Raw genomic sequence first — 72,089 nt, 5'->3', positions numbered from 1 at the left:
ATTTCGGAGTTCATCATACTTTCTTTATATATTATTTATTAAAAATACAATGAGAAAAATTATGTAAAAGGGTTTCTACCCTGACTTGCCCTGGGTCACAGATAACAACTGAAAAGACCTTTTCTTTAGCCTCACCCCTAATCACTCTGCAGATACTCCAGCTCACATAATAACCCTTCAAAGCCTAAGGATGAGAGATCTGATGACTATGCCTCAGCATCGTCTTACAGCATTGTTGAAGTCTGGGGATTTCCCCTTTCCAATGACAGTAAGACCAATTGTGTCCCTAATCTCTTTTGAGAAAGAGCTATTCTGTCCAGCTCCTAGCCCAGGACCAAGACTTGAATTCATGGAGACAGATTAGGTCACTACCACATCATACTGAGGACCACCTTTTTCTGCTTACTCTTGTGTAGTTTTCTGAACCTAATTTTTGTGCCTCAACCGTCTTTCCTGTTATATTTGCTAAATTCTTTCACAAGAGGCTATTTGGTTTTCTCCCAATTCTCTAGACATACCTGATTTGTAACATTCAAAATCTGTATGTCACGCTCCATTCTACTTTACATAAGCTACACCTAAGTTTCTTTCTACTGTTTGATGCATACTGAAAATAATTTATATCCAACTACTATGACTCGTTTACTCTTATTTTCCCTACTGTTTGGACAGCATTTTCTTCTCATCCAATGCTATATATACTTTTTATTGGATATAAAAATTTCAAGAATTTCACAGACAAATGAAAACATGGCTAATTAATTTGAGTAGTAAAAGAAAAAAATCATCCTTAAGTATGCTATGAAGAATAGATTAACAATTTTTTATGTTTATCCATTATAGTACCTTAAAACTTTAGAAATCCTTGAAACATCTTGAAAAATATTTTTCTCCTTTGTAACCTTAAATAACAAAAATTTGATTGCTCCATTTTTAAATCAAGAAACATTCCATGGAAACAGATAAAAAGTATCACAGTTATCATTACTGTTCTTGTCTTAATTGGAAAATAAATGTGAGATTGTGGTCAGATATTTTACAACCTCTTCTCCTCTTTAGTTCTGAAATATTCTTGGATACAGTTAAAAAGAAAATGGCAACATATGGTCCATTAGTTTAAATGAGGTGGGGGAAGAACAGGATGGATTATTAATGATAATAATTTATACTTCCCTTTGTATCTATATGCTATTGTCTTGATGAAAACTTGGCAGGCCTTGCAGTCAAATGAAATAGAAGGTTAAAGGCTGAAATATGACAGAAGAATTTCAGGGGCAAAAGGGAAAGCAACAACAACAAAAATCTACATTGGCTTTTTATGAATGTCCTATCTGTACTTCTGCAATACAATTCATCTGCTTGCAAGTTAACATTTCTTCTATGACTGTGAAAATACTGAACTAAATTATTTTTTGGAATTTCTTCACTTTGCCTTATTTTAATTCAGTGGTTGCCCCAAGCTTTAGGAATTTAAGATGAAAATATGGTATTTTATTCTGGGTTTTGGAAGCAAATAGTCTTTCGGCTATAGGGAACACTTAAGTGCCGTCTAGGTATTTGTACCTTTTGAACAACAATTCTTTTTTTTTCTAATTTTTTAAAATGTTTTTATTTATTTTTGAGACAGAGAGAGGCAGATCATGAGCAGGGGAGGGGCAGAGAGAGAGAGGGAGACACAGAATCTGAAGCAGGCTCCAGGCTCTGCACTGTCAGCACAGAGCCCCACGCGGGGCTCGAACTCACGGACTGTGAGATCATGACCTGAGCGAAGCCGGACGCTTAACCGACTGAGCCACCCAGGCGCCCCTAAACAACAATTCTTAAAAATAATGACCAACTGGGTGTTCATAGACTGCCCTGCAGAATAGAAATTCCAATGTACTTACACCCTCAAATTACATAAAATATATAAAATCATCTGTTCCTTTTATGAATTCTCGGCCTTATCATTTTCCTCAAAATTGTATTCCCTGCTAAAAGTTCTTAAAGTCTATACTTAAGTCATTACACTTATTTTTAATATTGTTTCTGGACACGGTATACCCCAACAGCAATCCTTGAAAAACATTGTTGGACAAAATATCCCTGTAAAAACCTAGGGACCTTCAAATATGTTTTATTTTAGCAGAAGATTCCTTGTTTCCCTAATGATGAAATAAAATATTATAAATAACCTCTACTCAGGTTCGGGGGTGGGGGGAGCAGAAAATGAATAATACCAAAACTTGTTACCTGCCCCCTCCAATTCTATCCCTGCCCCCTGCAGTAGCCCGGAGGCATTTACCAACAACCCCAGAACCCTGGGAATTCATTTTAAATTTGCTGTTTTCATGAATGCAGCCATCCTTTAGAGAATCAATAACTATTTTCAACAATTGAGAAAAATAAGACATCACTAGATCTTATAGGGAGATTTTTTGTTGTTGTTTCTTTTAAAAAATTGCACTGTGAATGAAAATATGTGGAGGTGTTTTGTCAGTACAAAAACACAACAAAACAAAAACAAAACAAACAAAAACCTGGTCAATAACTTGGACTGTGTTCAGCAAGCCTTAACAATAGTTTAATTTGTCTGTTTACAAAGCTATGAAAAATTCCTAGTTGTGTACTGTAAAATAAAATGTATGTATTTCATACTGCCAGAAAATAGTGTTTATTATTCAGAAGGGCTGGTGACACAACCGAACATTTTCCTTGTTAGAACTATGAATTCCTCCAAATATACTAAAATGGATAAGAATGTTTAATCACTGAATTAATGCCATATTCAGAGGCAATTAATAATTTAAACAGTAGCAGAGAATACTGCTCTTAAACTATTTTTCTTAAATTTTTATTTATTTTGAGAGAGAGAGAGTGCAGAGGGCAAGCAGAGAGAGAGGGAGAGAGAGAATCCCAAGCAGGTTCTGCACTGTCAGCACAGAGCCCAATGTGTGGGGCTCAGTGCCTTGAACCATGAGATCATGACCTGAGACATGATCAAGAACTCAACCCATTGAACCATCCAGGTGTCCCCAGAGTATACTGCTCCTAAAACATATAAAGCAGCTTAAGTTGTAAAAATAGACTTATTAACAAGTTTATACAAATAAAATAAATGTTTCATAGCTCCTTCTGTAATTTAATAAATTCCTTATTCCATGTAATAATTACTTTCTTCATCAACCTCAAAATCTACCATAGCTGGATGCTAACTTGTAGAATGATGACAGTAGACACAGCAAAGCATTTGGTAACAAAAGTAGACATAAAATGTAGAATATTATAAACTGTTGATAATAAAATGGTACAAGAACATAAGCAATTACAACGCACTACAGCTATGCATTAATTCTAATGTCATACTTGTAGAATCTTCAGTGATTCTATGCAGCGTTATAAATTTAAAATGAAGTGAGAATTGAGATAATCATATAGTAACTCAGTTTCTTTCAAAATATTCACCCTGATATACCTTGGTATTATGAACATAAATGCTGGTTAGAATTGCATTTTCTGTATAATACCATAATTTTATGAATGTTGATATCTTAAAGGTGTATTACAATAAGAAAAACAAAAATATTATTAAAACATGGCTTTGCACAGAGCATGTTATATTCGCAGGTGAAAAGGAAAATAATTTTTAATTCTCATTTTTCTAAAAGAAAATGGGACACTGATTATACTACAACTTGAATTCATTAAAATCTGCTGAGATAGTACATGATAGGTTACAATAACTATACTTAGAATCAGAAGGCATAAACTCAAGTTCTAGCACAGTTTAGTTACTGGTGATAATTTCACAATACAATGAAGTCCCTGTAAAACGAGAAAGGCAAAGTTTCCCCAATCTATCTTGGAGGATTGTGAAGATCAGACTAAAAAGTAGTGTTGGACATCAGTATAATGGCCTTATAGACCATTCTTGTAGAATATTGTTTGGAGAATTTACAAAGTCAGGGTATTATTCACTGATTATTCAAAGTGAAGATTTGAAATAAGGTAACTGATGGACACATATAATAAGTTGTCTTCATTGTAGACTACTTATTTAATATTATACGTAACACCTATTGAGCACTTAACTATGTTCCAGCCACTAATCTAAGAGTTTGCTGTTATTCAATTTATTAATGTGATAAAATCCTACTTTTATCTCCATACCACAAATGTGAGGACTAAGGCAGAGACTGGATAGGTGAGTTGCTCAAAGGCTTAGCCTCTAGTAAGTAAGGGAGTTAGCTTTCAAACACAGGCAGCTTGACTACAGAGTTTATGCCCAAAGCATCTCATATTTTCCCTGCATCACTAAAGAGGTAACTTCTAAGAGGACACCTAAAAATAAGAAGGGAATGGTGAAGAGAATTAGGGGAAAAAAGAAACCAGAAACAAATATCCTGAGATGAGAAGACATCTCTATACTATTCGTGAACTATAGGCACTTTAAAAACTTTCCTTAAAATTTTTCTGATTGTTTTTTTTTTTAAAGGAGCAGGTTTTAGCTCTGATTTGTAAAGAGCTTGTGAGTCATCACTCCTGTTTATACAACAACAACAACAACAACAAAGCCGGACAAACTAAAAATTAATGAGGACTGGACTCATTAAGAATGGACTCGTCAAGAAATGAGGTTGTACAGCCAACTGTCACCCTGGAAAGTGGAGAGACAGGCTTACCCACAGAGACACAGCCAAGGATTAAGATTTTGAAATGTTCCAAACTTTCTTCATCATAATTGCCTATTCTTCAAAGAAAAAGACTTGGCTGCAGCCTTCTCCAAAGTGGAAAAAAAAAAAAAAAGTCATCGTCCCACCCTTGCCCCCTCCAGCCTTTTTGTCTTACATAAGGGAAGAAGAAAAACAAAACATAGAGAGATGGAAACTCAAATAATTTATAATTGCTGGAAATCAAAAACACTGTAAAAGAAATGAAGAATTATTTTTTAAATTTATTTACTTATTTATTTATTTAGAGAGAGAGAGAGAGCACCAGCAAGCGAGGGGCAAAAAGAGAAGGAAAAGAGAATCCCTCGCAGTCTCTGTGCTGTCAGTGAGGAGCCGGACATGGGGCTTGAACTCACGGATTATGAGATCATGACCTGAACCAAAACCAAGAGTTGGACGCTTAACTGACTGAGACACCCAGGTGCCCTGAACAATTCTTTTGATAGGCTCATCAGCAGACTCGACATGCCTGCAGAAGGAGTCAGTAGCTTGAAGATGGATCAGTAGAAATTTCCCAACTAAAATAAAAATAGAGGAAAATAATGGGGGAAAAAAATCAGAACAGAACATCTAAATTGGACAATTTCAAACGATGGAACATACACAAAGTTGAATACTAACAAAAGAAGGGAACAAAAAAAAAAAAAAATATATATATATATATATATATAAAGTCATATAATGAAGAGTCTCAAATATTTTTTCAACTTAAAACAATTTTTTATGTTTGATTTTTGACATCTTTTCAGCCTCACCCCTCTGTCTGTCCCTTCTTTCCTGTATCTGGACAAGCCTAGGTGCTCCTTCTTTTGGAGCTGGTAGAGTTCAAACCATGCTCAGAAACTGTCATCCTGGACCTATTCCCTAACCACCATAAAAACTCCAAGGCAATCTCTTTCTTTACTCTTTCAAGGACATTTTAGCATTTACTTGGGAGATTCCTGCTCTTGCCAAAAAAAAAAAAAAAAAAAAAAAAAAATTAAACATTTATTTACTATTGAGAAACAGAGAGAGACAGAGCATGAGCATGGGACGGGCAGAGATAAGGGGAGACACAGAATCTGAAGCAGACTCCAGGCTCTGAGCTGTCAGCACCAAGCCCAACGCGGGGCTCAAACTCACAAACTGTGAGATCATGACCTGAGCCGAAGTTGGATGCTTAACTGACTGGAGCCACCAGGTGCCCCATTCCTGCTCTTTCTGGAAAGCCTCACTATGTGACTAATAAATTTTTCTTATTCTTTTGGTTGTGTGTATGTGACCATCAGGATCACATCCCATGTTTAATTTTCAGTTGGCTCCAATGCTGTCATTGAAAATTGATCACAACAAGTAATGATGGCTGAGAATTTTCTGAAATTAAGACAGACACTAAATAAAATCCAGGAAGCCTTAAAGAATACCTAGTGGTATACATACCTAAAAAGCTACACCTAAGCATATCCTACTCAAACTTACAAAAGACAAAGACAAAAAGAAAATCTTGAAAAAAGCCGAAGAGAGAAAAAAATATTTTACTCTATGGAGGAACAAGGATGAGAATCAGAGTAGTATTCTCATACCATAAAGGCAAGAGAGTAAAACAAAGTATTTAAAGTGTTGAAAGAAAATAAGCCATTAATCTAAAATTCTACATCCAGCAAAATTATCCTTCAAAGTGGAAGAATAAATAAAACTTCTCCCTACAAAAAAAAAAAAAAAAAAAAAAAAGGAATTCATGACCAGCATAATTGCCTTGCAAGCTTGCAAGAAATGCTTTAAAAGATTCTTCAGGGAGAATGAAATGATACGGAAAGTTAGACCTGTATAAAAAAAATTAAAAGCATTAGAGAAGAATAAATGATGATGATCATATAAAATCGCTCATTTTTTATTCTTAATTGATCAAAAGTATAATTATTTATTTCAAGTAAAAATGGTAATGGTGTATTGGATGATTATACCATATGGATAAATGAGATGAGTAACAGTCTTATCACAAGGTATGGGTAGATGAAATGTGAAAACTCTTTCATAAGCAATCTGTAATACCTAGAAGTGGTAAAAGATTATCTGAAAATTGACTTAGATTAGTTTAAAATGTATATTTTAAAGTCTAGGGTCACCACCAAAAATTGTATAAAGAGAAATATAATTTATATGTTCTGAGAAATCAAAAAATGAAATGGAATTACATAAAATGCTCAATTTAAAAAGCAAGAAAATAGTGAGGAGGGTAAAAATAAAGTACAAAGGTAATTAATAGAGAATGGCTACAAACATGTTAGATATTAACCTAAATATTTCAAAAATCATTTTAAATGTGAAAGATCTTGCAAAAGCAACAAAATCAAAACTAGACATCTGGGACTCCATTGAACTAAAAAGCTTTCTCTGCACAGCAACAGAAGCCATCAACAAAAGACAACCTACAAAATGGGAAAAGAAATCTGCAAACCATATACCTGACAAGGGTTAATATTCAAAATATATGAAGAACTTATACAACCCAATAGAAAAGAAAAAAAAGGTAATTCAACTAAAAACTAGGCAATGGATCTGAAAGACATTTTTCCAAAGAAGATGCATAAATGGCCAAAGGTATATGAAAAGATGTTCAACATCACTAGGCATTAAAGAAATGTACATTAAGACTAAAATGAGATATCACCTCACACCTGTTAAAATGGCCGTCATCAAAATGGTAAGTGCTAACAAAAGCCAGTGTGGATGTGGAGAAAAGGGAATCCTTGGACTCTGTTGGTAGCATCATAAATTGGTCCAGCCACTTATGGAAAACAGTATGGATGATCTTCAAAAAGTTAAAAATGGAGCTACCATAGGGACACCTGGGTGGCTCAGTCGGTTGAGCTTCCGACTTCGGCTCAGGTCATGATCTCATGGTCTGTGAGTTTGAGCCCCGCGTGGGGCTCTGTGCTGACAGCTCAGAGCCTGGAGCCTGCTTCAGATTCTGTGTCTCCCTCTCTCTCGGATCCTCCCCCATTCATGCTCTGTCTCTCTCTGTCTCAAAAATAAATAAACATTAAAAAAATTAAAAAAAAATAGAGCTACGATATGATCCAGCAATTCCACTTTTGGAAATATATCCAAAGAAAACAAAAACACTCACAAGATACCTGCACCTTCATGTTCACAGCAGCGTAATTTTTAATAGCCAAGACACTGAAACAACCTGTGTCCACAGATGGATGAATGGATAAAGAAGATGTGGTACATAATGGAATATCATTTAGCCACAAAAAATAAGGAAACCCTACCATTTTCAACAACACAAATGGACCTTCAAGGCATTATGCCAAGTGAAATAAGTCAGAGAATGACAAATACCATATGATCTCATCTGTATGTGGAATGTAAAACAAAACAAAAAGAAAACACACAGAACTCATAGAAAAAAAGATCAGATTTGTGATAACTGGAGGGGAGGGTGGCAGAAGGGGCAATTGAAGGAAGGTCATCAAAAGATACAAACTTGCAGTTATAAAATAAGTAAGTACTAAGGATCTAATGTACTAGATAGATGATGACTAGAGTTTAATACTGCTGTATAATGCACAGGAAAGCTATTAAGAGAGTAAATCCTAAGAGTTCTCATTCACAAGGAGAATTTTCTTTTCTTTCCTTTTTATTGTATATGTATAAGATGATAGATGTTAGCTAAACCTGCTGGGGTAATCGTTCTACAATATGTAAATCTAACCATCATGCTGTACATCTTAAAATTATACAGTGATGTATGTCAATTATTTCTCAATAAAATTGGAAAAAGGTGAATAATCTTTATATACCAATTAAACAATACAGGTTGTCAGAGTGGATTAAAAGGCAAAACCCAATTATATGGGTTATTTTTGCATTTCTTTTTTTTTTAATTGGAGTATAATTGACATACTAACAATATATTAGTTTCAGGTATATAGCATAATGATTCAATATTTGTATATACTGAAAAATGGTCACCATAAGTCTAATTACTATGTCTCAACTATTTGTTACCTACAAGAAACTGACTTTATATAGGTTAAAAGTAGGGGCACCTGGATTTCTCAGTTAAGTGTCCAACTTTGGCTCAGGTCACGATCTTCCAGTTTATGGGTTCAAGCCCTGCGTCAGGCTCTGTGCTGACAGCTCAGAGCCTGGAGCCTGCTTCCCAGAGCCTCCCTCTCTCTCTCTCTGCCCCTCATCCTCTCTCTCTCTCTCTCTCTCTCTCTCTCTCAAAATAAATAAATATTTAAAATTTTTAAATAGGCTAAAAGTGAACAGATGGAGAAAAATATACCATTGATAACATTAATCAAAAGAAAGTTGGAGTAACTATTTTAATTTCAGACAAAGCTGACTTCAACACAAGGAAGGTAAAGTCAGGGATGACATAATGACAAAGAGGACAAAGACTTATCAACAAGCTGCAATAATTCTATACCTCCATACATCTAATAAGTGAGCATCAAAGTACATGACTCAAAACCTTAAAGCACTAAAATGAGAACTACACTAATTCATGATTACAGTTGGGAGATTTCAACATCCCTCTGTCAGTAGTTGATAGATAAAGCAGTCAGGAAATCAGTTAAGAATGTAAATGATTCTAAACATCACTATCAATCAACCTGGTCTAATTGCCCAGGTCTAGCCAGTAACAGCAGAATATAAATTCTTCTCAAACTCACATGGGACTGTCACCAAGACAAACCACATTCTGGGCCAGAAAACATACCTTAACAAATTAAAAAAAAAAAAAAAGAAAAGAAAAGAAAAGAAAAGAGAAAAGAAAAGAAAAACTTGCAAAGTATGTTCTCATACCACAAAGGGAAATACCTCACAATCTCACAAAGTGTTTCTTTGAATTTTTGGATCATCCTAATTTTACAGATATCATTTTTTAAATTAAAATCTATTTCCCTGTGTATTTCCTTTATTCTTGGGTCCCTCAGCCTTTCAGAGCTGTAAACAGTAAGTCTAATCTTCACTTTAAATGGCAGCCCTCCATATATTTCAAGACATGTTTACTTCACAAGCAGTTTTATCAACAAAAAATGTGCCCATGTCCTTTGATCATTACATATAATCTAGTCTCTAAACTCCTCAACCTCTTGGTTGTTCCTCATACATTTTCAAATTTGTTCATACTCTCTTAAAATATTATAAATGTTTAGCACACTTGATGGAGATTTCGTGTTAAGATGGCAACTGAAGCTATGAGTCTACAACTCTCCTAACCAATAACAGAAATAGTTCAAAATTATAGGCCTATCTTGTCCAAAGAGATTATTTTTGATAAATTTAAACTGAATACACCTGTATGGCATCTCAGAAGGTGTATGATGATTTAACGCTAAAGCCAAAGGAAAGCATGTTCAGTACTTTATTCACCTAAGTACTCATCAAAAGTTTTCTTAATTATCACATGTAGTCTTCATAAAATTTCAAGATCCCATTTATTTTATTTTTTTTTTAATTTTTTTTTCAGTGTTTATTTATTTTTGGGACAGAGAGAGACAGAGCATGAACGGGGGAGGGGCAGAGAGAGAGGGAGACACAGAATCGGAAACAGGCTCCAGGCTCCGAGCCATCAGCCCAGAGCCTGACGCGGGGCTCGAACTCACGGACCGCGAGATCGTGACCTGGCTGAAGTCGGACGCTTAACCGACTGCGCCACCCAGGCGCCCCTCAAGATCCCATTTAAACATGAGGCACACAGTACATTATCAGAACTTAATGCATAAAAAGGGAACCACAGTACTTGTTTATGGTATATCAATGTAGATTCATCAAGTGTAACAAGTGTATCTTTTGGTAAGGAATATTGATAATGGGGGAGGCCATGCATGTGCGGGCAGGAGGTAGATGGGAAATCTCTGTACATTTTGCTCAATTTTGTTGTGAATCTAAAACCAATCTAAAATATAATAATAAATCTTAAAACATAGAAAAAAATCTGAACCACTCTAAGAATTCAGGTTTCATTTATACACACATGGTTTGAACATTTTGATAAAATTAGTAGACAATAATAAATAGCACAAAAAAAATCTGGAAAAAAAACCCTATTTTTCCTGATGAATATTCTCCCTTTTCATCTTGGGTTAATCCAGTGAATATGGCCTCATCAGCTATGCATATAGATATGTGCACACCTGATTTTTCTGTTCCAAATAAGAAAGGTAAAGCACAGAAAAGAAAAGTAAGGTGTCTAACTGTACTTTGCAAATGCAGATTTGATGACAAAGAAGATTTTGGCTGCTTTTCCAAATCATTTTTAAATTCCAAGCATGTAAGACTTTTCCTGGTAATTTAATCATAATATCTTCAGAGAAATTCCCAGTTACTTTGTAGTTACTGAAAATTTCATGCAGATGAAATTCTTAAGATAACTTCAAAAAATTAACTTGTGGATGGAAATGGAATGTGTTTTGCAGAACTGCAGATGAAAAAACAAAACCTAAGAATGTATGGGTGTTAAATTTTATTTTAAGACACACATTTTCCCTTTCAAGGCCATATTTATCTGGAGCATAAAATAGAATTATAGAATTTAAGAAAGCCAAATTTAAATTAACAAAATAATCTGAATTTTTAGGCCCTCTAGTAATTGTCATTAATATCTGTTGTGCAAAACTAAACATTTCTCTGAAATATATCTAGGTGCTAGAAAGACCCAAACAGAAGTTTTAGCTGTATAATTGAGCATTATGTGTTCTAGGAAATTTAACCAGAGTTTATATAAAATATATGTGTGTGCATTTAGATTTCACACTGAGTGTAAAAATATTTTTACTATTGTTTTGTTTATCCTAAGCAAAAGTGTTTTTAACCCTTTAGCCTGAAAACAAGTTTTTTAAAGGAAATCATCTCTGTGAGAGTGCTATAATAAAAAAGAAGACTAACCCAAAAAACTCACTGGCATAATTACTTTGAGCCCATTCATCCCTCATCACACTACATCCATCCACTTCTCTTTAAGGTTGGAGGATGTATTCAAACATGGCAAACCTCCCCTCATTGTCTAAAGCTCACTCCCAAGGCACAGTGAGAATGTGTCTGAACCAGAATGTTATATCAGATTCCTGAAAAATTTAGTATTTCTACTCATTGTGAGGTAGTAATATGTTTCTCCACCTCACACAGAAGTTTCTCCCCTTTCCTTGCTTACCAGGGACAGTGCAGATTCCACATTTTGCAGACTTCACATGACAGATCTAACACCTTTGACTGAATATTCTATAAACAATGATCATGGTGACTTGGACACTGGGTTAGGCAACAAATATTTAATGAGTTAATATTAGGTATTTAGAAGCAAATGAATACCTCATTTCTGACACATTTGAAATCAGTCATTGGTAAGAACAATGTAAATGGAAATTAAACTGGAAATCATAAAAATAGTGATGTAGTCATAGCGTAAACATTTATTTTTAACTTACAACATAGAAATGCTTGCTCATTCTTTACTAAGGGTATAAGGCCATTTCCTAAAGAATAGGTCTACAATTTTTAGGTTTTCATAATTTTTCTTGCATCAATTATATGCAAAATGTACCATCTACTATTGCCAGTTTGAGTTTAAGGAGAAATTAGAATTTATAAAAAGAGATGCAAAGCAATTTAAATGCAAAAGCCTCTCAGCACTTCATAATCCCCTCCCTCAACAATCTTATAAATTTTCAGATCCACACTTAATTTTGCAACTAACATGTATTTAATCTTCAAACCATGCCATTTAGTTTTCATAGAAATAATCATTTTTCTGTTTGATTTCATCTTTCACTGACTTATGCAATATTCAATAACATTACATTAATACAACAGATGTAACTGATACAAACAGTTTTGAAAAGACACTAATGATGCACACTCTGTATACAATTAAGGTAACAAGAGTAGAAATACAGAGGTTTCATGTGCTATGGGATCTAATCAATATGTTTACAGAGTAAATGGAGAGCTTCAGTTAATCTGGCAGTTGATTAAGATAAAGCCATGTAAGCCAATTTCTATTGCACTTATCAAAATCACCAGTTTATGTAAAGATGTGAAAAGGGCTTAAGTTGTTTGCAATATGATCAGATCTCCTAGGGAAGAATCTGATCTATTTTTCAACCTCTGGATTGAAGTAACTATTATTTTTTGAGTTCTGAATTGAAGGAAAGGTAGTGAAGTGTAGCAGAAAGAAAACTAAAACAGAAAATAGGGGAAAAAAAGCCTATATCCACCCCTTACCAGCCTTGGGAATAATAAAATAAAAATAATGATCTAGCTCTCAATGTTGATGTGAAAATACAATATAATATATGCTAAAGTGCTTTTTAATCTACTAAATATTGTCCATACACATTTAAAAAATATTATTATCCTGCTAACTTGTGTGTTACTTAAGTTTGCTAGCAGAATATAGTAAATGGTCAATTTAAAAATACTTATTATAATATAGCTAACAAACAATTTGAAATATGGTATTCTCTACATATGAAAATTATTCCATAGTAGGGAAGAATTGGAAAACCAATTCTAAAAACATACTTAGTATAAACATTGTGAGAAATATTTTTAATGGATATTGTTATTACAGTCAAATATAAGAAATAAGCAAAACTTAGTAAGACATATGCCGGTCCAAGTGTCTGCCTTTTGGTTACTTGGAATTTACAATTGTATTAACGATTATGTATTTCAGTCATAACATTTGACTTACTTCTTTGCCAACACTGGATTTATACTCATTCACTATAAGGAGGAACATTCGCTTCCATTGCATTATACGTGTTGGTAAACTCTAAGGCACAAAAATCAAGTTAACAGCACTTCCACTCTAAGTCTTTTATCACATATCTGTACATCAGATTTCAAAACCCAAAGACCCATGTTGAAATTGGCTAATAACCAAAACACTCACTGTCAAATTAACTGTTCCCATCTGAGGTGATAAATGGAGAATTCAATACTGTAAACCATGGCATATGAAAAATAATTCATTGACATCTGTTCTTAACATCTGGCTTTTTAATCAATGCACCAAAGCAAACAGGATGTAATTCTATTTTGCTTCTCAAAAACTAGCCTTTGTGATCAGTAATGTCTGAATTAAATAGTCACGTAGGTTTAGAAAATGAAAAGATTTAGTTTAGTGTTCTATTAATAAAGTCCAAGCATTCTGGACCAAGCACAATTTACCACTATCCTTTAGCTGGCAATTATATGCATGTATGTATGTATGTATGTATACTACCAGCAACATCATAAGACAATGCTAATACAAGTCCTGTTTCCCAAGAAAAACAAAACAAACGTCATAGTCTTTCTAGTCCCTCTACCCAGCACCTCAGGAGAAACACTACCTCAGTAATGAAAGAAGGTAAGAAAGAAAGAAAGAGAGAAAGAAAGAGAGAAAGAAAGAAAATACATATGCGCATGCTTAGTTCCTCAAAGAGTTACTTATAAAGACAGCTTTAAACTAATTTGTATTTGTTTACAAAAACACTGAATCACTTTTCCATAAGGTTTTTCAAACTCACTTAATATAAAATAGGCATAAAATACAAATAAATGCATATTGGTTAGGTTTTTTTTTTAATTTTTTTTTTTCAACGTTTATTTATTTTTGGGACAGAGAGAGACAGAGCATGAACGGGGGAGGGGCAGAGAGAGAGGGAGACACAGAATCGGAAACAGGCTCCAGGCTCCGAGCCATCAGCCCAGAGCCTGACGCATGGCTCGAACTCACTGACCACGAGATCGTGACCTGGCTGAGGTCGGACGCTTAACCGACTGCACCACCCAGGCGCCCCGCATATTGGTTAGTTTTACCACAATACTTATTACAAATGCAAAAACAAAGTGACATACAGGCATATGAAAATAAAAGCAAATTAAAGAAAGTGCTGAAAATGATTATATTGGTGACTAACATGCATGAGCCAGGCAAACACTCAGAGTATGGGACAATGCTTAAAGAACCAAAAATAACACTTGGTTTATATGATTCACTAATAATGTAATTAATCCATCGAGAATAATTTATGTAAAATTTTGTAGAGTGGTTTAATGAATCAAATTGTCTGAAGTTTGCAAAATTATGTATGTATCCCTGGGAAGCAGACTACAGAGGATTCAAACCATAACTTTTAGGTTTATGAGTGAATGGTCAAAGTGGTTGATACCTTGGGGTCTTTACTAGGCCTATTTAGACTAGTCTTATTTTACTAGTCTATTTCACTAGTCCCATTTTAGAGAGACTGATATAAGTTAAATGAAGTTATTCATTTAAGAAGTTGCATACACACAACTTGCCACAGTACACACAACTTGCCAGACCACATGCACAAACATAGGTAAGAATTCAGTAAGTGAATTTGCAGGGCACTCTATCTGATAGAGTTAAACAAACTAACAATCACTTACACTGTAATAACTGATAGTAAGAGGAAGTACTGTGTCCTAAATGAAGGAGGACCTAACTCAAACTAGGAGGTCATGGTAGGCTTCCCAAAGGAACTGATTTCTAAGCTGAAAGTGGAAAATACATAAAAATTAGGCAAAAAATAGAGTGGTGTCTGTCCTGGGTGGAAGTGACAGTGTGCAGAAAGGCAAAGGGATCAGAAAGAGAACAGCTGGGAAGAAGGAAATGAAAGGACGTGTAGTATGGCGGAAGAATAGCATGTAGAAGAGGAAGAAGCAGGATAGAAAATAAAGCTGGGAAGTTAAGCTGGTTGTAGAAGATATGTGAGACCTTGTACACCATGTTAAGAATTGTAAACTGTATCCAAAGAGCAAATGAAAGATTTTAGCAGGAAATTGACAAGATAAAATTAGTGGTTTAGAATGATTACTATGGCTCATGTATGGCTAGGGAATTGGAGAAGGAAAAGAAAAACTAGAAGCAATGATGATCTTTGAGAATTACAATACTGTCAACACTTTTATTACTGCATATATGTGGTGCCAGTCATTTGCCTGGAGTGAAACTAAATTTGGCAAACTTGGTGTTATATTGATTTGTTTTACATACATCACTAATTTCTTTAGAGGAAAATAATGAGTTAGTATACAGAAAAGTACTGTATAAAGCTTATTTAACTGTAATCCTCATTTTGCCTTCTGAGAAGGTCCTATGAGGAGTTTTCAAGACTTTTGTACCAATTAGCTATTGTTGATTAACAAACCACTACAAAACTCAGGGACTGAATGCAATAATAATTTACTAATTGCTCACATTTTTCCATTGGGGTTATGGGCCTAACACGGGCATGTCTTCTCAATTCAACAGCAGGTATGCAAGCCCAATCAAAAAAGTATGTTTCAAGACTCTGCTTGTATCATATACATTAATATACCATTGGCCAAATAACCTGGCTGAATCCAGAGGGGAGGAATAGCAAAGAATGTTAGCCCAGAATGAAAAGGCTCTATAAAGTTACTAGATAAAGAGCATAGTTACAGGAACCATAAAGAATGAGGTGAAGAACTGGGGTTAAAGATGCAGTTCACTAATGATGCAATTTAACACCAGGAAACGTTTCTTGTATTGTGTGTATTATGAACATATTCACTATAATAACTATTTTATTTTCTTTGTTTTGGCCGCTACAAGAAGCTGGCATGTATTTTTGTAGCCATCATTAGTAATTGTGTAAAATTTTATCACATTGTAATCATTGATTCCTAGCATAATATCTGGTATATAGATGATACTCAGCATATTTTTAATGTTGTTAAAGGGATTTGGGGGGATTTTTTGTACTTAATCAAGGTAAATGTAAGCTTAAAAATATATAAAAGTCCAGATCACTGCTGAAGTGTAAAGAAATAATTTCAATAAATGCAAAAGAAAAGTATTAATTAAATTTACTGTCAAGCTTTAAAAAAAAAAAAATACCCCCCACTGCACTGGATCATGATGAGGATGAAATGAGAAAGTGTCTAAAACATTTAGCATGGAGCCTGGCATGTGATCAAAAATAGGGGAATGTTACTCAACTTTATGATTTGGGTCCTTACTACCCTTCTCTTCTTTTAGAACAATGTTAGAGTTAGAAAGAAACTCAGAGGTAACAGAATGCTACCCAATGCAAAACAAATTATTTCTCCCTATGATTTTTACTGCTTGCAGCATAGAGCAACAGGCAACAAATATACAGTAGAGGATAGAGAAATTAGCTTTTTAATTTACTTAACAATTAGCTTATTTTTACTCTTCACACCCATATATGCCATTACCTTGGTTATAAAAATAGAAAAGCAGAATCTTGGGGCGCCTGGGTGGCGCAGTCGGTTAAGCGTCCGACTTCAGCCAGGTCACGATCTCGCGGTCCGGGAGTTCGAGCCCCGCGTCAGGCTCTGGGCTGATGGCTCCGAGCCTGGAGCCTGTTTCTGATTCTGTGTCTCCCTCTCTCTGCCCCTCCCCTGTTCATGCTCTGTCTCTCTCTGTCCCAAAATAAATAAAAAAACGTTGAAAAAAAATTTTTTTAAATAAAAAAAAAAAAGAAAAGCAGAATCTTATGAACATACTCTTTTTATTTGAAAATACTATAATAATTAAAGACAATTTTAGCATTTATTCATTTTATTATTAACTTTATTATTACAAGAGGGAAATAAGGGAAGAGTATTGAAAACTATAAGTAAAGAAAGAAAGAATGGCTATAGATTTGCTGTGAAGATTAATTATTTTGTACCTTTGCTACCATTTAATTGAATATGCAATGATAGTTATTTTATATTATATTCCTTATCAATATCTGTTCAGATATGGATATAATGGAAAGAAAATTGGATTATGTTACAATTTTGAGAAACTATTTTTGAATTAGGTTTTCTAACATTAGTAACTGATATCCAAACCCATGAACAGACTTTGATAGGAGTCTTCCCAAAATGAACTTTTGCCAGGAATTTTGTGCCTTCAGATATTGACAGAGACTTAATTTGGGTTGGAGACTAGTCAATAAGAAGTCTCTGTTGTGCACATTTTGGTGCAGTAGATTAGATCTACAATAAATAGTTTACCATTTACATTAATTTTTACTAAAATATAACAGTATAAATAATTTATAAACCCCAAGCAGTGAAGAACCAAAAAAATAAATAAAAATAAAAAAGATATATTAAGGAGTAATTTCAAGGAGACAGAATCTTAAGCTCACTGGATGCTACTCTGACCACATTCTCACATACAAGCTTGAGCTAGTCTGTTGAGAGTAGAAGAAAGCCAACCAATAGACTTACATGAAATAAGTGATTTTGCTATCAGAATAATAAATTTTGAACATAAATTAAAAAAAATTAATGTTTACTTATTTTTGAGAGAGAGACAGAGTACAAGCAGGGGAGGGGCAGAGAGAGATAGAGACACAGAATCTAAAGCAGGCTACAGGTTCTCAGCTGGAGCAGAGCCTGATGAGAAGCTTGAATTCACAAACTGTGAGATCATGGCCTGAGCCAAAGTCAGACACTTAACCGACCAAGCCACCCAGGTGTCCCTATTTTGGGCATAATTTTTAATAATATATTTATACTATCTCTTAATGCTCTAAATTTTGCTATTTTATTTTATATTCTTTTAGTTCAGTGTTCATCTCAACAAGGCTAACTATTCACCAAATAGGCTGAAACAGGGAATTGCTGTTTCTCAAAGTCAAAACCATTCCATAAGGTTTAGCCTACTTCATGTCCATTTTATCTTTAGTCAGTATTTTATTCTTCTCCATACTTCACGCTAAAACTCTTAATTAACCCTTAATGCTAATAGTTATCAGAACTTTAACCTCTATGACTCGCTCATTTGTATGTAAACTAGTAACAAAATTATATAATTAGTTATATAAATATATGGGTTCTCTAGACAAAGATACTGAAACCATTACTTCTAAATAATTAGCTGGAAGGCATCACACAAGGCAATATTTTAAAACATTTCTTTATTAGCTGTTGTAAAAAGGGTGGGCCCAGTACAGGAAAAACGATTTAGGTGTAATACTTAATAATATGTAGGTACTATGGAAACGAACCATACACGACTCGATTATTTTTGAGAAACCACATTATTTCACACTCACACTGAAGTTCCCAGATTCTGGGACTCAGTCTCTGGCTTGGACCATGCACAGCTGATCACGTAAGTATCGAGGAGTTTTGGCGTTAGAAGGCCTCAGGCTGCTTGGATCTAGGTATTTGAAAGTGTCCAGGCTTTTATGCCAAAATGTCTCAGCCTTCTGTCTTTTTTTTTAGCAGAATGTGTGAACATTAATGCCTAAGCCTGGTCCCTCATGCTTCAGGCATCAAACTTTTAACAAGGTGTTTCCTTGGGTGTCGTCCCACACGCACTTTCATATACTGCTTAGAAGAATGCAAGTGAAATCAACATTTTGGAAAGCAATTTGGCAATTTTTATTAACAACCTTAAGTATTTTCTTGAATTTTGACCTAAGTATATTCATTTGTAAGATTCTATTGGGGGTTGGGGGGGAAATATTTTATATTATGTAAGATATTATGGGTTCGGTTCCAGACTGTCATAAAGTGGATATCACAACAAAGCAAGTCAAAGTAAAGTTTTGCTTTCCCTCTGCATATATAAGTTATGTTTACACTATACTTTAGTCTATTAAGGACACAATGGTATTATGTCTTAAAAAATGTATGTATCTTTTTTGTTTCAAGTTTTTATTTAAATTTTAGTTAAAATATGGTAATATGGTTTCAGTGTAATATTAGTTTCAGGAGTAGAATTTCATGATTCATCACTTACATATAACACCCAGTGTTCATCACAACACATGCCCTCCTTAAAGCCCATCACCCATTTAGCCCATTACCCACCCACCTCCCTTCAAGCAACCTTCACTTTTTTCTCTATAGTTAAGTGTCTCTTATGGTTTGCCTTCCTCCCTTTGTTTTTTCACTTCCTTCTCCTATGTTCATTTGTTTGTTTCTAAAATTCTACATATGAGTGAAATCAGGTGGTATTTGTCTTTTTATAACTGACTTATTTCACCTAGTATAAGGCACTCTTGCTCCATCCATGTCATTGCAAATGGCAAGATTTAATTCTTTTTCATGGCTGAGTAATACTTCATTGTGTATGTGTTTGTGTGTTGGTTGTCTGCAGCAATTTTTAAAAATAAGACAACAATGAAGTTTGCTGAATCTGTTGCCTCTTCCATTCATGAACAATTTCTCTGTAGCATGTGATGCTGTTTGATAGTATTTTACCCACAGTAGAACTTCTTTCAAAATAGGGACCAATCCCCTCAAACTCTGCAGCTGTCTTATCGACTAAATTTATGTAATAATCTAAATCCTTGGTTGTAATTTCAATAATCTTCACAGCAACTTCATTAGGTATAGATTCATCTAAAGAAACCACTACCTTTGCTCACTTCTAAGAAGCAACTACTCATCCGTTTAAGATTTACCATGAGATTTCAGCAATTCAGTCACATCTTAAAACTCCACTTCTGATTCCAGTAGTCTTGCTGTTTCTATCATATCTGTGGTAACTTCCTCCACTGATGTCTTGCACCCCTCAAAGTCATCCATAAGGGTTGGAATCAACTTCTTCCAAACTCTTGTGAATCTTGATATTTTGACCTCTTCCCATGAATCAAAAATGTTTTTAATGGGATCTAGAATGATGAATCCTTTCCAGAAGGTTTTGATTTACTTTGCCTAGATCCATCAGAGGAATCACTATCTATGGCAATGTATTTGAAATGTAATTTGTCAATAATAAGACTTGAAAGTCAAAATTCCTCCTTGAACCATGGGCTGCAGAAGGTATACTGTGTTAGCAGGCATGAAAACAACAATCTTACTTATTCACCACTAAATTATCTTCACAATGCAATAAAATGAAGTGTAATAAAATGGGGTATGCCTGTATATGCAAAGATTTCCTCACAACAGTGCTTGTTAAAAGCATATTCATACTAAGAAAAAAGTAAAAAGTTAATCTAAATCCCTCAAAATAAAGAAAAGATTAAAATTAATCAAACATATATGTACTAGCATATCATGCATGCAATAAAAATGAAAAATTATAAGGCTCATTAAAAAGTATATATTATAAACATAAAATAAAGAATAATTTCAACTACTTTAACCATATAAAGGAAAACATGCTGGAAGTAAATTACTTAAAAATATTATAAAAGATACATCCAGGCCATGGCAGTATGTTTGATGGTTTATTTATTTCTTTATGATTGTTTATTTTACAAAGATATATAAAGAGTGACAAATGTGACCAGAGACCAGTCATATGTTATTAGATTTTCTCCCAATTCCTGTCATCAGAAGTAGGGGAAAAAAGGGTTGCCCTGTTATTCCCTGATCTATCTTGCCCACAGAGGATGCTTCTGAAGGTTGACAGTTGAACTCCATGTCTTATCTGCCCCTAAGGGTCACCTATTAGGTGACATGCAGAAGTGAATTAATATCAGCATATCTGATGTATATTGCTCAGAGTTAAAAATTAGTGACACTCAGAACTGAATTACTCTTGTAAACAGCACTGATAGATCAGGGCAAAGTTGCTATTTATCCCCAGTACCACAACATTTGGGCTAAATCATCTTGATTTCTGTTCTCTTTCCAAGGAAATTTAGTTGCAGAAGTAATTTCAAGAAATCCTTCAGGTAATCATGTGTGAACATTATAAATACATAGATAATAGGCCTTAAAAATTAAATAAATGCCTATTAAATCAGGACCTCATATGTCAGAGTTTCAGAAAGTTTCAAGAACATTTTCTGGAATGTACAGGGCTGCTCTGCCTTCCACACCTTGGATTCTGTGAGTTGATTTTTCATGGTTGCTTCCAGTAGTAGAAAGTTTCTGCATACAGTACACTCATCTGGCCTCTTCCAGAGACTGAGGGCTCCTGTGGGCTCCAGCTCTGACTCCAACTTACACCCTCCAAAAGGACGTTTCCCCTTGTATGGTTACTTCTTTACCTCAGGCATGTCATATATTTATATGTATATGAATTGTTTGTTTTTCAAAAAGCTGAATGTCTTTCTTTTAAAGAATATTTTAAAACTTCATTACACAACCTAACAAGCTGATTAATTTTCCTCCATGACAAATGTCATTAATAGAGTCAAATAAAAAGCACTTACAAACAGATAAAGGTAAAGCAGCCCTGACAGACATTTGTTATATCTTACTTCCCCTTTGTTCTGTGGTTATCATATGCACTCTGTATCTTAGCCATCTTGCACATGTATGCTCCTCTTCACAATGAGAATTGGATGAAAGGGTGTGGATGAGTCAGTGTAAATCCATTACAATTATTGGAAAAACAACTAAAGACACATGGCTAACCGATGGTGGGTCAATAAAATCTTCTCCATATGTGCAGGGTATCCTACTTTTAACCTGATTTTTTTCTTTACTAAAAACACATATTCATTTTAGGGCTCACATTTATTAATTACTAGGGAAACTTTAGTGGTAATACATTTAAACACCAATATCCAATGGTTAAAGATTGCAAAGGCAAAGTTTCACAATTACATTAAAGGTGTAAAAGGTAATATTATTATTCAGAAAGTCATGTGAGTAACTTTTTATATATAAAGTAAATTAAAACTGACATCTTTAACAAAGGAGGTTTTATTCCACATGAAAATTCACCATAGAATACATTAAAAATAGCCATTATAATTCTCATGTTCTGGTAAATCCATGTAACTAAAAATACCATTAAAGGGCATCATCATGGAAATGAATGACTGATGATCTTTTTTTGATGGCATAAAACTTTAGTAGTTTGAAGTGTGTTTGATCTCATATACTAGTAAACTTAACAAGACCTTGAAACTTCAAAGATTAACTTTACAGGGAAAAAAACATGAAATAAAAGGAAAAATGAAATATATAAAGTATTTCAAGGCTGCAAAGAGTCATGGATTTTTGTTCTTGGGAAGGACAAACATAATACAACAGATGTTGTATTTCAAAATAAGATAAAATGATTTTGTTTCAGCATATGTCTAAAGTCACAAGGACTGATGAATATCTTGAATCCCCTAACTACCAAGAACATAAATAAAAGGAGCCCAGAGTAATTAACTTAAGTCCCTGACTAATTTTCTTTTAAATTTAAATAATTGTAGTTCATGTACTTATTTGCATATTTATAATGAAGTTGAGGGTTAAAAACTCATGAGACCAATTTCTGTATTTTAGAAACAAACTTGTAATAACCAAGCTCTTATATACAAATAAATTATGTGCTATTAATCAATATTTTAATTCCACTATGTAGTATTACATATAGCATTTGCATATGACTTGTAGAATTGGAATTTTTAATTTTTTTAATGTTTATTTTTTTTTGAGAGAGACAGAGACAGAATGCGAGTGGGTTAGGGGCAGAGAGAGAGGGAGACACAGAATCCAAAGCAGGCTCCAGGCTCTGAGCTGTCAGCACAGAGCCCGATGCGGGGCTCGAACTCACAAGCTGCAAGATCATGACCTGAGCCAAAGTCGGACACTCAACCAACTGAGCTACCCAGGAGCCCCTAAAATTGGAATGTTAATAATGCTGTTTTATGATGATGTCTTATGAAAAAACAGTGACAAATTTCATTTTATCAGTGAAGGAATTAGTTATTCTAAAGAAAACAGATTAAATAGAAAAGTAAACAGGCATGATAAAAAATATTTGTAATTTATCTAGTCAATAAAAATTACTTCTATGTAGTACTTATCAGTATCAAGTTTTATATTATTTATGTACCTGTTTACTTTTTTTCTTTCTCCTTCCTTTATTCCTTCACACAAACATATATTCCGTGCAAGCTCCATGAAAGTATGCAAATACTTTGCTTACTGTGTTTTTGGTTTAATCTATAGTCTATGAACCTAAAAAGAGGGACCAGAATGTAACAGATATCAGTGGTTACCTCAAAAATTGCAAAAAAGGTTAAGACTTTTAAAAATATACATATAAAATACACATAAATGTTGACATAGAAGATATTTCTAGTGTTTATTTTATAATAATTGGCACTTTTTGGGCTTAATTTTGTACATGAATCATTTTCCTATTTAGATATAATGTGACATCGGTTGTAATCAAGAATATTATAGTGATTAAGAAAGAAGGTATCAATATAAAAGGATAAATATTATCTAAATATTTAGACAAACAACATCAGTATATGTTTCAAACAATTTGAAGTATTTAAGATATTGATTCTTTTACTCAATGAATATATATATTTATTTTTTAATAAAAATATATTTCTACTGTTAGCTAAATATACAAGTGATGATAATCAAACTACCTTTACTGATAACTGTTAAGAAATCTCATAGTAGACTACTTTGGAATTATAGCATTAAATATAATCAAATTATAAATATGTAGAGAGTACGTAACATGCTCAAAGAAGGCAAATACCATATCACTGAAACATTTCACAGTGAACCCATTTAAAGATATATGTATTTAACTGTAATATCTTTGAAAATAAACACTTCAAATAAAATGAAATGATTTCAAGGCCAGTTATATCAGTATTGCCACCATCCTCCATCCACAGAAGTTATATTATTTAAAATGTAATTTAGGGGTTTCTGGGTGACTCAGTCAGTTGACCATCTGGCTCAGGTAATGATCTCATGGTTCATGGGTTCAGCCCCACGTCAGCTCAGAGACTGAAGCCTCCTTCAGATTCTGTGTCTCCCTCTCTCTATGCCACTCCTCTACTCATACTCAGTCTCTCTTCCCCTCAAAAAGAAATAAACACTAAAAAAAAATAACTAATTTAATGTCATTCTTTAAAATGCCCTTGAAATTTAGAAGCTTTACTAGTTGCATATTGTAATGTTGTTGGTGAAATTTCACAAGAAAATCCCATAAATAAAAATTAGCAAATTGAAGGAAATTTGCAACACCAGGAGATGTACAGAATATTTGCATATCTTCAAGAGAAAATAAAATTAGCAAGATTTGGAAATACCAGCATTAACAGTCTGGAGCAAAATGAAAGTGTATTAAATGCTAAAATATAAAGTTGATTTTCTCTAAATTTCTCACTTCCTATACTTATTTAACGTTTTAAATTAAAACAACAATGTATCAACACAGCAAAGAAAAACTGCGAGATAAAAATTGCTTATAATCTAATCACCTTAATAATGCTTCAACTTCTTAAATATTCCAAATTTCCATTGTTAATGCCATCCTATGTGTATTCTCTCTTCATTTCTCATATAAATATTACTTCCAAAAATAATATCTGTTTTCATAAAAGAAAACTGAGGGATGTTTACTTCTTTATGGATAATTTTTAAATTAGGTATTATAATTTACACACATATACATATGTGTGTGTATACATATATCAGCACAACTAGTCTCCTCTGTAGCAATTTCCCTGAAGTCTTTCTTTTACCTCCAATTCTTGAAATTACTGTCCCATGTCTATTTGTCTTTGGACATTTTGACTCTCCTTCTTTCTTTGGAGTGAAGGAATTATCTGGTGTTTTATGTGGCCTAACACGTCTCACGTGTCTGTGATTTGGTAGGTCTGGGAAGTACTACTAATATTCACTTCACATTGTCTCATATCTCCGTTGGGTTGGTTGTAATGGCTGGTGGTGAGGACAGCTAGGGCCTGACCAAGCATTAATTCTTCTTCACATCATGTCAGGGCTGCTTTGTATGTTCACTCGATAGGGTCTTTTCAACCTGGTGGCCTAAGGGTAGCCAAATGTCCTATGTCATCTAGAGTTCCAAGAGATAGTGTCCCTAAAGGCCTAGAAGAAAGCTTAAAATGTTCCAGTGACCTTGTTTATGAATTTCCAGAAAGTCATTTCTGCTTTAGCCTATTGATTATATGTCACTGATGTCATCCCAGGTTCAAGGGGAGACACTAGTACAGTCCTCATTAATATATCACAATTATAGACTCTGGTTTAATTTATTGAGCATTCCATCCAGAATATTCCCAAACTGACCAGTGCATCCATCTAGTATTTATTTATGTTTTTAATTTTTTTTAACGTTTATTTATTATTGAGAGACAGAGAAACAGAGCATGAGCATGGGAGGGGCAGAGAGAGAGAGACACACAGAATCTGAAGCAGACTCCAGGCTCTGAGCTGTCAGCAAAGAGCCTGATGTGGAGCTTGAAATCACAAACTGTGAGATCACGAACTGAGCTGAAGTCAGACGATAAACCGACTGAAGCCACCCAGGCGCCCCTCCATCTAGTATTTAAAACACATTATTTTATTTATTATATGGTCTTCAGTGTTAGAGGCTTTTTCACTTTTCTTTATTGTCATAGTGTCTAGGAAAGAGTGGGCATTTCATAAATATGTATTTATTGAATGAATGATATTAAAAGTAACTGCTTCGGACACAAAATTGATTTTGAAATTCTTCAAAATAAATAACACCATTAGGCTCGTGTTACACATAAAATGATTTTGAGACTCCATAACGCTCATGTTCCTTCATAATCAGGATCCTCATGTTTCCAATATCAATTTCCATAATCCCTTGACTTCTTCTCCTCCCTCATCACTTAGTGAGGCCAATCTACCCACAATTTTGCCCATACAATAATTGTCCCACCTCTGTTCCTTCATTTAACATATACTTAGGATTCCCTCTTTCTCTTTTCGTTAGGGTAATTTTATTCATCTTTTAACCTCAAGCCCAAATATCACCTTTCTGGGAGGACTTTACCTAACTCCTACTTTTGTTTCTACATGTCTTATTGATTATTATACCTCCGCATTTTAGTTGTTTACTTAAGAACTGCCATAGAGTCATACTTCACTGCAGGTGTAATTCCAAGAAGTATTCACCAGAGGCCCAAAGGATGAACTGACTTGGCTGTGAAATCTGGCAGAAAAGCCAAGCTAATTGAGTTCCGTATCTAGCTCAGACTAGCTTTGGCTAAATTCCAAGCTACAATTCCTCTCTAATAAGGCCTGTGGATTGAAATGGGATGCTCCTGAAGTACAGTAGGTGCAAGTGGACTAAGACCTGACAGAAGGCTACATGGGTGCTGGTACATCAAAGATTATTTCCAGTTCACAGATTCCCAGTCACTTAAGCTGAAAACACATTATCAGAGATCCATTTGGAAGACTAATTCAGATAATCATTATCCTATATCACCCACTTCCTGGCTTTCCACTGTACTTTGGTCTTACTTGGTAGTAAATCCACACCCCTATTAATAGATCTTCTAGAAAACACTTCAATTCATTCATCTAATAATCTTAGAGTAAGCTAGTTCTATATGCAGGAATTTCTCAGTGAATGATTTAAACAGATTTTCTGGTCAATAGCTTACACATCTCTTACATATTGAAATATAGGAGACAGAAAACAAGTAAACAAACATAGCATAAAAAAGTGCTAAGTACTTTGAATAAAGCAAAATATAGAAAGTGATGGAATAGAAAGGATTTTAAAAAGGGTAAACAAGAGATTAAGATGAAGACATTCATGAAGAGATGAAGACATTACATTTGAAATGCATCCCAGCCAAAGGTAGGCCTGCCTGAGAAAAGAGCATTCTAGGCAGAGGTAATAGTGAGTAAAAAAAGACAAGAGATAGAAATGAGCTTAATATGTTCCATGAATACCAGTGTAATGGGATATTAGAAAGTATTAGAACATTAGAACATTAGAAACGTGCAGTAGTAGATATTGTCAGTCCTTGTCAGTATGGCTGATTTTAGAAAATGTAATGGGCTAAACAAACAAAAAAATGACATGATATAAATCATATTTTTAAAAGATCCCTTTGGCAACTATACACAAAATGGATCATAGGAAATGGATTATAGAGAAAGTAGAAAAAATAAATGTAGTATTTAAAGTCATGAATATGGGCAAATCCCTAGCAAAAGAACTTCCAGCCCACTTCTAATAAGTATAACCAAATTTTTGAGAAAATAATCAGCTAGGGTTTTGTTTGAAACCCAACTAAAAATCCATTCTATTTTGAGTTGTCAAATTTGAGTGACAACTGCTTTGTATCGTTAAGATTTCCTATTACAGTGCACTCCAGGGTGGAAACAATGTCATAGAGTTATACTTACAGTGAACTCCACTTATTGCATACCACACTGTATAACTACACATAACTAGACATTCAAAGATCCTTAAATGATAAGGAATAATAATTAAGGAATATTTTCTTCCACAGAAGAATTCACTTCTACAGTGTTTTATGGCACAGAACTCTAGGGCCTTATACAAGGGCTTGTCTCTCATTTCAGTAAACACAGAGTCCGCCTAATATTTTTGAGAAAAATATTTTTGCTCTTTCCACAGACATGGTACTTCCTTAGGCAGAAGTAGTATAAATCTTCTTCCAACATATAAAGTATCAGTCCAGATCCAGACACAAGCCCCTGATTAATGAACCAAACTTCCTGAATTAATTGCATATCATTTCTCTGCATCTCCAGCCATAAATCCAACTGACTACACTGTGGTTATGCCTTGGTATTATCTTTTGAGTTTTCTGTTTCTTACCACTAAAACCTAGAGTACTAAGCTATAATTATCATTGAGAGTTCTTGGCAGTTAGGAATAGATATTAATTCTGTTTATATCTCAAGCAAAAAAAATAAATTTATTTGAAAAATACCAGGGTTCACAGAAATAATAGAAACCTGGAATATCAGCTTTGGGAAACTGACAAAAACTAAGAACTTCTGAGAAGATGAGTCAATAAAAAACATAGCAAATGCTACACAGATGAAAGACGCTGGTCCAATACAGTTGCTGCTACTGAATAAAATATGACTTCCATCCATCTCCATGCCTTTCCCTGGTCATGATGCCTGGAAGACCAAGCCTACACTAACTGTTTACCCTGGATTTATGGGAATGGAAAGAAAATCTGGCCCTTTTTGTTTCCAGGGGAATCACATATTACCTCTTACCAAGGCGACACTCTAAATATAGTTTTCCTGATGTGAGAACAGAATACTAATGGAAAGAAAGGAAAAGTGGAATGGTGTACAGCCAAAATATGACAAATCCATCTATTCTTTCATATGTTAGTTCGTTTAACAGACATTTACTGAACCATGTACTGGGCAGTGTTCTAATCATAAGGCATAGCTCTGAAAAACACTGAGATATTAGTGCAAGACTAGGTAAGAATAGTAAATAGGAGGGTAAATATTGTTACAATATTTGTAAGTTCATTAACCCTGATATGGAGTTTGCATTTTATGCTCAGTGCAATTTTGAGTTTTTAATGAGAAGAATGATATCAATTAACCTTTTTAAAAGACTGCTCTGACTGCCAAGGAGAGGATAGAATGCAAATGGATCAAGGGTGTAAGCTGTTAAACTATTAACATTCTTGGCTGCAAGCATCAAAAGTAGACTTTAACTTGCACAAAAAAGGAACTATTTAGAAAAATATCAAGCAATCTACAGAATCATCCAGAAGACTGGAAGGAACAGATATTGAAGCCAAACAGAAAATAAGAATGGGTGGACAACAGAAAATATAGACCAAAGAAGATAAAAACAAAATATGGTGGGTTGTCCTCACAAATGCCACTGTCATTGGTTACTCAACAATGTATGTGTTAAACTCTCAAAATCTCTTCTAGATTATTTCATGTTGTCATAAATATTTTCCTAATTCTTCCTGCTTCTGTACATCATTCTCTTCCAATTCAAACTCATGAGTAGTATCAATCAAAGATCTGAACTCTGTCATATGCCCACCTGGACCTTTTGGTTTCTGTAGTGAAAACCAAAGGAGTGACTCCAACCAATTCCCAATGGTAGAGAACTCTCTAAAACTAAGCAGGGATATTAAGGCAAAGCATATCCCTAGATAAGTGTTCAATACTAGGAAACTAGTATTGGTGCTTCAGTGAGACATGAAGGTGCCTTAGACCTGGACTTGGAAGAGATTATAATGGGATGTTTGAGTGAGGTTATGGAAAGAGATAATCAAACCACTTCGCTGCCACTTACTCCTTGTGTGACATTGAGCAAGTTATTTGACCCTTCACTTCTCTAGATTCTTTACCATTTCAAAATTAGGGATAATAGGATGATTGTAAGAACTAATTCATGAATGTGCTTAGTAATAAGCACAATATAAATTTTATCTATCATTTTTTTTAGAGTGGTAGCAGTGAGTATGGATAGACATAATGAATGAATGATTAATATTGTAAAGAGAATCTATAGGAGTTGCTTATTGTTTGATATGAGAGAAAGGGAAGGGGGTTATGGTTGACCTCTAAATTATGGCCTGACAAGTATGTGGGTTGCAGTACCATATACTAAGATGATGCAAATCTCTATTCCACCAGTTTTCTGAGTTTGATACACCCACTCCAGCATGTCCTTGAACTACTTTGTATAAAACCTTGCTTCTACCCAGTTCCAGGAATTCCCCAACTCATCATCCCAACCTTGAAGGCAGTTTTACACCTACCCTAAACACAGATAGGACATAAAATTTTGATTTTATATTTGTTCATCTAATATCCCTATCCATCTAGTATCAATAACAATGGCTACAAAATATTGGCATTTCAAGGACTTTCCAGAGCATTCTATGTTTAAATGGCTACCATCCAGCTCTTCCCAAACTATAAATAGGCTAAGTAGTACTTAATAGATATAATCTAATAGTCTATCTTAAGGTTTGAATTTGCCTGATTTTTGCCATGTAATGTCAAATAGTCACAGGTTCCATAAATTAGAATGTGGACATCTTTGGGAAACCATTCTACCTACCATGTCTTCTAAAGAGCACTGTAAGTAAAATATGATTAGAAAAGTCAAAAAATGCCCTAATAATATTTCAGAATGTTCTTTTAGTCTCTATAGTAATAACAAAGTGCCATATGCATGATCCATATAGCTGCAGTACTTCTGTAGTTTACCCATCACATTTCTTTATTCAAATGTTTACTTAGGGAAGGATAAAGTTCTCAAAAGTAAAAAGAATCTTTAAAAGTTAATCAAACAAAATCATAATGTGAGAAAAGATAAGAATCAAAATTCATCAGAAGAAATTTTCTTAGATTGTACCCCAGATAAATATGTCACAAATCTAGAAAAAAGAAAGAACAACTTTCTTTAAAACTAGGTCACCCAGTAAAATTTAAAAAAAATAATGTGGTCAACACAAATAGTTAATTGACAGAGAATTATTTTTTAATCACATGTGTAATCTAAACGAAGATAAAATAATTGCAAATTATTTAAAATTTAGGCTACAAAAATATGATTAAAATTTCAGGAAAGCCTCTCTTTCTCTTTCCGTTGGCTTTTAAAAGAAGACTTTTTTTTCCCCACAATGTGTATCTGCCAAATGAAAACAGGAAAAGCAATGGAAATAGCCCAAACTTTCCCAAGCTTATGATAGTGAAGAGGGCTGATAAAAGTCACTGTAAAAACAAGTCCAACCTCGAAAACCAAGACTAAACAGGACTCTCTTTTATTTCTCCAAGTTACATTTTCTTTTCTGATTTAATATCTAATGAAGATTGCATGGAACAAAATTTTGGCATCTATTTATCACATGAGGACATTTTGTGAAAACCATATATTAAATGCTTAATTCTTCCACTGAAATAGCGAAGGAAACATTGGACCATCATTAATCATATCAAAGCAGTATATTATTCCAAAACAGAAAAGAATGTTCTTATAAAGGCAATATTAGAGTAGAAGCCAAACTAATTATAATATGCTTTGAAGTATAAAACCTGCAGCAGAGGACCTACATGACCTTGTTGGAGACAATTTCAAATACTAAGCTGCACTTTGAATAAATGAAAACTTTGTTTTGTGGATATGTGTGTGTATGTTTGATTGTGTGTGTATAAGGTCATGAAGGAACAGAAAGTTCTAAACACAGTCAATTCAATTCATACTTTGTTGTTAAGGAGGGAGTTCTTTAAGTGACCCCACTATAAAATGTACTACTACTTTTGCTCCAGTAAGCAAGAACCAAAATAATAATATCTATTCACAAACTTGAATTCAAGAATGAGTGTGGCAATATATGAATAGGATCCTTATAGCCTCAGTACCTAGTTCATCATCTTAAACCAATAGGTAGTCAGAAATACTTGTTCAAGAACAATGTAAGAAAAATTATTCATCAAAAATGACTTTGGGTGTTTCACAGTTAATTTATCACCTTTGTATTGCAATATAACTATCTGTATCATCACATTTGTATGTTTCACATAAATGTACTTGCTGTCATCTTAGCTTGGTATGCCCTTCCCCTAACGTTGCATGGCTAACACCTCGTCTTTCAGATAAATCGGCCAATGTCCCAGAAGGAGAGAGAGGCAAATTCAGAGCAAATGGGGAGACTTTAATGTGGGGATAATTGCAAAGACGGAGACTTTAATGAGAAGATTATTGACAAAGATTATTTGCAGGGCAAAGGGACACCAAAAACTGGAGCTAGCAACAATACGAGAGTCACAACCTCTAGGTTAGGTAGGGCAAGAGGGAAAGCAGCAGCTATTAGATCAAAGAGAGATTAGTTTAGCTACAATTGTGAGAGAGGATCCCCATCAAAGCTGTGGCCACAGGTAGAGGAGCATATATACAAACAACCAAATTCTCAATTTTCTCTTAGTATCACCTCTTGAAAGACACTTTCTTGAGCCACTAATCTGAAGTAGTAATCTAACATACTCATGATTTATCATACCACACCAACAGAGTTTTCAATGTGCTCTACACATTACAAGAACCATCTTTCTTGTTTTAACTAAAATTTCTAGATTGTCCTGAAGAAGCATCTAAATATTATAATCATTACTATAGACAGTGTATTTTTCACACAAGGCATTAAGACTAAAAACAGACATTGGGAAATCTAACAATGGGCTGTTATGTAAGTATCTGTTAGGGCTTTAGGGCTTCTAACACAATGAGGGTTAAGGTGGGCATCTACCCTGAAAAATAAAAAGGTTGTTCTTGGTGCTAGTTTTTTGGTAAGGATGTCATGAAGTTATTGCTGTAGTCTACTCTAAATGGCCATGGCATTCTCTATCACTGATGCAATTACTGCTGGTCTCCTCAACCCACAGAAATGAGTGAGATTTTGAGGAACTCCCTTCCTCAGCAAGATTCTAATTTTCTTCCCTGAGAACTACCATCCAGACCTCTGTAAATCATCTGACATCAGATGACTGCAGAGTCATTGATAATCAGGGAGGGTTCTGAATGAATGTTCTTGCAGATGGAGACTCTGGATTTCAACACTGTTTCCAGGCCTCCTATTAAGCAATAGCAACAATGCAGGGCCTAAAATGACATCCATTAGGCAGGGCCCTTCTGGAAACTAGCAGCTGTCTATATAAGCATCAAAGAAAACATGGGAGTTCTCTCCCTACAGCAGGTAAACAAGACAATGGACTTCAGTTTTTAGTGTAACCCCCAAATCCTGAGGAAATTTGTCATGGGAGGTAGGGAAACAAACACACAGCTGGACTTCCTTCTCATGGGAATAGATGAGAGTTAGAATTGCAGAAATTTGCAGCTTAAAGTAGAATGAGGAGTCTGACTCCATTTCTTTGATGTTTGACTGCCAACAGCTTTGCAACCTTAAAGCCCCCTCTTCCCCTTCTGCTCTACATCTGGAAAGCTGATATGAAAGCCTGGCTTATCCCTCTTTTAGCACCTGATGCAAGTCCCTACCCATCATGGGAACTGTTAACTCTAGCCCCACCCCCAAACAACACCACAACTAAAACCCAAGCCAGGCTCCTCTCCTCATGTTCTCCCCAGGAACCTCAATTATGTAGGAAATAAATCTTTTCATACCTTGTTGGTATGTGTGCGTGTGGCATCATCAACATGAACTACATTTCGGGTGGAGGTCTCCCCTGCTTTTGCAGCGAGACCGTAACACAAATGAAACCTGCCCTCCTTTTCTATTTCCAACTAGTGGAGAAATCAGACTGGTTACCCACAATCCTCAATTTTCTTTTTCCTTAAATGGGTGTTCCATTTTCTTCCCAATTCCTAATCTAGCCTACCTTCCATTCCTTGCCAGTTTATCAAACACCTTAAACTCTTTTCAATTACACCAGGTTCAAGGAGTCTTATGGTAGGCAGAGTGGTCATTACCAGAACCTAAACAAAACTGAAGTGAGGAAAATGAAGTCAGTGTGTCCAAAGTCAATGGATTTGACTCAATGTGTAGTTGCAGCATTAGTGAGATGTGAAGTTTTACTAGGTGAATTTGTACATGCAAATATCTTTCCAGGATTCTCTGCTCTAATTACACCCATTTTAATTTCTCACCTCTTTCAAGATGTCTGTTATTAACTGGAAATTGCTTAAAACTTTATTCTATATGCTCAGTGATCTTATGTAACTCATTTGTTAATACTAGTTTGGATATATTAAGCTTGATGTTGAATTGAAAATTAAGAATATTACATTCATCAAATAGGATAGGGGTGCCTGGGTGGCTCAGTCAGGTACGCATCTGACTTTGGCTCAGCCCATGATCTCATGGTTTGTGAGTTTGAGACTCACCTCAGGCTCTCTGCTGTCAGTGCAGAGCCTGCTTTGGATCCTCTATCCCCTTCTCTCTCTGCCCTTCTCCTACTCACTTGTGTGCACTCTTTCTCTTTCTCCCATAAATAAATAATAGGATAATTTATTGTGGTGATTTATACTAGATAATTCTGTTCACTGAAAAACTTTCCAGATTAACTACAACTTATTTTAAATTTCTGGATGATTCTTCTAGTTTCAAAGAAAATGGCAACTTAAAGAAATAATGGGCATTACAGCAACAAATTTTGCTTTTTATTTATTTTTCTTTAGAGGCTTTTATAAAAAATGTAGTAAAATTCTCCAATATTGGGTAAAGAAATTAATTTGGGCAAATTGATGTATTGGGACATATGTAAAATGAAGGAGAAAGAAAAAACCAGTGGTATGATGCAATTCATTTTTTTTAAGCGAAAAGTTGGTTTTTATTTTCAGAGGCTACCTTTGTCAAACAGCGAATACAGTAAGCTACATACAAACCTCCTGGTTTCTCACTTCATCACTCCATAATAAGGCTTCATTGCAGATTCTTTTTAGGTACCAATGTTTTCAGTTCATTTGGCTCTAACCCATGGCCCTTATCTGACCCAAAAAGCCCTCAAGCACTTATGACTCAAAAAGAGGATCTATTTCTTCAGAGAGCCAGACCAGCCTAGAGCTAGTAACAGGTTGTTAACATTTAACAAGGAAAAATAAGGGACCCATTAGAAGGTTGAAATGGCTTGGCTGGAAGAGGATAGAGAGGAGACCTAATCCAAAGTCTGAACAGATTGAAAATATCCACGTTAAAAATCATTTTAACCATCGAGTTTAAAAATAGACCCTATTAAAACGTTTAATAAAGTGTAATGCAGAAGCAAAAATAAAAAATCCAAAATCATTCATTTAATACTGTGAAAGTGAAACTTACAGAAGATAATTTTACACCACCCGGTTAATGCGGTCCCCTGTATTCAAGCATCTGTGTGCAAGTCTGTGTACATAGTCATGGAAAATAATTGCTTATTAATGTCACAGGAATAGAATATTTAAATAGCGTGTAAAATTTTTATGACGAAGATTTCCATTGTCATCTCATTTGCCTCTTTTTAAAAATGGAGGTGAAATACAGGTTTTTGGAGAAACACGAATAAAACTCAAGGCAGTTACATCAAAACATTTCTATTTTGTGCTAAATTCATCTATTGTGTTGTTTCATTTCAATTTAACTTTTTTCTACAGATGTTCTTGATCTCAGCATTAGCTGTAAGCATACTTCTTGTATTATTTAATTCAATAAATTATACAATTAATATGTTTTAGTAACAGTTAACTTGAGAGATGTTAAGAACAATCATCTCTCAGCAGTCTAAAATATGTAGAGCAATTTTCTTACCAGGGTTTAATTTACTAGAGTGAAATTCACCCATTTTAGAGTACAGTTTTGACAAATGCTATATAATGCTATGTAATCACAACCAAGATATAGAACAATTCTATCACTCCCCAAATATTCCTATATGTGTAGCAATTTAATAGCAGCTACTTTTTAAAACCCTGATCCATGACAAAAATGCAGTATCTTCCTTTGCTTTCTTTGGTTCTGATTTATACAGGGCATTCAACTATAGGATTATCAGACATAAAATCAAATATAATTAATTGAGCACCTCAACTTTTTTGTCCTTCAAAATACGTGACATGTATTATGCATCTGTCTCTCTACCTCTCTCTCTGTCTCTCCTTTTCCCTCCTTTTTAAACTGTTCCTCCAATATCCTTCTTTACTTCTTCCCAGTATTAATCAGGATGTTCTATTTTTATTTTTGTTTTTCTTTCCTTTATACATACAGCTAGCCTTCTGATTTGTATTAACAGGAAAGAAAATATCACCAAAATGACATTACCTCACAAGCAAGAATGTAGCACTACATTAGTTTTTCAAGATTGGATAAAGCACGTTTAGGTTAAATGTGGACATCAGCAGTTTTAAAACCCAAATCTGATGCATCTGGCACTCTTTATTGTCTTAGAGGTTTCATCAGTTGGATGCTTAAAATCTGTCTCCTGGCAGCAAAAGTCTCCAGTGAGGTTTTTATGTGATTTGCTAAGAAATGACTGCTTTCAGAAGTCATTCTTCCAATCCCCAGGGAAGCAGGGCTGCTAGAGTAACTCTGCCCTTGAGCTACCTGCTAGATGGCTTTGGAAAATCTTATACAGGAGCAATATTTAAATTAAAAAAGACAGCTTGAAAACCTGTTTTTAATTTGTGTGTAAGAGTTCAAACTCCCTCAGTTTTGTTAGCTGATAACTGTTTCTTTTTTTTCTTTTTTTTTTCTTTTTCTTTTACTTTGTTTTGTTTTAATTATCTTTTAAAATAAGAGTAGGGAAACAAAGGGACCCCTTTTGGGATGTAATAAAACACTCCCTTTACCATAATAGCTTTGGGGTGGCCACAAAACCTGTCACAACCCCATGCTCCTTCAGGGTAAGATGCTATTCATGAGTTGATAAAGGGTTAATGCAGGGAAACTAAGAATTGATCAAACACAACAGAAGCCACCCAAAGCTCTGCATTGTTGCTCAGGATGCATGAATTTTGAAGACTACCATGGAACTGGACTGACCATTTAGCTGGTTTGATCAGTGGCGCACACTCATTCATTTTTACACAGCGTGTGTATAAACATGACAATCATTTACACCGATTCCTTTTAATACATTTTTGTCATAAGTGCCAACTCATTTTGCAGTAACTCAGGCACAGACCTTCCCACTCTTACACTAATACTACGTCAAATACAAAATTCAGCTGCCTTGTTTACTTTTAATTTCTAGCCCTACCCAGATATTCTTGGACAGAATCTCAGTCATTTTAGCCTCTAATGAGAGTTTATAAAGCTTCAAGTATTCTTTTCAAGCTGCAAGCAGACTTTACCCTTCCTAGAATCAAAATAATACTCATGGGATATTCTTTTCAGAAACTCTACCAGTGGTTCTCAAAATTTAGTGTGTGCCAGAAATATCTGGTGCACTTATTATTAAAACAAGGATTCCTAGGCCCCATCTCCAAACTTTCTGATTCAGTTTGTCTGGGGTAGCCCAAGATTTTGCATTTCTAAAGATTCTCAGGTGATGTTTCTGCTGAGCTGGGAACCATATTTTAAGAACCTTTGGTTTATATGATGCTTTCTGGTAACTGATTATCCCAAGTAGTGGGATAAGGAACACCATTGTTTCTTTGTAATTTTTTTGTCCTTTCTCTGAATACCATCCATTCACTACTCAATACAACTGCCTCTTTACAGAATTCTACTTGTTACCTGTACAATTCAGGTACACTAGACGTCTGTTGACACTCAGGTTTTATCTCTTCTAAGCTTGCTCTTAGATTTCAGACCCTTAAAGTCCACAGATATTTTACAGACTCACTTGCAGGTTTTTTTGGACTTGAGACACAGAATCCGAAACAGACTCCAGCTGTAAGCACAGAGCCCGACACGGGGCTCAAACTCACAAACCACGAGATCAGGACCTGAGCATAAGTTGGATGCTTAACCAACTGAGCCACTCAGGTGCCCCTGATCCTGGAAGATTTTTAAGGAAGACAAGAAAACACCATTATCTTCTGGTAGCCAGTGTGGAAAGGCATCCAGGCACTATAAGATGACAGATGTGGTGTTTTGCCCTCAGTTTGGGGAGTTTTCTCACATATACATTGGGGTCAGTAGTGGCTTCCTTGTGACCCTTACACTTCCAAAGGCCTTGAAGGTATCAGTCTTCCTAACATTTGCTCCCCCAGGATTCCTACCATGAATAAGCTGCTACTAATTTCATTCTAAATTTATCCCCCCTAGAATACCACGGTGGCTGCTGCTTTACTGAGCAAAAAGAAAGTGACTCTGTAGAAGGTACCATACCTAGAGGAAAGATGCAAGTGTGAGAGACAGTTCCTGATTTGACTTCATTTTGCCTTTCCATGATAGCAGGGATTCTAGAGTAATGAGACTTCATTATTTTTTCTCTCCACAAAACAAAGGGCAGACTTATCTGTGTAATGGAATTCCATTGTAAATACAATGGACCTTTGAAGAACTGTTTGGATTATTCCAGAATTGATGGTTGATATTGCCTGAGTATTTTGGAAGCTAGAAGGAAATACATTTACTATTCTTGTGTATATGAAATGTACCTTTTCAGGTTATTGAAGAAAAAAAGTGTTTCCGGCAATAACAACACTCTTCAGTTGAAAAATTTAAACACAAAAACAAAAAAGCAAAAAGTAAGACCTTCTATAGTTAAATGGTCTGGGGAAATGCTCAATATTCCTTCTCATCTTAGAGTTTCCTCACATGTCAGTTTACCAAAATCTCTGAAGATTCTTTCAGTACCTATGCTGGAGCATTGACCCAACTTAGATCCCCAGAGAATCCTTCTTTTATATAATATTCACTAACATTCTCAGACATATTGTTCAACGAAGCCCCCTATGGAAAATTTTAGCCCTAAAAAAAAAAGCGTTAGTGTTGCTAATGTCAGACAGGGAGACTGGCGCAATAAAGGAAGGTCCCTAATCTAATCAAAAGGAAGTCTGAAAACATATTGATTGAGATTCTTAATAACAAAGATGTGATCATTATGTGAAAACGATCAGAGCTCAGTTCTATTAATATATTCTAATAAGTAATAGCGAGAAACTTTATTAAAAATCTTTAACATTTTAGCATCTATATCTTCATGTTACTCTCAGGAAAAATTATTAGGTATCTGCAAAAGGCTCTGTACCAACTTTGTAATCACAAGTGTGTGAATGAAACTAGATTCTATCCCACAGGGAAATGGGGGGAGGGGCTTCAAAGGAAAATAATCAGCCTATTCCATGGAAACAAAGCTGGAATTCAATTCTTGAGACAAAATAAGAAAAGAGAAGATGTAGCCAAAAAAGCAGATTAAAAAAGAAATCCAAGGATTTTATAAGAAGGGGGGATCTGGATATTCCAACAAATCCTCATTATGCCTCTACTTTCAGTGCCATGTGAATTCTCCATGGTTTTACCTTATCCCGTCTTCTCACCAGTACTGTCCCTGCTGGAATTTAACACCAACTATTATAGCTACCAGTAGTGACTTGGAGCAAAGAGAATATATAGGATTTCTATATACAAGTCAGAATGATCTTTTAACTTTTTATCTTAAATTAAGATATAGTTTCAACAAAATCTCTCTTAAAAGTCAAAACTGATAAATACTTAACTATTAATTAAATATCCTAAGCTTTAATTAATGTCATTTCTCATATTCCATCATTCTTTTTTTTTTGTCTAGGTTTTCGAAATTGCCAATAAATTGCTTTTGAATTTTTAATTTATTTTTTATTTTATTTTTTTAATATAATTTATTGTCAAATTGGCTAACATACAGTGTGTAAAGTGTGCTCTTGGTTTTTGGGGTAGATTCCCATGGTTCATCGCTTACATACAACACCCAGTGCTCATCCCAACAAGTGCCCACCTCAATGCCCATCACCCATATTCCCCCTCCCCCACCCCCCAATTCACCCTCAGTTTGGTCTCTGTATTTAAGAGTCTCTTGCACCATAAGAGTGTCTTGCAGACACTTTGCCAACAGTTAAAGAAAAAGAAAATCCCAAAACACTTTATGAAAGATCTGATTGACATTCCATGATCAAATGTATACTAAAAGAGAGCTTATTTAATATGGTGAATTTAGGGGCCCAAAACAAAGAGAATTAAGTTGTCCCCAAGTGGTTAGATGCTAGAAGCAATAGTCATATTACCATTCCTTAAAAACAAGAATCTTCCTGTTGAGATTTGTTCCTCTTTGAGGCTAATTAAATTTGGAGTCTATAATCAAAAGGAAGGAAAACATGTTTCTTTTAACAAATGGTTGGTCAGTTCATCTCTATTGAGACTCATCTAAGTACAAAATTAATATCATAAGTTAGAAAAGACAAAGTATGCGTTAACGGTAATGAAAGGTTTAGGCTGAAATGTCAAGATCAAGTGCATGTTTTTACATATACTTATTCAATTAATTCGTCAGTGAGTACTCATTAGACACCTGCTAGGAACAGCCCTGTGCATTTGCTCAAGTCCATAAAGCAAGTGTTTAGAACTTGATGCTTCTTTGTTTACACTTTTGCATATTTTTCCCCAGTGCTAACCACTAAGGACCTAAACTACACAGCCTCTACCCCACCAAAAACTCCTGTGCTGAAGAACTCTTTTTGTGTCACATGCCCCAGAATTGGCCTATCCCTAGCTCTAAAATACTCTGTCCATTGTTATTCTCTTCATTATTCACAGCCATCATTTAATAAACATTTACTGAGAACCTAAAATGTGCCAGATGCTGATTAAATAATTATTAACAATAGGGGTGCCTGGGCAGCTTAGTAGATTAAGCATCTGACTTTGGTTCAGGTCATGATCTCACAGCTCATGAGTTCAAGCCTCACATCCAGCTGAATGCTGTCATGGAGGAGCCCTCTTCAGATCCTCTGCCCCCCTCTCTCTTTGCCTCTCCCCTGTTTATGCTCTTTCTCTCTCTCTCAAAAATAAACATTTAAAAAATAATAATTAACATACAATTAGCAATAATAAAGACACTATTCCTGCCTTCATTGAGACAGAGAAGTTAAAAAGGAACTATAAAATATGTGGTAAGTACTTAGTACAGAATATACATTGGTAGGAAAGTGAGTGTAGTCAGAGAATATTTCCTGAAGAGATGTTTCCTGGCCAAGCTCTTGAAACAGGTATTATTTACAGGAATAGGGTAAAAGATAACCAGACATTTGGAGAATATTGTACAAACCCAATGCAAGTGTAAGCAAAGATCAGGTGGCTTCTGCTCTCCCACCAGTCCACTGCCACCACTGCCTCGTCTCCATAAAGGAGGTGGAGGTGACCAGACTTGAATGTGGAGCCCTGCCGTCACACTCACCACCATATCCAACATTGCTTGTCAGTTGCCACTGCAGAAGAAAGATGGTCTCAGACTCACTCCTATGTTCAAAGTCTCGTGCTAGGATGTCTCTGGGTAATGAAAGTTTATTCCTTCAAATCTGAAATCCAGGAAATAAAGAACAGATTGGGGATCAACACCACATTCCTAGCAGGCTACACTGCCCAAAGTGGTATCTGTTAGCCACATGTGGCTACTGAACACTGGACTGTGGCTACTTTGAAATAAGAAATGTCTTAAGTGGAAATTATGTACCAGACTTTAAAGACTTAGTGTATAGAAGAGAATATGCAATATTTGACAAATTATTTTCATGCTGATCATATATTAAGTACTAAATATATAATCAATACACAATATATAATCAGTCAATACATATTACATGGTAATATTTGCATATATTGCATTATATAAAATATCATTAACATTATTTTCACCTTTCTTTTAAACTTTTTTTAATGTAGCTACTAGGAAATCTTTAAGTGCATATGTGGTTTGCATTATATTTCTATTGGAGAGCTCTGCCATAGACCAATTTCAGCATAGTAGGAACTAAGCGTTAAATTAGAAGTAAAGAAGTACCGAGTATTATGTGTGACTGATGTGGCAAAAAAAGTCGGAAGTCAAAGGCCTTACATTTTAGATACTGACTAATGAAAACAGGGATTAGGGACACAGTAGATTTAGTCTTAACAGTGTTAGAGTAGGGTAAACTCTGGGCCTAGTGGCAGAGAACTTGATGCACTTGGTTTACTGATGAGAGTGAGAGTTTTTCAAGCTGTACAAGCTGATCAGACCACAGGGATTGATTGATTCAGACCTTACCCGAAGGAGGCACACAGAATTTTTTTTTTTTCAAATCTAGGTTTTCTAAACTATAAATGAAAACAAAAATATTGCATTCTGTTCAAGTAAACTTTGAATAATTTCCTTTGAAAAAGCACATATTAATTTCTGTACATTTCTGAGTCTGAGTCTAAACCTCATAGAAAGGCAAGATTTTAAAATGGCGAAACAGATGTCATGAGAAGATAAATGTAGTCCAATCATAATACTAAAGATGAAATTAAGCCTGCCTCAGTTATTTGCATGGTGAATTTTTCTTCTGAGGAAAAAAAAAATCCATAGTCAGAGCAAGCATATTTAAAAAAAATAAAATGTGTCACAAATTCATTTATTCTTAATCATAATCAGGAATCCAGAAATGTGTCAGTTATTCACATAGATATATTTCAATAATAACATTTCAATAATAATAAAATCAAATAATATCCATCTGATACCAGATTCACCCTGCTACATCATTCTACTGAAAAAAAGCAAAGTTGGGAATTATCAAAGTAGCTTTCATCAAGATTAACCATACAAGAAAAGATGGGTAAAAAACAATTAAAATCTTGAGGGTGATTAAGATGAGATACATATTCCTTCTGGATTCTGAAAGAGCAATCAGTATGGCAACAAGGAATATGCCTAGAGATGAGTGGATAAATAGATTAGTGCTGACAAGATTGGAGGAGAGATGAAGGTGATTCTGAGACTAATAGCCTAAGCAACAAGAAATTAGATTTTGAAAAATTCTCTATCTGTAATTAAGTTACTCTTAATCAATTGAATCCCCATACACTTTCTTGAATGATAGAAAAAACAGAATAGAGTTAAAAAGAAGGAATCACTTAGAATCTTGGGATTATACAAAGAAATTGTAATATTAGTTCTTTTTGATACAATAGTTATATGTGTGTAAAGAATCATAAGTGGGATTAATTAATTAGTTTAACTGAATTTCATCAGAAATCAGAACCCTAGTAATTTCTGTTTTATTGGTTGGAATTGATTTTGTCAATAGAGATCGCCAACTTGTAAATATTAAATAGATACATAAATATAAAGCATATCATACATCTGCAAAATGTGCTATGTGATACATTTTATTCTACCTGTACTTTAATCAATTTCCTTATTGATTCTGTTGATGACTTGATCTGGCATACTAATAATAGTGTTCACGATATCTAATTAAGTATTTACTTATATAATTTCCTGTTGGTTGTTTAACAATACTTTCTCTGCTGTTTCTTTTTTTACCTAAAAGATGTAATAATAAATAGTAAACTTATATTTTAATATGCCATAATAAAATGGTTTTCTTTAATTTTAGACTTTACCCAACTTAAATTTTGTTTTAAAATTAATATGAAATCCACCTTTTTATTTGAGTTCAATTTATATATGGTTTTTCTTTTTAGCACTTAAAGTAATTTGAATTTTTGCTGCCTCTTACAATTGGTAGATAAATATACTCTATTAAATACTACCATATTCTATTTAAAAGAGAATTACATTTTACATCATTGCCAAATTTACTAAACTTGATGAGTACATCTTTAGTTTATCCCCTCCACATCATATTTAATCTAGGTTTTATAATATTTTATGTTTTCAATGTTTTATCACTAATATTTATAAATAGACTTATCTAATGATACCAATACAAAATTTAATAAAATATTTTTCCAAAAAAATATACATATATATATTTTTCCACTATTATTAGTACAAAATAAATATTTAGCCTTTGCTTTCCACACTTTTCTGTCCCTCCCTTATGATTTTTGTTTCTTTAATCTTTTAAGCATCTTTTTTTTAAATTTGTTTATATTTTGTATTATTTTATTTTCATTCATCAATACCATCCTCTTTCCTGCTAGGGGATAATATTTTTTTATTAACCAGTGATGGCAAACTTTTTCTAATATAACTTGCTACTTTGTACTTTAACTCTTATTTGGAATAATGTTCTTTTTTTTAAGCAATGACTCCAGAAGTGTTACCTGAACAGTGCATTTTTTTAAATGTTATAGATCTAAAAATTGTTTTTTAAATGTTTTTTCATATGTGTGTATCTTCATGGAACGACATATGAGTTTCTTTTCCTATTTTAAAGAATTATGTTGACCGATATGTTCCCATTGTCTTTAGTGATTTATTATTAAATATATTATTTTAAAATTTTTATAAATAATATGCTTTCTTACTTTGAATTCTTGTACAATTAATTTCTTTTAGTAAAAGTTATCTTCTAGGACCTCTGTTAAAATCATCATCATTCACTTTATTTGCTTGTAAATAATGACTCCTCTAAATCTTCCATCTCATGTTTTATTTTTCAAGTTTGGTAAGTGTCTTTCTAGTACACAGTAATTTATTTTTCATTTTTTTCATTCATTTGAACTGTATTTTGGGCAAGTTACTACTATTTGTCAGTTGGAAACCTGTGGCTTGCCTTCAATACCTGCTTTCTCTTTGTTTCTTTGATTTATATAAATTGAATTCTTGAAGCACTTCCCCACATCTATCCTACGTAAGTGATTCAGTTTTCTGTAGTGTCAAATCTGCTTTTGACCACTCTAGTAGAGCTTTAATTCTGTGCATTCATTTTTCAAATCACTGTTTTCCTTTGTCAGCCATGTATGTTTTCATCTCAACTCAGACCATTCTTATTGTTGTACATAATATCTTTCTGTGGAGAAACAAATTTCCTTTAAAAACTTCTTGGTTTTTAGTAATAATAATAAACTAATCTATGAGGTTTTCTCTCTTTGCTCATATACTTTATTTTGCTCATAGACCAGATTATACTGTTTTTCTGTTTACTAATTTTTCACAATGATTTAACGTTCTTTTGCTGTCATCTTGATGTTTTGAGCCTCCCGCAGATTTTCCATATTCATTGTGAGAATGAAGACAAGAAAAGTGAAGATAATATTTTACTCTTAATTTTCCACTGTCTGCCTAAGTATTGGCAAATGGCTTCTCCCCAGACCTGAGGCAAAGTCATATTGTATTAAGCTTCCCAGGCTCCAAATCATAGCTGGTATGCAACAAATGCCAAACCTACTTGTACATCCAGTTCTCATTCAAAAGCCCTTGGCATTTGATAAGAGACCCAAAACATGACAAGATCAAAGTTCAAAAAAAAAAAAAAAAAGAAAAAGAAAAAAAGAAAGAAATAAAAGTAGCTAGAGGAAATGTACATTGAAACCTGACTAGGATGCACCATCATTAAGCTAAATGGGCCAACAAGCATTTATTCATTGCATATCAGAAAGGTCAGTGTGACATTGACCCAGAGAGTGTTACAAAACCTTATCAATTACAAAAAAAATATATATTAAAAAAAAAGTAACATGGTTAGTTAATTATGGTACCTGAGACAGCAAAATAATAAGGTACTAAGCTTCTGAGATAAGTGGATAAGAAGACTGTATATATTTATTTCAGAATCTGAACTATGTATGCCCTCTTTTCCTTTTCTGTTCAAGTAACACAAAGATCCTTTTCCTACAGACTTTTTTTCCCTCTTTTCCATGGTTTAACAAAGCTGAATGTCATACATGTAAAACCATATAAATTATGGTAGAGAAATGAGAAAGTAGAATTCAATTATCTATTTCTCAGAAATGAATTTTTTTAAATATATGACATGCAAGTGAGAAAAGGGAGAATTTAAAACGGAAACAAAAGATCCAAACCCTGTGCTTTAATTTCAACCTGAAAAAAAGGGGTATCACATGCTACATTTTGGGCTGATAAGCAAAAGCATTGGAAAGGGAAAAGAAGTCTATATTTTTCATGTGTTCTTTGCTCAATTATTTTTGGAAATTCATGTTGATGTGTTATCTTTATCTTTAGGGTGGCCTAATCTTAAAACGCTCAGTTCTCTGTTTAATATTTCCTATTCATGGTTCACATGAAAAGGAGTCATGGGGAAAAAGAACATGTTTTCCATCATCTAGCTGTTGTCTGTGTTGATGTATAAAAACTGAAAACATCTTGAATTTCATAAGGTAAGATAATCATGTAGGGCTGATGATAAAGTATTGTTTTAACTGCTAGTAATAAGTTACAAAATTAATAAACTATTATTAATCAATATCAAAAATAATTTTACTCCAAACATATACATTTTAACTGTACAATAAATAGATCTTGGACTACCTTATCTGTTTTAAAGTAAAATGTTTGCAGACGCGATGATTCAACTTGAAAGTATTTTAAGTATAGATGGCTAAAGACGTAAAGATTAGAAGATGGTCAGCTAATAGTATGCTATAATTGAGTTTCTATTGGCTATGCATAGAGCAGTTAATTCACTCCAGACTAAGTAGTGCTTAGATAAAGTGAAAGCAACTTTCATTTCAGTGTGGGCAACATAAATTCTTTTTGCCTTTTTGCCCCTAACTGAAGCTATTTTGGATTGCCTGCCACTTTGGAAATACCACTTTTACTCTATCATCCAAAATTATCAAACATAATACCTTAGATGTGTAATTTCTACATAGACAACTTTTTCTTAACATTTAAGCTTGCCAGCCCAAAGTAAAAGTAAGTGTTGAGAAAGAAGTTCTCCATACTATCACATCATTTGTCCACTAATAATATATAATTTTCTTCCACTCAACCAGTACCCCCCTAATGTACCATTGAGACCCCAGGCAAATCACTGTTGGTATAGTGAGATATCCAGTTAACCAGACATGCACGCAGGTTCAAAACTGCAACCATAAAAATAATAAAGCTTTACCTCTTTAAGGTACCTCTGAGGTTAAAAATGTAAAATAATACAGAGATTTTTTTAATACATTAAAAATAATTTCCCTATTCACCTACCTAAAAATAAAATTCATTGCCAGTGAATTTCTGAAACTAATATAGTTTATAGGATGTTGATGAATTAGCATTTTAGAGACAGGAGGGTGGTGGGAACTCAAATTAAGATATCAACTCTCTGACTCACCAACCCAGCTCCAGGATGTATGCTTCCAGTATATAAATCTATATTAACCTAGTTTCCTTGGTGAGATCATGGTGGACTGCCTCAAGTCTGTAATCTATTATGGTAATTCATATAGACATCATAACGCTCTATTGTCATCTGACATCATCCCTTCTGTGACTAAAGGACACAAATAAATGCCAGTACAAAACATAAGTAAGTAAAAGACAGAAAGAGAGAAAAAAAATTATAGATTTAAAAAATGGTTTCGTGTAAAATTCATTTTTAAAATCTTCTTAAACACTCTGCACCTCTAGATCTATAATGATGCCTTTAATTTCGCTTTCCTGCCACACATTCCAAATTTAGAGTCGACAATTACTAAAAAATATAGTGAAAGTTCAGATTAAAAGTCCACAAACAATAGCAACATTAACTTTCTTAATGAAATTTGGAAATAAGTACCAACTCAGATGCCAAGGATGATAAGGTAAATCTAATGAAGACCTGAGGAAAATCAGAGAGCAGCTCATGGGAAATGCAAAACTACCCTGCCTCTCTTCTATTATTCTTGTTTAATCTTCCTCAGAATTAAGTCCTTAGGGTAATATCAAGTATGTACTCTAAATTTAATTGCTCTTTATTTTTTTAGACTTCATGATTGGAGGGTAGTAAGAAAAATAGAAATTAAAAATGTGTAGAAAGTATTCAAATAATTCACATTTAAAGGTTGTTTTCATGCACACTTAATGGTTTTAGTAAAAGCACATTTGGATGATGAAGGTAATCTATTGAATTCAATTTTACTTCCAGAGCCATTATCCACTACCAAGATAACATCAGAGTTATAGTGTATGCTTCATTTTATGGAATGTTCTAAATTAATGCTTAATTTTATCCATGTTAATAATGCAAAGCTAGCGAAAGTCTTGGAGAATGTAATGTACACGGTAAAGACTAAAATTTCAATTCAATGAATAAATAATTTAATTGCACAATGACATACAATAATGTTATAGAGCAAGCTTAGTAGCTTGAAAGAATTTGCTGACCGAAAATTATGAGGACCAACTTCTATGTTTCTGAATATCTCCCCCACCAAAATAATTTAAATTAGAATTATCTCTAAATTATTTGAAAAAAGTTTAATTTAGAAACCATGCATGAAGCAATTTAGTTAGATAAGGTCACTTATCGTAGTGCATTAGTAGAATGCAAACAAGTCTAGATCAGATTCAAATACTGGGTTCTAATGCTTTGGATAAATTTTGTAAGTGCCCTAAGACTCATCTTCCTCTTGAAAGTCAAGACTTGGGATAGATGGTTTTCAAAGTCCTTTCTAGCATTAGAAATGTTTAGATATTAAAGGAAAATTCCCATACCCCACCTATCAGATTGAGGATAACAAAACTCCTGCCAAGTGTTTGGAGAAAATTTCATAAAATAGCTCTCATGCACTGCTTATAAAAATGTAAATTTGTAAGACCATGTTGGAGAGGAATTTCGTAATATCTACTATTCAAGTACTATAAGTATATTATATATTAAATGAATAAATTTTATGTGTACATAATTATTATATATACACATAAGTGTATTATATAATTATTAGACTAAATAGATGAATTTATTTATTAAAACTGATTCCTCTGGAAGAGCAGAATTTACTGTATTAACAATGAGAAAAAAATCATAATTTAAAACCATTTTCATAATTATCTACCACTCAGTGACTCAGTTTCCTCATCTGTAAAACATGTATCTTTATACCTGTTATAAAAGTTAGAACACATAAAGTGCCTAGCAAACTCGGCTCTATAAAGAGAGACAGCAACTTGGGGTGGGGGGAATAGACCTCCAAACTAACTCATTAAGGATGATCCATTCTTTATTTTTTTTCTTACTTTTTGTCTTTATCTTTAAATACAGATGTTTCTCATTCTTGTCTTCAAAGTATGAATATCTTAGTTAATTTTCCACTAGCACACACCAATTCGGTTCAACCTGCCATTGAGCACTTGGCTACTGATCTCACAGGCCAGCCTACAGGACAGTAAGTGTCTGTTTTCATCAGCCAGTGCCTGAACCCTACTCCCTGTTGAGTACTTAGATATCTTTATATCATCCATTCTTAATCAATATTGGTATAATTAACTTTTTATCATCTTGGGGTGGAAAAATAGTTTATGGATAAGTAAGGTTAAAAATAAAAAATAATAAACCATGAGAAGAAGTAAAAACTTCTATACGTCTGTGGAAACATTCACACATTTAAAGGAATTCACTTGGGGTGCCCATATAAATAAAGCATAGACATCACATATGGGGATGACTCCACCCTTGCCAAAGACCAGTGGACTAAAGGGACATCCTCCCTTCTCCCTCTGCAAACCACAAAACATCCCTCCCCCCTTCTTAGAAAAAGAGAAGAGGGGCTCATAAGACATGAAGCCCATTAGAGGAGGAAAAGGGAGAAGTCAGTTGCAGATGAAGTGGAAAAATACAGCTTGGAACAAACAACTATTTGTTGTTGTTATTAACTATTTTTCTCAGAAACAAAAAAACTTTTTACTCAAATTCAAATTTACATATAAGTTGTAAAAATTTTTAAAAATGACAAAATAAATAGTTACAAAAACTTTGCTTTAATTCACCTATAATTAGTACTTTCTCCCATTCACTTTTTCATTCTCTATCTAACTATACATGTTTATATTGTGCTATGTGTATTTGTGTGCATCTGTACATACACAGAATTTTTTTCTGAACCACTTAAGAGTGATTTCCATATATCATTGTCCTTTACTCCTAATAACTTCAATGTGCATTTCCTAAAATAAGGATATTCTATTTCATAGCCACAGTGCCAAACTGAATTTATTTTCTCAATTTAAATTTTGTTTAACACCCATATAATACTTAGTCTGTATTAGGCCCCACTTGAAATTTGGTTCCACTGAGTATTCACTATATAATCGTGTACAGATGACAACTCTCTGTGCCTCAGTTTGCTCATATGTAAAATCAGGATAATTATAGTACTTACTTTGAGTGGTGCCTGAAGTATAGCATAATATAAATGTAGCTAAATACAATTTAAATTAAAAATATTTTAACATTTATTCATTTTTGAGAGACAGAGAGAGAAAGAGCACGAGTGGGGAAGGGGCTGAGAGAGAGAGAGTGAGGGAGACACAGAATCTAAAGCAGGCTCTAGGCTCGGGGCTGTCAGTACAGAGCCTGATGCAGGGCCTGAACCCATGAACTGTGAGATCATGACCTGAGCCAAAGTCGTACCCTTAACCGACTGAGACCACTCAGGCGCCCTGATACAATTTAAACTTTAAGAATAGATACACTTTTTACTGTGCTTGCAATTAATAGTTATTTGGAGTTGTCCATGATCTCCTTCACCTGATTACCAAATTGCAAAGCTACTGTCTACTCTCAACCCCCAAGTCAGAAAGCATTACTGGAGAGGGGTGCCTGGGTGACTCAGTTGGTTAGGCACCTGACTCTCGATTTCAGTTCAGGTCATGATCTCAAGGTTTGTGAGTTTGAGCCCCATGTTGACCCCCACATTGGGCTCCAAGCTGACAGTGCAGAACCTGCTTGGGATTCTCTCTCTCTCTCTCTCTCTCTCTCTCTCTCTCTCACTGTCCTTCCCCTGTTTATGCTCTCTCTAGCTCTCTCAAAATAAATAAGTAAAACTTTGAAAATAGAAAAAGAAAGCATTACTGGAGAAAATATCCAAAATCCAGTGTTCCAAGGCTCTTCCCACTCACTATGCTTCTGCCTGTAAATTGTGGGTTTATTTATACTCTTCTGGCATTCATCTCCATGTTTTTATAATGGCATGCAATGAATCACAAGTCCCTTTTTAAGTAACTTTGGAACAAAACTATTTAAATTTGTTAAATATGCATGTAATTATAGAGATTGAAATAGTAAAGGCAGCAAGATGTGAAGATTGAGGAAGTAATCTTACAACTTTGTTTTTGATCTTTAAAAACGTCTTTCGAGTGGTACCTGGTGGCTTAGTTAAGTGCCTGACTTTGGCTCAGGTCATGATCTCACGGTTCATGAGTTCATGCCCCATGTCAGTCTCTCTGCTGACAACTCAGAGCCTGGAGCCTGCTTCAGATTCTATGTCTCCCTCTCTCTCTGCCCCGCCCCTGCTCATGCTCTGTCTCTCTCTCTCAAAAATACATAGACCTTAAAAAATATATTTAAAAAGCTTCTATCGAAATATCATTTATCTCATTCAATAACTTAATCATTATTTGTTATTATTATTAGTTTATATAATCTATAGACCCTATTAATTAGCAACTGTTCTGAAGAGAAGGAGGATGCCTTATTTATTGTTAAACCTAATAGAACCACCTTTGAACAATATCGTCATACAAAGATAAGAAAGGGATAGACATCCTGATGAACCCAAGCTAGGCGTCAATTCAAATAAAGGGACAGGCTTGAATTTGTGTAGAATTTGTTAAATCATAGGATAAGCTGGGAAGTAAGAGATGGAATGAAAAATTCCCATGTTATCTGACAAGGGTTACTGACGATGCCGTTGAGATCAAGAATACAAGTCAGATATGACCTTGATTAAATAGCTGCTGGCCCTTCCAAATGGACAAGTACAACAAAGAGTTATATGTATGTACATGGAAAAGCCAAGGATAGGTATATAAGTTTAGGAACACTCAGCATGGAAGAATAATACAAACCCAGGAAAAAAAGAAATATATCAAACAAGTCTAAAAGAAAATGCCAGCTATATATGAACACAGGCTAATAAAGAAGAGAAATAGTTAGAAAAGGCAAACAATAAAGAAAGGCAGATTGAAAAGGATAGTAAGTGCAAATGTAAATGCAAATACCATTTAAGAAAAAAGTGAGCCAGGGAGACAAGTTAGGGAGCTGTTAGGTCATGGGCCACAGTGTCAGGGCCATGGAGAAATAGGTCTACCCAGAGACTAATGTTCCATTGAAAAAGAAATGCCACACACGAAATGTGTTTGTGTTTTTATAGTTTAGGATGTTGTAAAACATTTCTCATTACATTAATTTCCAGTGGAAAAAGTAATATACCTTTCAAAACACTAGATTTGTAAGTGCTCAGGAAAGTCTAATTTTTGCCATCCTCATAATGTCCTGTAATAAAAGATGAAAAAGAGGCCTTTATAAGCTGTTTAGAAATAGAATAAGCAGTGAGGAGAAAATTTCCTTTTCCTTTTAGACAAATTTGAAAGTGGGCATGCTTCCAACTAATAAAAGGAATGTTTACTTCCAGCAGGCCTATCGAGAAGACCATGGTTGCTGCCCTTGGCAAGCCTGGCAAGCGATCCCTTGTCTCAGGAATACTTCTTGTCAATCCATGCCACTAGTAAGATACAGGAAAACATGCATGCAGATAAGCACACAACACTCAAAAATATGATCAAGTATTGGTATGTGCTCCACATCCATTATTATCCCAAGAAGAGCTACTTCTACTTATGAGAAGTGAATTCATCAAAAGCAGTCTCATTCGTATAGGTGATTTGTCCACAAATAAGAATTGAGGATTTGGGGGGAAAAAAGGGGACAGGGCTTACTTTTAATTCATACTAAATACATCTTAAGTCATCCACTGTATCAGTTAGTATTAGCCATGAATTTTGGAAATTAAAAGAGATGGACTGAGTAAGCAAAAATAAGAAAGCATGCTTTCTGTATTGCAGGCTAACACATTTTGTTAATTAAAAAAGCTGATACCCACAGCAATGATCATATGGTAGGAGTGCAGGGTGGAGTGTAAAGGATATGGGGTTAGAAAATAAGCCATCCAGGGTCACAGCCTGGTTTTACTTTAATCTGTGTAGCCCTGAGCTAAGCCCTCTGTGGACACCGTGTTTTTAATGCTAAGATGAGAAAAACTAATTCATTCATTTTTCTTCTTCTTTAAAAAAAAAGAATTTTTTCAAGTAAATATTACATGGAGCCCTAATTACTAAGACAGAGATTCCCTCCTCTACCCAGCACATCATGTTGACCCCAAAACTCCTCCACAGAACATAAGAATTTCTGAAAAAGCAATTCTTTCATTTGCTCATTTATTCATGAAATCCTTATGAGCACATCACTTATTAATCACAAGGAACAAATGGCAGTGAGAAAACACACCTTGACCTTAGAAATCACTGGGTTATTCACTCTTATGTGGATCCTGAGAAACTTAACAGAAACCCATGGGGGAGGGGAAGGAAAAAAAAAAAAAAAAGAGGTTAGAGTGGAAGAGAGCCAAAGCATAAGAGACTCTTAAAAACTGAGAACAAACTGAGGGTTGATGGGGGGGTGGGAGGGAGGGGAGGGTGGGTGATGGGTATTGAGGAGGGCACCTTTTGGGATGAGCACTGGGGGTTGTATGGAAACGAATTTGACAATAAACTTCATATACTGAAAAAAAAAGAAATAAAAAAAAAGAAATCACTGGGTTAAATGATTTGTGAGTTCTAACTGGCTGTTGACATTTTATTTATTTATTTATTTATTTATTTATTTTTAATTTCATTTATTTGTTTTTGAGAGACAGCACAAGCGGGGGAGGGGCAGAGAGAGAGAGAGGGAAACACAGAATCTCAAACAGGTTCCAGCTCTGAGCTGTCAGCACAGAGCTTGAGACCGGGCTTAAACCCACGAACTGTGAGATCATGACCTGAGCTGAAGTCAGATGCTTAACCAACTGAGCCACCCAGGTGCCCTAGCTATTGACTTCTGGATGTTTCTCAGGTACCAAAGTAGTCAGAGGCTGGTGTAAGTGTAAGTGTAAGTGTGTGATAGGCCCACAGCCTTGGTGCTTTCTTCTTCAAGGGGGCAAAATTGCTCTGCAGACAAGTAAGCAATGCTTCTGTAAACTTTAATTACAAAGCTCAACTCATCACAGCTAATTCTAAGGGATTGTCCAGATAGCTGTAATTGTGTTAACATTTTGTTGATTAAATTTGGACTTGGAACCAGTGTGCAATTAGCTGTTTCCAGATCAAAGTTTTTCCTTAATTGCTCTTTAATACACTTCTATTTTTTTTAATGTCTTTATTTATTTTTGAGAGGGGAAGAGAGAGAGAGAGAACTGGGGAGGGGCAGAGAGAGAGAGAGAGACAGAGGATCTTAAGCAGGCTCCGTGTTGACAGAGGAGAGCCCATGTGGGGCTCAAACTCATGAACCATGAGATCATGACCTGAGGCAAAGTTGGACACTTAACTGACTGAGTCACCTAGGCACCCCAATACTCTTCTAAGTTTTAAAAACCTGATCCCCTCCTCCCATGCCCTGGTAGTGAGACTTCTATTATTGCTCTCGACTTGAGCCTGTCTTTTTGAAATCTCCAAGTTTCCTACACCTGCTTTTATCACATAGAATATATGTGTTCTGATTCTTGTTTCCTTTCAACCATGCTGTCTCTTAGACAACAGTCAAGTAGGCTGACAGACTACTCCAGGCTAATGAAGTCATATGTTCGTATATAACTCTTTTAGGGAGATATGAGAGCATTTTAAAATGAGCTTCAAGAGTCATAAGTGACTAAAAAGTGAAAATTCCAGAAATCTTGGAAATCCAGTTGCACCGGTCTTTTGAGCCATCAACAACGTTGGAAACCTCCCTCAAATTTCATCATGTATGTAATCCTGGTTTCTTCTTAAGTACCCGTTACCTTGGGGCTCGATGATGTTTATATGAAAATCTTTTTTCTTGGTATTTTTTGTAAGGGAATTCAAACAGTCCCACAGCTTTTCTGCTTTCTTGATACCCCAAAATACACAGGACTTGAACTTTCATCTTTAAATGGACTTTTGTATGTCTACATTCTCTCTTATCTTCTCTATGACAACTTACTATTAACTAGGTTTGCCTAATTGCTATTCATATTAAATGGAGAGAGGAATCAATTAAGAAGACAAACACTGTCTATAGCAGTGATAAATCATCTATAGTGAAGTCAACCAGGAATTTTTAAGTGATCTTCACTATCACATACTACATACATTTACAGGATAGAACAAGATCAGCCATACTTATATCTAATTATTACAAACCTGTAGACGACCAAAAAAGATTCAGTACTGTTAGATATTAATCACATGGTTTTAAATTTCTTGATGGCTATATTGTACTATGATTTCCATTCTCATCATTGTGGATCTCTTTGCCATATGCTCATATGTGTCCATCACATTCTCCTACTTAAAACTCATTAACACAAGTTATGAGAGCCTTCATGATGTACACCTCACCTTTTTCTCCAGCTATATCACTTTCTACACGCTCCTTCTACTTCCTCTGGCCCTCAGTTAAACGTCCCCTTCTGTTCTGCTTTGCTTTCTCAACTTCACCTTATCCCTCACTTCCTTTGTCTAGCGAAGGACAATTCAGTTTTTCAGGTATCAGCGGATAGCACTTCCTCAAGGAAGTCTTCTGTACCTTCTCAAGTGATTTAGATTCCTCTTCTAATACTTTCTCCTTGCTCTATCAGTATTTTCACAGGCTATTGCAATGGCCTATTTATTTGTCTGTAACTCCCCTATAGTGTAAATAACCTGAAAGGAAGGCCATATTTTAATAGGCCATTTTGTATCACAGCACTGAGTGCCATAACTACCGTGCATTAAGAAATTAAAAGCAAATATTGCATAAGTTAATGAATGAGATGAATTACATCCTACTTAGTTTTCCCTGAATTTTAGCCATTTCATGCATTATGTGTCTATATACAAATGTATACATTCACAAACACACACAAACATATATATACATACATACATATTGATATACAATATATATTCATAATTCATGTATACTTATATACTTATACATGCATATGCATTCAGTACACACATATAAATACTAATGAGTAATTTGTACATGTACATATATGTATGTGTGGATATATACATATACATATATATATATATATATATGTGCACATACACATGCAAGAAATGTCACCTTCTTACCCTAGGTTTTACAAAAGTTTCTGTTTATTTTGCATATAGCTCTAGCCTTTGTGTTTTATAGCTTATATTATAACCAAAGCAAAATGAAACTATAGAACAGCCTGGTTATATGTTTATAAGGGAAAAGTTTCAATTAAAAAACACAATTGGCCCCTCAAAGAATGGAAATACAATTTTGTTAAAGTTTGTCCCCTATGATGTATTTTAAATTAAAACTCATCTGTATGCATTCATTTAAAAATGTTTAGATCATCCTAAAGAGATACCACAGAAACGTCTAAAGGGCAGAGAAAAGAATGAACCATGGCTTTCCCAGAGTGCCTTAGTTTGGAGCTCTTCATGAAGAAATCGAAGAAAGAGGCACTGCCTACAAAGCAGGCAGAGTGAAGTTTTCCACCATGTTACGTTGTTTCTGTGTGTAGGTCACTAGATCACAAGAAAGCCAGCTTCGGAAATTACTAATCAGTGCCAAAAGTACACTGTTCCAAAATTAATAATAAATTGCTTTAATATTTCTCCTTTGTATAAATTTATATTCATGCTGTAGATCTGAACCTATTTTTGAAACACTCCTGCAAAGGAAAGTTACCAACCCCACAAACTGTTTGTGAGAGTATTAGAAGTGCCAATTGAAACAGGAATGCAATAACTTTGTGAAATCGCATTATCTGTCAATTTCTAAAGCTTATTCAGGTGCTTATTTAAACCCTTGGAACCCATAGGGAAATGAACATGGGATGACTTTTCATTCAGTTTGCCACAACATTTCAGTACTAAAACTCCATAGTGGTCTACCAGACACCAAAAATAAAGTTTCAGCAGTAAAACAAGTGTCAACAAACCTCATGCTTCTGTGCAGAAATAGCAGGTACTAATAAGGTAACATCAGTACATTATAAATAATCCCTGGGACAGTCTCAAAAGGGGTCTACAGTATCAAATGTGTGCAGCAGAAATAGAGTAAAGGCACCTTCGAGGCCCTCCAGAAATGGCAAAACAGAGTAGTTTATAGCGCAGGTTGTCTGAAATATGCCCTTCAGCTCCAGGTGCCAACATCCACACTTTGGAGGAAATCACCAAGACCTTTCATTATTTGATGGAACAAGCAGACAACAGGAATGTCTCAGTGTCAGAGCTTTTAGTGAAAGAAATTAATATTCATCAACACATCTTAACTCAGTCGACAGTTTAAAAGTTGGAATGAAGCATGTCATTCAGGCTAGGAGGTCCTTGGTCCAAGTTAAACAAACTGAAGGAGAATGTCTGGTTTTAAGAATGCTTGTTCTATACCCTAATAGGACTATGCTTTCAACATTAGAAATACCCAGGTGCTAAATTAATCTTGTTATTTTATTTGAATGATTTAGTCAATGGGTAAATTTATTCAGATTATAAAAATGTAATATCAATATTTAGTGGCAAAAATGTATAAATGATCATTCTATTTAGATACTTGCTTATCCCTCTAGACTTTAGGTGACTTAACTGTATATCCTGTGTCTGGTAAGACATGTGCCTCACAGATAACATGCATTCAATTAATGTTTGGTGAATAAATAGAGGTTGGACAAACACATTTATAAATCTTATCAGAATAGCTAATTATACATGAGACTGTCAAAAAGAGAGTTTTCATCAGTTAACAAAAAAAATAAAAGAATATTATCAATTGTTAATCAAATACCCTTTATCAAAGGATAAAGACTCTTCTTTTAAAATTTTTAATGTTTATTTATATTTGAAGGAGAGACAGAGTGTGAGCAAGGGACGGGCAGAAGAGAGGGAGCCACAGAATCCGAAGCAGGTTCCAGGCTCTGGGCTGTCAGCACAGAGCCCGATGTGGGGCTCGAACTCACAGACCATGAGATGATGACCTGAGCCGAAGTCAGATGCTCAACTGACTGAGCCACCCAGGCGTCCCAGGATAAAGACTCTTTTTAATAAGAATTAGTATATAGTGATGTCAGCACATCAACAGAAATGGCAGAATAAGGAATTGAGAATTCTGCCTCTTCCTAAAGCAATTTTCAAAAATGGGCAGAAGCTGTCAGAATCAACTTTTGTTTGACACCTTGAAATTAACCAAAGTCTTGAAGTTCCCAGTACCAGAGAAAGCAAAATGGACCTCATTCACAAAGAATCATCATTATCTGTTCCAACCTGATGACTGCCTAGGACCAGCACAAATGTTTGTCGTTATTTCACTTATTGGAACTAACTAGCTTATTTCTAAAGCCTATTGGTACTTCTGAGGGAATTTGTCAAAAATATTTACAGCTGAGGTGATAAATAACGAGGCAAACCATAGCCTAAACATAAAGCTCGGAGGAAAGACTGGGGAATGAGATGGCTGTAAGGGCTTTGAAAAGCTTCAACATTTTCCCGGAAATCTAGAAGTTCGTGCACAATCTCATGGCTGTGCATGTGCTCAGGAAAGACCTGAGAAGGACTTAGGTCGTCACATCATAATAACCTTAAAAAAAAAAAAAAAAAAAAAAGCAAAGAAGCAGGACGTGCAGGCTAAGGCACAATTTTAAATGGCCCAGATGAGCACTGATAGTGTGCCCAACACACACAGAGCCCCTGGTGAACTAATGGAAGATATTTTTGGTTCTAGATGTTTAAATAAATCTCAAAAATAAAATTAACCTAGGAAGAACAAGACTTGTACACTAAAACCACAAAACATTGAAAGAAATTAATTAGAAGTAATCTAGATAAGTGGAAAGAGCTTCCATGTTTATGAATTGGTAGAGTTTAATCTTGTTAAGATGGCAAGACTCCCCAAATAGCTGGCTTTGCAGATCCACGGTAATCCACATCAAAATTCCAACTGATTTTTATTCAGAAATGCATGAGCTGATCCTAAATGCATACGGAAAAGGACACAATATAGCCAAAACAATCTTTAAAAAGAAATCACTGTGAATGATGGTTATCCCTCACACTGAGTGCTTTTTTATTTTTATTTTTTTAAATGTTCAACTTCTTTTAATTTGTTGAAACAGGTGATTCTTTTGCTATCGACTTAACTTTATTTTCATAAATTTGTATATTAGATAATTTTTTACAGTACAGTTTTTCAATAAACACTTTAAAACAAAATATTCTTTGAATACATTTAACATTGGAAATGTTTCCTACAAACACTGTAACTTCTGCCCTGTTTTCATTTTCATTTGATTACATTAGAAATAAAAATCTCTTCTTTTTTTCCTTTGTTCTTTTGGTAAAATGTGTGATTTAAAACAATTTTCTGGAGGGGAGGAGCCAAGATGGCCGAACAGCATGGAAGTTTTTTTTTGTGTCTCACATCCATGAAATACAGCCAGAACAACACTAAACCATCCTGCACACCTAGAAAACTAATCTGAGGATTAACACAACAATCTGTACAACTGGAACCACAGAATTCAGCAGGTACGCGGCACAGAGAGGTGAACTGGGGGAGAGAGAAGCCACGGAGGGCAGGGAGCTGCTTTTGCATGTGGAAAGAGGACAGAGACAGGGGTGGGATGGGGTGGAGGGTGGGGGGTGGGGAGGGAGAATATGGGAAAAGCACACTCCCCCAAAAGCAGCTGGAGAGAAAGTGGAAAAGTGGAAACAGCTGCAGGGACTGAACTAAAAGGGGAGAAAGAAGAAATGAGAGGGTTTAAATTCCATTAAGACTCTATAAACAGAGGAAGCGCAGAGTCTGAAACTCTGCAGTTCGATACTTGGCAGTGCTCTGGTGAGAAGGGCGAATCTCCAGGAGCAGAGTGAAGTCTGAAGGTCTTTGAGCCACATGGGGAGGGCCAGTTCCCCTGCTGGGAGGACACCTGGTAGAGGCTGTGTGACTTCCCCAAGGGCAAAGGCCCCAGTGGACCCAGGAGATCAACCACATTCACTGGTGCTGGAGCAAGGTTGCTGGGGGTGAAGCCTGGTGCCAGATGCGTGTTGTGATTTGCCATAATCTCTGAAGTGCTGCTGCTACATGATTGAGTGAACTTTTTCTGGGGCAGCCTGGCACCTGGCCACAGTCTCTGGGTGTCGGCAGCAGCACAGTCCCACAAGCGTTCCTGGGTGCAGCCAGCACCCAGCCATTGCTCAGTGAGACCCTCCCACAGAGGGGCAAACAGGTCAAAGCCACAGTCCCTCAGAAATGAGGGGTTGGGAAAAACAGCCATGTCTGAGATAAAACTCAGGTGGGAGGATCTGCCTGGTGCTTGGTCATGGACAATGTAAAAGTGGGGAGTGGACCGAAGCCAAAGACAAAGGAGGGGTGCATGATTGCTGACTGGGGAGAACAGAGTTCCATACTAGAGAATGGATAGCTGGGTGACGCCATTTTCCTGCTCCTGAGCATGCATATATGCACCTACAAGCACCACAACAATCCACCCCCGTAAGCTAAGCAGTGCCATCTACTGAGTGGAGAACGGAGTCATTACACTAAGCCCTGCCAACTAGGCCAACATTGCTCTTCAGGAACACAAGTCTCTCTGTCTGCTTAGTTTATGGACTATAAAGCACTTCATATTTTGCCTTCTAGGGGAAAAGGAAGTAATTTCAGTCGTATTTCAGTCTGTTTGCAGGTCCATCTATTCAAATTTCTTTCTTTTTTTTCTTTTTTCTATTTTTCATTACTTTTTCTTGAATACAGAAAGAGAAAAAATTCATTTTTATTCTAAATTTTTTAAATATTTTTCTTAGTTTTTTCTACTATATTTTTAACTTTTGTGTAAATTTTTTCAAATTCTATTTGACTTCTATCATTTCATTTGAGTCTACTTCAGTGTATTCATTTTATCAAATTTTCAAACGATTTCCTTTTTTTTTCTTTCCCCGTTTTTTCTAATCTATCAAGCCCCTTTCAACACCCAGACCAAAACACACCTAGGATCTAGCACCATTTATTCAATTTGTGTGTGTGTGTTTGTTTTTAATTTTTTTAATTTTATTTTTTTAACCTCATTAATTCATTTTCTCCCTTCAAAATGATGAAATGAAGGAATTCGCCCCAAAAGAAAGAGCATGAAGCAACGACAGCAGGGACTTAACCAACACACATACAAGCAAGATGTCTGAACCAGAATTTAGAATCACGATAATAGGAATACTAGCTAGAGTAAAAAATAGATTAGAATCCCTTTCTGCAGACATAAAAGAAGTAAAAAATAGCCAGAATGAAATTAAAAATGCTATAACTGAGCTACAATCTCGAATTGATGACGCAGTGGCAAGGATGGATGAGGCAGAACAGAGAATCAGTGACATAGAGGACGAACTTATGGAGAATAATGAAGCAGAAAAGAAGATGGACATTAAGGTAAAAGAGCATGATTTAAGAATTAGAGAGATCAGTGACTCATTAAAAAGGAACAACATCAGAATCATAGAGGTCCCAGAAGAGGAAGAGAGAGAAATAGGGATAGAAGGGTTATGTGAGCAAATCATAGCAGAAAACTTTCCTAACCTGGGGAAATACACAGACAACAAAATCCAGGAAGCACAGAAGTCTCCCAGTAGATTCAACAAAAACCGACCATCAATAAGGCATATCATAGTCAAATTCACAAAATACTCAGGCAAGGAGAGAATCATGAAAGCAGCAAGGGAAAAAAAGTCCCTAACCTACAAGGGAAGACAGATCAGGTTTGCAGCAGAACTATCCACAGAAACTTGGCAGGCCAGAAAGGAGTGGCAGGATGTATTCAGTGTGCAGAATCAGAAAAATATGCAGCCAAGAATTCTTTCTCTAGCCAGGCTGTCATTCAAAATAGGAGAGATAAAACGTTTCCCAGACAAACCAAAATTAAAGGAGTTTGTGACCGCTAAACCAGACCTGCAAAAATTCTAAGGGGGCCTCTTCGAGTGGAGAAAAGACGGAAATAAATAAATAAATAAATAAATAAATAAATAAATAAATACTAAAAGCAACAAAGATCAGAAAAGACCAGAGAACACCACCAGAAATTCCAACTTTATAAGCAACATAATGACAATAAATTCACATCTTTCAGCACTCACCCTAAACGTCAATGGACTCAATGCTCCAATCAAAAGACATAGGGTAACAGAATGGATAAGAAAACAAGATCCATCTATATCCTGTTTAAAAGCTACCCACTTTAGACCTAAAGACACCTTCAGATTGAAAGTAAGGGGATGGAGAACCATCTATCATGCTAATGGTCAACAAAAGAAAGTCAGAGTAGCCTACTTATATAAGGCAATCTAGACTTTAAAATAAAGACTGTTACCAAGAGATGAAGAAGGGCATTATTTCATAATCAAGGGGTCTATCTACCTAAAGACCTAACAATTGTAAACAATTATGTGCCAAATGTGGAGGCACCCAAATATATACATCAATTAATCACAAACATAAAGAAACTCATTGCTAATAACACCATAACAGCAGGGGACTTCAACACCCAACTCATAGCAATGGACGGATCATCTAATCAAAAAATCAACAAAGAAACAATGTCTTTGAATGACACACTCGACCGGATGGACTTAAATATATTCAGAACATTTCATCCTAAAGCAATGGAATATACATCTTCTCCAGTGCACATGGAACATCCTCCAGAATACATACTGGGACACAAAGCCCTCAACAAGTACAAAAATATCGAGATAATATCGTGCATATTGTCAGACCACAACGCTATGAAAATTGAAATCAACCACCAGAAAAAATTTTGACAGGTAACAAATACTTGGAGACTAAAGAACATCCTATTAAAGAATGAAGGAGCTAACCAAGAAGTTAAAGAGGAAACTAAAAAGTTCAGCGAAGCCAATGAAAATGGTAACACCACAACCCAAAACCTCTGGGACGCAAGAATGGCAGTCATAAGAGGAAAGTATATAGCAATCCAGGCCTTCGCAAAGAAGGAATAAAGATCTCAGATACACAACCTAACCTTATGCCTTAAAGAGCTGGAAAAGAAGAGCAAATAAAACCCCAAACCAACAGAAGACAGGAAATAATAAAGATTAGAGCAGAAATCAATGCTATCGAAACCAAAAAAAAAACCAATAGAACAGATCAATGAAACCAGGAACTGGTTTTTGAAAGAATTAACAAAATTGATAAACTCCTAGCCAGTCTGATCAAAAGAAAAAAGGACCCAAATAAATAAATAAAATCAAGAATGAAAGAGGAGAGATCACAACCAACACAGCAGAAATAAAAACAATAAGAGAATATTATGAGCAATTATATGCCAATAAAATGGTCAATCTGGAAGAAATGGACAAATTCCTAGGAACATATATACTACTAAAACTGAAACACAAAGAAATAGCAAATTTGAACAAACCCATAACCAGGAAGGAAATCAAATTAGTAATGAAAAATCTGCCAAAAAACAAGAGTACAGGGCCAGATGGCTTTCCACGAGAATTCTACCAAACATTTAAGGAAGAGCTAACACCTATTCTCTTGAAGGTGTTCCAAAAAACAGAAATGGAAGGAAAACTTCCAAACTCTTTCTCTGAAGGCAGCATTCCTTGATTCCAAAACCAGACAGAGACCCAACTAAAAAGGAGAACTATAGACCAATTTCCCTGATGAACATGGATGCAAAAGTCCTCAACAAGATATTAGCCAACTGGATCCAACATTGCATTAAAAAAAATTATTCATCACAACCAAGTGGGATTTATATCTGGGATGCAGGGCTGGTTCGATATCCGCAAAACAATTAATGTGATTCATCACATCATTAAAAGAAAGGACAATAACCACATGATCCTCTCAATAGATACAGAGAAAGAATCTGACAAAATACAGCATCCTTTCTTGATAAAAACCCTCAAGAAAGTAGGGAGAGAAGGATCATATGTCAAGATCATAAAAGCCATATACGAACGACCCAACACTAATATCATCCTCAATGGGGAAAAACTGAGAGCTTTCCCCCTAAGGTCAGGAACAAGATAGGGATGTCCACTCTAGCCACTGCTATTCAACATAGTATTGGAAGTCTTAGCGTCTGCAATCAGATATAACACAATGGAATAAAAGGCATCCAAATCGGCCAGGAGGAGGTCAAACTTTCACTCTTCACAGATGACATGATATTCTATATGGAAAACCCAAAAGATTCCACCAAAAAACTACTAGAACTGTTTCATAAATTCAGCAAAGTTACATGATATAAAAATCAATGCACAGAAATCAGTTGCATTCCTGTACATCAACAATGAAGCAACAGAAAGAGAAATCAAGGAATCGATCCCATTTACAATTGCACCAAAAACCATAAAATACCTAGGAATGAATCTAACCAAAGAGGTGAAAAATCAATATACTGAAAACTATAGAAAGCATATGAAAGAAATTGAAGACACAAAAAAAATGGAAAAAGATTCTATGCTCCCAGATAGGAAGAACAAATACTGTTAAAATGCCAATACTACCCAAAGCAATCTACATATTCAATGTAATCCCTATCAAAATAACACCAGCATTCTTTTTTTTTTTAATTGTTTTTTCAACGTTTATTTATTTTTTTTTGGGACAGAGAGAGACAGAGCATGAACGGGGGAGGGACAGAGAGAGAGGGAGACACAGAATTGGAAACAGGCTCCAGGCTCTGAGCCAGCAGCCCAGAGCCTGACGCGGGGCTCGAACTCACGGACCGCGAGATCATGACCTGGCTGAAGTCGGATGCTTAACCGACCGCGCCACCCAGGCGCCCCATACCACCACCAGCATTCTTCACAGAGCTAGAAGAAACAATCCTAAAATTTGTATGGAACCAGAAAAGTCCCCGAATAGCAAAGCGATCTTGAGAAAGAAAACCAAAGCAGGAGTTGCTGGAAGCCGAGCTACCCAGCCTGAGTGGCAGGGCCCTGGCTGTGGACGGATTGGTGACTGCAGGGTGGTCCACTGACAGTGAAGCTTCTTGTACTCCCGCTTTTAGGTAATTTGGCCTTAAAAGTACCTGGGGTATTGTCTGTTGGGGAATTGCCCTCGGCAGGCCCCCTGGGAAAAGAACCATTAGGGAAGAAAATAAGGTTCCGCAAGAAATTGTGCGGCCTTACGTTTAGCCCTTGCCATTACCCATGGAGACTCCTCTACTTGCAGGAAGGATAGCCTCATGCATTTGTCAGCAAGGGTGGCCAACGAAGGAGAGACATATGGATCTGAAAGCCCCACTCCGGTAACTAAGGAGTGTATCTATGGACACAGGTCATTCTGACCCCTAGGCCCACCTGGCCCTGTGGAGGCATTCTAGATGATGATTGAACCTAGTCGGTTAAAGTACAGAATGGTTCATTGGTTCCTAGGTGCATTGTCTCTCTGAGAATGTATAAGGCGTGGATCTCTAAGGACCTCTTGGCCCCCTTCCTGGCACCTTGGACCCAGGCGAACACTTTTGTTCTTCAAAACCATGAATGGTTCAGGGAAACAACTAACAGGTCATATCCCTGTAACTGTTCCACTTGAGGTGTTGAGAGATAAATGACCTTTCGTGAGAAAAGCAATGCAAATACTTTATAAATTATAAACATAGATACATAATAAAAACAATAAAAGAAATTAATCAATAAGCAAAGGGCAGGAGGGAACGTTATGACAAAACAATCATGTCATTCCTTATTGGGTGATTATACAAAGAAACAATTTTAGAATTGGGTAATGTTAGAAAAACATAGATGATGTATGTTACAAGGAAATCACTAGCAAATATAATGCCACGCTTGCTACAATAAATAGGCCAGTTCAACACACTGCTGTTGTCTGTGTCCATTTTTATTTTAGTTTTAGTTTTATATTTTAGTTTTTAATTTTCCAGTTTTTTATTTTAGTTTTATTTTATTTTCACTGACGCCGTTCTTCCTTCGGGAACCCCTGGACCTGCTGGAGCTGGACTCCGGCAAGGAGTCATCACAATCCTGGAATTCAAGCTGTACTACAAAGCTGTAATCATCAAGACGATGTGGTAGTGGCACAAAAACAGACACTTAGATCAATGGAACAGAATAGAGAACCCAGAAATGGACCCACAAACATATGGCCAACTAATCTTTGACAAAGTAGGAAAGAATATCCAATGGAATAAAGACAATCTCTTCAGCAAGTGGTACTGGGAAAACTGGACAGAGACATGCAAGAAAAGGAACCTGGACCACTTTCTTACACCATACACAAAAATAAACTCAAAATGGATCAAAGACATAAATGTAAGACAGGAAGCCATCAAAATCCTCGAGGAGAAAGCAGGCAAAAAACCTTTGATCTCAGCTGCAGCAACTTTTTATTCAACACGTCTCCGGAGGCAAGGGAAACAAAAGCAAAAATGAACTATTGGGGCCTCAACAAAATAAAAATCTTCTGCACAGCAAAGGAAACAATCAGCAAAACTAAAAGGCAACCAATGGAATAAGCGAAGATATCTGCAAACGACATATCAGATAAAGGGTTAGTAACCGAAATCTATAAAGAACTTGTCAAACCCAGAACTTCTTCAACACCAAAACCAAATAATTCAGTGAAGAAATGGGCAAAAGACATGAATAGACACTTCTCCAAGGAAGACATTCAAATGGCCAACTGACACACGAAAAAATGTTCCACATCACTCATCACCAGGGAAATACAAATCAAAACCACAATTAGATACCACCTCACACCTGTCAGAATAGCTAACATTAACAACTCAGGCAGCAACAGATGTTGGCAAGAGGATCTTTCTCCAACAGATGTTGGAGAAAGAGGATCTCTTTTGCATTATTGGTGGGAATGCAAGCTGGTGCAGCTGCTCTGGAAAACAGTATGGAGGTTCCTCAAAAAACTAAAAATAGAACTACCCTATGACCAAGTAATTGCACTACTAGGTATTTATCCAAGGGATACAGGTATGCTGTTTCGAAGGGGCACATGCACCCTAATGTTTATAGCAGCACTATCAACAATAGCCAAAGTATGGAAAGAGCCCAAATATCCATCGATGGATGAATCCATAAAGAAGATGTGGTGTATACATACAATGGAGTATTACTCAGCAATCAAAAACAATGAAATCTTGCAATTTGCAACAACATGGATGGAACTAGAGGGTGTTATGCTAAGCGAAATTAGTCAGAGAAAGACAAATATATGACTTCACTCATATGAGGACTTTAAGACACAGAACAGATAAATATAGGAAAGGGAAGCAAAAATAATATAAAAACAGGGAGGGGGAAAAATATAAGAGACTCAAATCTGGAGACAAACAGAGGGTTACTGGAGGGGTTGTGGGAGGGTGGATGGGTAAATGGGTAAGGGTCATCAAGGAATCTACTCCTGAAATCGTTGTTGCACTATATGCTATCTAATTAGGATGCAAATTTTAAAAATAATATTAATTAAAAAAAAAATTTTCTGTCCCAAGACTCTGGTCATTTTTTGTAATCTAATTGAATGTTTTTATTGATTATCTGAATTTTCATTCTTACCTTCATTTCTTATTTGCATAGGTAATAAATTGAGGGTTGGTGAAGGGAGGTGGGTGGTGGATGAGTTAAACGGACAATGGGCATTAAGGAGGGCACTTTTCAGGATGAACATTGGGTATAATATGTAAGAGATGAATCACTGGGTTCTACTCCTGAAGCAAAGACTACACTGTATGTTAACTAAAATTTGGATTTAAGTGAATGAAAGAAAGAAAGAAAGAAAGAAAGAAAGAAAGAAAGAAAGAGGAAGGAAGGAAGGAAGGAAGGAAGGAAGGAAGGAAGGAAGGAAGGGAGGGAGGGAGGGAAAGAGAGAGAAAGAGGCAAAGAATAAAGATGGGAGAAGAGACTTTTCATTTCATTTATTTCTGAACCATTTAAATCGACAAAGGGCACTTGTTACTGAGTAACGAAAAATATCAGCTATGCAAATAAGAAGTGAATGTAAACCTACAGTCAATGTTTAAAATATCTTACATAAGTCAGCAGGGAATAACAATAAGGTGCAATGGCTAAAACGATTACAGTACTGTCTTTTATATGTAGATTTTGCTTTCCCTTTTAAATGAAAAAGTGAAATTATAAACCAGTTCTATTATAGATACAAAGTTAATCTGTTCAAATACCCATTTATCCCCATTTTTCCTTCTGAAGATAGTACAGGTATTATTGCATATGGTACATATTCGTGCTCTGCATTTTGCTGATTGGTACTGATGTTTTCTTAATATTTCTTCATAAAAATACAAATAATCATAGATTCTCAAAATGAAAGTAGAGAGAATAGATAATTCCATTCAGTAGAATGGCAAAAATTAGTAGTGAGAACTTCATACATCTCTGTTTTCAGAATATGATTGTATAATTTTTTTTTCCCTGTGGGAACAAAGCAAAATGAAAACGTTGTATGGATGTTTACTATGGTACTAGGAAGGGCAGCTATTCCTATGAAATGTCTTCACTGTTTAAATATTGGTGTTTCACAATCAACTTAAAACAAAATTAGAGTTATTGTGAGGTTAATGTCTATTTATTATAATATTTAGGTCATATGAGCGATAACTTCTTATACTACAATGATGATGCCATAACATGTTTAAAGTGAAAGAAAATTATAAATTAAATGCTTAAAAGTTGGGAACATCAATTATTAATTCAATGTACCTGTATATGTTTATTTTTCCCTTGGTCAGGGCCTTAAAGATCAGTTGCAAATGGATTTCAGTTTTCTACATCCCCACTTATCCAGGTTGATTTCTTATAAAACTGAGATTGCACCTTTCTTGGAACCATCCTGATCCCACTTTTGAGGGGTACATTTGGCAATATCTTTTGTACATTATATTCGTCTAAAGTAGCACACACTCTGTGAGCTGGTAACATTTCACTGGGTAGAGAGGGTATTTTTTATGCCTACCAACCTAAATTACCAAGAAATTATGGAATCAAGCAAAGGTGTGAGGTTGCAGAAATTTCCATTTTTAGTCACATCATCATCTAAAGGCTTTCAAAATTATCAACTTATATACCTCTATCTGAGTTCTACTTGTTCCCATACCCACATCAGCATACGTCCTGTCAGGTAAGATGAAACACTAGTATGGAAAATTAAGTGATGAGAGTTGGAAAAATCTTATGAGAAATAAATCATGTTTTTCACAACAGTTTTTTTTTTTTTTTTTTTTTTTTCTGCTCTCCTTACCACTTCCCTGCATCCACTGTCCAGGGCCACTAGACTTTAATTTTATACAAACAGAAGTTTCTTCTGGAAGAGAAGTCTGTTTTTTTGTTATGTTTGGTTTTGTGATAATATGAAGATTTTGTTGAAACCATGGAAAATAAGTAAAGGATAAATATTGTAATAAAAAACCCAGAATGACTTTCAATAGTAGATTAAGAGAACAGAGGAAGTAAAGCTGTGTCATAACTTAAGAGAAAGAAAAATTAAGAACATATTACATTTGCCATATTCAGAAGCTATTCTGACTTCTAGCAAACAAACAACTAGTTAAAAGGAAGAATGTTTTCCAGCAAATTCTTAGTGCCTGGGCAAAAATTCTGAAAAAGAACTAAAAGTTATTTGCTTTAAGCCTTGAATCTAACAGTCAGTAATAATAGCTACAATAATTGAGGAAAACTCAAATACTATTGTGTTTATTTTTGAAATAAATTTTTCAGTCATTATTGAATCCTTTTAAATCATCTTTTGTTTTAAAACATCTGGTGAATACAGGCAAGCGTCCTGTAGATTTCAAATGAATTACCCATAGCAGATACATTTAAATGGGAAAGTCAATGTTCAATGTGCTGTTTTTCCTCTCAAAATGTGACTATAAGTTATGGTCATAGTGTAATGATTTAATTATTAGTTAACATACCGAAGCTTGCCAGCTTGTCTGTTCACAATTACTCATTGCCTGACTTGCTCTCCCCTGAGTCACAGGTCTGGACACCTTGGATACACATTTCCTAGGCAGCCTTGCTGGAAGAGAAATCAGATGTAGATTCAGCCAGTGACAAGAAAGAAAGCCACCTCCTCACTTTCTGCCTGCAGTCCTTCTGGCATTCTCATGGTATTCAGCACACCTGGGGCTATGCGGTAGCCTCTGTTCTCCTAGAAATCATCTACCCACTGATTTGCTTCAGAAAGCTATGGGTAACAACAGCTGTTACTTCTAGAGACAGACTGGGACAGCAACATTACAGTCCTGATTACCTGAAACCTAAGCAAACCTGATTGCTACCTGTCGTATTCATATACATTTGATTCTCTATCCCTCCCATCAACTTTAGAAGTACCTAACTCTCTGTGTTAATTAATTACCTGTATTAAACATCTTCCTTCGTGAAAGTGTTTTCTGTTAATATGACCAAACTTTGAGTAATAATAGCTACATGCAAATGAAAACTCATCTTGAGAGATTTCCGCCCTTATTCTAATGAGATGGCATTGTTCAAAATAATTTTTAGAATGACAGTCTAAATAAGTATCTCAGTCTTTGAATACCCTTGATTGGAGTTTTAAAATTCCATCATTTGAGGATAGATTTGATTTTGGGAAAAGCTATAAGCTGCTTGAATTTAAGTGTTAAGTAAGGTAAGTCCTTCTGGATTGAATTATGTCCCCTCCAAATTTATATGTTAAAGTCCTAACCCCTGGTATCTTGAAATGTAAGTGGATTTGGAGATAAAGTCTTTAAGGAGGTAATTAAAAATGGGATTATTTGGGTGGATCTAATCCAATATGACTGGTGTCCTTGTAAGAAGAGATTTGGACACAGACAAATACAGAGGGAAGAACACATTAAGGTAGGAGACAGCCATCTGTAACCCAAAAGAGAGAAACCTCAGAACATACCTACCCTGCCATCGCCCTGATCTCAGAGTTGTAGCCTCCAGAGCTGTGAGAAAATGAATTTCTGTTGTTAGTTACCCAGTGTATGGTAGTTTGTTATGGCACCTCTAGCAAACTAATCCAGTTATCAGCAGAATACTATTTTGGATGTGAAATATATGTGACTATAAGATGTTAAACCCCATTCTTAAGAGTCTCATAAGATGTCTCTAAGGATAATTCTAAGAGAAGGCTATAGGTATGTATTCAGGAAAGACCATAATATATATGTAAACCTCCCAAGGTGGAGTATTTTGGCAGGAATAACATTCATTTAAGTGCCATCACACAAAATTTATTTTTAAAGTTCTATAAACTATAAATTTAGGTGAAAAAATATACATGTAAATAAGATTTACATACACATCTAGATAGATAGATAAATAGATAGATAGATATAATATAAATTATCATATCACCATTCATGGAATACAGGGATAAGGATTAAACCAACATGTTTAAATTAGTTAATCATATTAGGGAACTGGGAAAAAGATTAGACAGAATCCTGAGAGCTGCTCCATGAATGAAAAAATGTGATTCAAATGATCATAGCTATCTTTGTTTTTCAACTGATGATGCAAAAAATGTGTCATGCTGTCCTCCAGTATATCATTTGATACTACACTAAAGACAGAGCACTGAAAAATACAGTGTTCTGATCATGTATGTTCTTATGAAGAAAAAGCAGAGAATTTGATCTTTGTTAGGATTTGGTCAGCATTGCAATTTGTGAGATATGAATATATCTTGAAGACAAGATAGATAATCCATCAGATCCATCAAGTATGGAAGGGTGGAAAATAACTAATACTTTGGCACAACTCAAAATCAATCTAATCATTGTTGTTAGATTTCTTATAAATAAATTATAGTTGGTCTTTCCTCTGTGGCTGCAATTTAAATACTATTTTTGGAATAAGTACCATATTTGCATGATTAAAAAAGAAAGTATAAAAAAGTATGTAGAGCTTCTCTACCATCACTGTGCCACCATCACTCGTGTCCCTGAGAGGCCTGAGAAAATTGAAACTTAAAAGCTTAAGTTACGGGAAACTGAAACCTAACCAAGCTTAACCAGCTTGTTCTGCTTCTGTACAATTGCTTGGTGCGCCCATGTATTCCTGATCAATCATTATTGCCTGGCATATCCGTATATTCTTGATCAACCATTGTTACTTGGCACATCCATGTATTCCTGATCATTCATTGTGATACCCGTACCCCCGGTTGTGGTCTGACCT

This window comes from Prionailurus bengalensis, chromosome B1, assembly GCF_016509475.1.
Source record: "Prionailurus bengalensis isolate Pbe53 chromosome B1, Fcat_Pben_1.1_paternal_pri, whole genome shotgun sequence".
Classification (NCBI taxonomy): domain Eukaryota; kingdom Metazoa; phylum Chordata; class Mammalia; order Carnivora; family Felidae; genus Prionailurus; species Prionailurus bengalensis.
The sequence above is the reverse complement of the archived record's forward strand: the minus strand, read 5'-3'. Positions refer to the sequence as shown.